This window comes from Neoarius graeffei, chromosome 17 (assembly GCF_027579695.1).
Source record: "Neoarius graeffei isolate fNeoGra1 chromosome 17, fNeoGra1.pri, whole genome shotgun sequence".
Lineage (NCBI taxonomy): Eukaryota > Metazoa > Chordata > Actinopteri > Siluriformes > Ariidae > Neoarius > Neoarius graeffei.
In genome coordinates this window covers 31,530,304-31,602,392 of record NC_083585.1, presented here as the reverse complement: position 1 = coordinate 31,602,392, position 72,089 = coordinate 31,530,304, and the positions used below count along the sequence as shown (strand labels likewise).

The 72,089-nt window shown below is 42.6% G+C and overlaps 2 protein-coding genes across 2 annotated transcripts; one reads left to right on the top strand and one right to left on the bottom strand.

Annotated features, from left to right (window-relative positions):
* The first annotated feature begins 36,704 nt into the window (after nucleotides 1-36,704).
* Nucleotides 36,705-46,567, top strand: slc47a4 (solute carrier family 47 member 4). Its single transcript, XM_060943491.1, is given in 17 exon segments — nucleotides 36,705-36,881; nucleotides 37,367-37,468; nucleotides 37,599-37,667; nucleotides 37,998-38,146; nucleotides 38,929-38,971; nucleotides 39,075-39,119; nucleotides 39,220-39,317; nucleotides 39,428-39,525; nucleotides 39,683-39,796; nucleotides 39,872-39,939; nucleotides 43,241-43,349; nucleotides 43,472-43,547; nucleotides 43,689-43,758; nucleotides 45,555-45,687; nucleotides 45,799-45,893; nucleotides 45,992-46,099; nucleotides 46,199-46,567. Coding segments are annotated over 17 exon segments (1,923 nt in total).
* A 427-nt stretch (nucleotides 46,568-46,994) lies between these two features.
* On the bottom strand, nucleotides 46,995-71,834 carry slc47a3 (solute carrier family 47 member 3). The gene is made up of 17 exons (XM_060944005.1): nucleotides 71,719-71,834; nucleotides 71,417-71,518; nucleotides 71,271-71,339; nucleotides 63,482-63,630; nucleotides 63,359-63,401; nucleotides 63,181-63,225; nucleotides 63,019-63,116; nucleotides 62,779-62,876; nucleotides 56,412-56,525; nucleotides 56,129-56,196; nucleotides 55,910-56,018; nucleotides 49,315-49,390; nucleotides 48,636-48,705; nucleotides 47,733-47,865; nucleotides 47,557-47,651; nucleotides 47,421-47,463; nucleotides 46,995-47,313 (listed from the first exon to the last, which is right to left on the bottom strand). Exons 1-17 carry the CDS (start codon nucleotides 71,821-71,823, stop codon nucleotides 47,108-47,110), a joined length of 1,623 nt encoding a protein of 540 aa, XP_060799988.1. The 5' UTR covers nucleotides 71,824-71,834; the 3' UTR covers nucleotides 46,995-47,107.
* Between the last annotated feature and the right edge of the window lie 255 nt (nucleotides 71,835-72,089).

Genomic DNA, 72,089 nt, shown 5'->3' with positions numbered 1-72,089 from the left:
GTGAATGTGTCAGTGTTCTGTCGATTGACGCGACAGTGTGACTGGCCACCAAAGACCTTCAGAACCAGGCCAGCTGCAGAAAACTAAGAACCCCTACATTGCACCCTACCTATTACTCAAGAAAATCAGTGAAATCACCTACTGTCTAGAGTTACCCCATTACAGTCACCTCTCACCCTCTTTCCACGTCTCTTGTTTAAAACCTGTCGCTCCAAGACCACTTGCATCCTGTACTTCAGCCAGCACTCCCCCAGAGTCCCTTGAGATGAGGGTCAACCAACATACATGGTTCATGACCTCCTAGACTCAGGCAAGAGAAATAGGGGCCTCAAGTACCTTGTGGACTGGAAGGGCTATGGTCCAATAGAGCAATGTTGGGTTGCTGCCAAGGATATACTTGACACCATGCTCACCAGGGAGTTCTATGCCACACATCCCGACAAACCTGTCCCCTGTCCCAGAGGCTGCCCTCGCACTCATTCAGCTCCTGGAAGGAGCTCATTGGGGGGGCTCTGTTACATCCACTGCCCATTCTCCATCACCTGCATGTTCATTTACTGCACAACATACCTTGCTCCCACTATGCTTCACACTACTTCCCGTCACCCAAGTTCTAATTATGGACACCTGCTCTCAATCAATGCCACAATGTTTGCCTTTTCGGACTTTTATTAAAACACCATTCGTCTGCACTAGCATCCTCTCACTCCGCGACTGGTGTTTGTGACAGCCTGTTTTTTTGGTCAGCTTTAGTCAGCCTCAATCTGATCAATTGGGCTAATGTTCAGCTATATAATAAGAACCATTTTTAGAACCTAAATATATCTTTATAAATAAATAGGATATGAATTATACTGTGTATGCTCATCCATATACATCTGCTCTCAGTTGCTCCAGCACATGGAATGAGATGAATGATAAGTACTATAAGGATCAGAATACTCCCTCTGTCTCTGCCAACAAAACATAGCATCTTACATAAGCATGTTACATAACCACAGTTCTGAACTGCAGGTTTGACCCAGCAGGTTCATGGGGATTAGTTTCCCACTGACTGCTCATACTGGGAAAGTCTTTCTCTGCCCTGACCACTAGACTATTAATTATTGAAATTACCTTTTAAAAAAGGTACATCTACACTGAAGTAAAGATAATGTAAATGTGTTAATTTGCACTCACTTACAGTTCCAGTCAAAAGTTTGGACACACCTACTCAATCATAGGTTTTTCTGTATTTTGGCTATTTTCTCCATTGTATAACTATACTGAAGACATCAAAACTATGAAATAACATCTGGAACATATATGGAATTATGTGGTAAACAGAAAAGTGCTAAGATTCTTTGAAGTAGTCTCCATTTACCTTTATGACATCTATGCACACTACTGGCGTTATCTTAACCAGCTTCATGAGGTAGTCACCTGGAATGCTTTACAGTTAATAGGTGTGCCTTGTCAAAAGTCAATTAGTGGAATTTCTTGCCTTCTAAATGCATTTGAAACTATCAAACAATAAATAGTAAATAATACAAATACAGTAAACAGCCCTATACGACAACTGTAGTAATCCATATTATGTCAAGAACCACTCAGCTAAGTAAAGAGAAATGACAGTCTATCATTGACATGAAGTGTCTTTATTAATAAAAATAAAGAAAACCCATTGAATTTGAATTAGAAGGTGTGGCCAAACTTTTGCTTGGTACTAATATTGGTGCTATATATTGGCTATTTTTTATGAATAAGAGCTAAAATAGTTACTCGTGCAGATAGTTTATGAACATCCTTAAATGCTGACATTCTAAATTGCCATAGATTTATCTATGAATCAGTGTATGGCTTGAGTGAACATGTAAACATCAACAGACTTTAAGGGTTGTAGAAATTGTAATCAACACTCAACTCGGCAGTTTCAGGTTATGGCTTTGAATTTGGTTCAAAGGCTTTTCTCTTGTGTAACCCATGTCATTATAAGAGTTATGTCTTTGAACCTATATGTCAATATTTAACTTAGTGTAATACAGTGCTTTGCAAAAGTATTCATCCCCCTTGGTGTTTGTCCTGTTTTGTCGCATTACAAGCTGGAATTAAAATGGATTTTGGGAGGGTTAGCACCATTTGATTTACACAACATGCCTACCACTTTAAAGGTGCACATTGGTTTTTTTTTATTGTGACACAAACAATAAGATGAAAAAACAGAAATCTGGAGTGTGCATAGGTATTCACCCCCTTTCATATGAAACCCCTAAATAAGAGCTGGTCCAACCAATTCACTTCATAAGTCACATAATTAGTTGATTAAGATCCACCTGTGTTAGGACTAGGACTGTTTTGGCCTCTAGAGGCCGCTGTTTTCCATCTTGTCATGTTTGTTTTGGCCTCTAGAGGCCGCCACTGTGTTTTTTGTGTTGTGTTGATTGCCTGTTTGTCTTCATTATCGTCACCTGTGTTCAATTTATTTTGTGTATAAATACCCCTCTGTTTGTTCCCTTGTCCGAGTCTTTTTCCTTTGCTATGCTGTTAGTGCTAGTTCCCTCTGTCCCATGTACCTTGCCTGCGTCTTTGTATTCTTGGTTTTTTGCTTCTTTCTTTGGGACTTTGTGGATTTTGTTTTGACCTTTTTATCTTCTGAGCGTTTGAGTTTTTGCCTCTTCTTTTCTTATTTGGATTTTGGACTTTGAACTTTGGGATATTTTATTTTTGTTCATCTTCTGAGCTTTGGATTATTCTTTTTGTTTTTTCCCTTGGATTGTACATATTGTAAATAAACTGTTTTTGATACTCTACTTTTGCCTCACGCCTCTGCACTTGAGTCATCCCCCTCGTGGCCTAGTGGGGGTTTGCTGGATTATCACACCAGCGACCCGGCTTCGAATCCCAGCAAAACCCTAACAGAAAGACTCCGTCATGACCGACTCAACAGAGGCTGCTTCAACTGTCTACCCGGCCAACCTTCAGGGAATTATGGCAGCTTCGACACGCTTCGAAGCGACCATGGACGCTCATGGACGAACGCTCACAAGTCAGCGTGAGGCCCTTGCTCGCCACGAGGTACTGCTTCAGCAAATTGGGAAAACCCTGGCATAGCTGACACCTCTGCCTGCATCTCCTCATCCTGATCCAGCTCCTGTTCCTGCTCCAGTGCCCCCCGCCACACTGTCTCCTTCACCTCGCGAACCCAGCCTTCCTGCACCACAGAGGTATGACGGCAAGCACGGTGAGTGCCGGGAGTTCCTTACCCAGTGCCAACTCACCTTTGAGCTCCAGCCTACCACCTACACTACAGATCGCCACAAGATCGCCTTTGTGATAACCTTGTTAGCTGGTAAGGCACGAGCTTGGGCAACAGCTATCTGGCAGAGACGGGGACCCGAGTGCTCTGATTTTGAACTGTTTACTGAAGAGATGCTTCGGGTCTTCGACCAGGCGGACATCAGTACCGACGCAGACAGAAAGCTCATGTCTATCCGGCAAGAAGGAAGCCTCACAGACTATGCCATATCGTTCCGGACGCTCGCAGCAGTCAGCGGATGGAATGAGGCTGCCCTGGTTTCAGCCTTTCAGCATGGTTTGTCTGACCCCATCAAAGACGGCCTGGCCTCAATTGGATGCCCAAGTGACCTCGAAACTCTGATCTCACATGCTATTCGTCTGGACAACAGGATTAGAGAACGCCGCCAAGTCCTGAGTCTCCCCGGCCTCACTGCCTCTACATGGAGCCCGTCTACCTCCTCCAGTGACTGTCCAGAGCCCATGCAAGTTGGCCGTACTCGTCTCTCCATAGCCGAGAGGGAGCGCAGAAGGAGGGACAAGTGCTGCATCTACTGTGGCAAGCCTGGTCACTTCCGAGCATCATGTCCCGAGCTCTTGGGAAAAGGACCGCCCTGTCCAGCTGAGGGAGGGTTGTGACGGGGCCTACCCTCTCTCCCGGACTCCCTGGCCAAGGATTCTACATCCCGGTCTTGGAATCTACATCCCGGTCTCCATCTCCTGGGGTGAGTCCGTCCACTCTTGTCAAGCCTTGTTAGACTCAGGGGCGGCTGGAAACTTTATGGATATCCACTTCGCCCAAAGCATCAATGTCCCGACTGCACCTCTTGAAGTCCCACTGTCTGTGTCTGCCCTGGATGGCCAAGCCTTAGGTGACGGAAGAGTCACCCAAGTAACTTCTCCAGTCTTCCTCCAGTCTCAAGGTCACAAGGAAGAAATATCCCTGCACCTGATTCCTTCACCAGAGTTCCCAGTTATTCTAGGTCTTCCTTGGCTCACCCGCCACAACCCTCGTATAGACTGGGTCACTAGCCAGGTTGTGGAGTGGGGCCCTGCATGCCATGCCTCATGTCTGCTCTCTAGCTCTCCTGTGTCTCCTGCCGAGCCCCCTGATCTCACCGAGCTCTTTCAAGTTCCCACAGAGTACTGGGATTTTAAGGAGGTATTCAGCAAGAGCAGGGCCGCTGTTCTTCCTCCGCACCGGGCCTACGACTGTGCCATCGACTTGCTCCCTGGGACTACCCCTCCTCGTGGCAGACTGTTTTCCCTCTCTCATCCAGAACGCAAGGCCATGGAGGAATACCTCAAAGACGCCCTGGTCTCTGGGTTCATTCGACCCTCCACCTCACCTGCTGGTGCCGGCTTCTTCTTTGTCGACAAAAAGGATGGGGGGCTCCGACCATGTATTGATTACAGGGGCCTGAACAAGATGACTGTGCGCAACCGATATCCCCTTCCGCTGATGTCCACAGCATTCAACCTGCTCCAAGGCGCCACCGTCTTCACCAAGTTGGACCTACGGAAGGCATACCACCTCATCTGTATCCGACAGGGAGATGAGTGGAAGACTGCCTTTAACACCCTGTCTGGGCACTACGAATACCAGGTGATGCCCTTCGGACTCACCAACGCACCAGCTGTTTTTCAGGCCCTAATCAACGACGTCTTGAGGGACATGATTAACCTGTACGTTTTTGTCTACCTCGACGACATCCTTATCTTTTCCAAGACCGTGCAGGAGCACCGCCACCATGTCCGCCAGGTTCTCCGGAGGCTTCTACAGAACAATCTGTTCGCCAAGGCCCAGAAATGCGAATTTCATGTTCCCGAGGTCTCCTTTCTGGGTTTTATTGTACGGACAGGCCAACTCCAAATGGACCCAGCCAAGACCCTGGCCATCCGGGACTGGCCCACTCCCAAGTCCGTCAAAGAGGTTCAGCGGTTCTTAGGATTTGCTAACTTCTACCACAAGTTTATCAGGAACTTTAGTTCTGTAGCAGCACCCATGTCGGACCTCACCAAAGGGACAGGTGGATCTTATGTCTGGTCTCCTCAGGCGGAAAAGGCGTTCAAAGACCTCAAGCACCGCTTCTGCACGGCACCCATTCTGGTCCTCCCGGACACCTCCCAACCATTCATCATGGAGGTGGACGCCTCGGACAGTGGTGTCGGCGCGGTGCTCTCTCAATGTTCGGAAGGAAAGCTGCACCCCTGCGCTTACTTCTCCCACCGCCTGAGTCCTGCAGAGTCCCGGTACGATGGGGGGGATCAAGAACTGCTAGCGGTCAAACTGGCCCTTGAGGAGTGGAGGCACTGGCTGGAGGGAGCACAACATCCATTCCTGGTTTGGACAGACCACAAGAACCTGCAGTACCTCCAGCAAGCCAAGAGACTGAACCCACGACAGGCTAGGTGGGCCCTGTTTTTCAGTCAGTTTGACTTCACCCTCTCATACCGCCCCGGCTCCAAGAACACCAAACCTGACGCACTGCCCAGGCTGTTCTCTGCCACTAACAGGGAGAGTGAAGTCGGGCCTATTATCCCTGTGTCCCGGATTGTGGCCCCTGTCTGCTGGGGTATTGAGGAGGCCATCCGACGAGCCCAATGCCAGGACCCCAGTCCTGGGACGGGGCCACCGGGCCTCTTGTACATCCCACATCAAGCCCGGGCCAAGGTTCTCCAGTGGGGTCACTCGTCCCCTCTCACCGCCCACCCGGGAGCTCGGAGGACCCTGGACTTCCTGAAAAGACGCTTCTGGTGGCCTAACATGGAGAAGGAAGTAAGGTCATTTGTCCTGTCCTGTGAGGTCTGCACCAGAACCAAGAACCCGCGACAGTGTCCCCAGGATCTCCTGCATCCTCTGACCATTCCCCGGCGTCCCTGGTCCCATGTGGCAGTCGACTTCATCACGGGTCTCCCTGAGTCACAACGTAACACTGTCATATTGGTCATAGTTGACAGATTCTCCAAGGCCTGCCGCTTTTTACCACTGTGCAAGCTCCCTTCTGCTCTTGAAACTGCTAAACTATTATTCACTCATGTCTTCCGAGTCTTTGGTCTCCCGCAGGACATCATCTCAGACCGAGGGCCCCAGTTCTCCTCCCGAGTGTGGCACGGGTTCTGCAAGGTCATCGGAGCCACTGCCAGCCTCTCTTCTGGGTTTCACCCACAGTCCAATGGCCAGACGGAGAGGCTCAACCAGGACCTGGAAACCACCCTGCAAGGCCTGGCTATGGATAACCCGACATCGTGGAGCACCTGGCTGCCATGGGCAGAGTACACCCACAACACCCTGCAGTCATCAGCCACCAAGCTTTCGCCATTCCAGTGCCAATTCGGGTTCCAGCCACCTCTGTTCCCGGACCAGGAGGAGGACGCGGGGGTGCCCTCGGTCAACCAATATGTGAGACGGTGTCGCAAGACCTGGAGCAAGGTCAGGAAGACCCTCATCCAGTCCTCCAGAACCAACCAGACTCAGGCCAACCGCCATAGAAGACCTGCCCACGCCTTCCGCCCTAGGCAGCAGGTTTGGCTGTCCACTAAGGACCTTCTGCTGCGGGTGGAGAACCGCAAGCTTGCTCCTCGCTACATTGGCCCCTTCAAGGTGTTGCGCAGGGTGAACCCTGTCGCCTACCGGCTCCAGTTGCCCCGGACTCTGAGGATCAACCCCACATTCCATGTTTCCCTGTTGCGGCCCGTACTGATGTCCACGTATGCCCCTGCCCCTAGGAACCCCCTCCCCCCCGCATCTTCCAGGGTCAGACTGTGTTCACCGTGCATCGCCTGCTTGACTCCCGCTGGGTCCGCGGCGGGCTTCAATATCTAGTTGATTGGGAGGGCTATGGCCCTGAGGAACGCTGTTGGGTCCCTGCCCGGGACATTCTAGATAAAGGACTATGCCGGGACTTCCATTCGGCCCATCCGGCTCACCCTGGGAACGTCAGGAGACGCTCCTGGGGGGGGGGGGGGGGGTTTCCTGTTAGGACTGGGACTGTTTTGGCCTCTAGAGGCCACTGTTTTCCATCTTGTCATGTTTGTTTTGGCCTCTAGAGGCCGCCACTGTGTTTTTTGTGTTGTGTTGATTGCCTGTTTGTCTTCATTATCGTCACCTGTGTTCAATTTATTTTGTGTATAAATATCCCTCTGTTTGTTCCCTTGTCACGGAGTCTTTTTCCTTTGCTATGCTGTTAGTGCTAGTTCCCTCTGTCCCATGTACCTTGCCTGTGTCTTTGTATTCTTGGTTTTTTGCTTCTTTCTTTGGGACTTTGTGGATTTTGTTTTGACCTTTTTATCTTCTGAGCGTTTGAGTTTTTGCCTCTTCTTTTCTTATTTGGATTTTGGACTTTGAACCTTGGGATATTTTATTTTTGTTCATCTTCTGAGCTTTGGATTATTCTTTTTGTTTTTTCCCTTGGATTGTACATATTGTAAATAAACTGTTTTTGATACTCTACTTTTGCCTCACGCCTCTGCACTTGAGTCATCCCCCTGGTGGCCTAGTGGGGGTTTGCTGGATTATCACACCAGCGACCCGGGTTTGAATCCCAGCAAAACCCTAACAACCTGTGTGCAATCAAAGTGTCACATGATCTGTCACATGATGTCTGTATAAATCAACCTGTTCTGGAAGGACCCTGACTCTGCAACACTACTAAGCAAGCAACATGAGAACCAAGGAGCACTCCAAACAGGTCAAAGACAAAATTGTGGAGAAGTATAGATCAGGATTGGGTTAAAAAATATCCCAGGGAGCACCATTAAATCCATTATAGCAAAATGGAAAGAACATAGCACCACTACAAACCTGACAAGAGAAGGCCGCCCACCAAAACTCACAGACCGGACAAGGAGGGCATTAATCAGAGATGCAACAAAGACACCAAAGATAACACTGAAGGAGCTGCAAAGATCCACAGCGGAGATGGGAGTATCTGTCCATAGGACCACTAAGCTGTACATTCCACAGAGCGGGGCTTTATGGAAGAATGGCAAGAAAAAAGCCATTGCTGAAAAAAAAATGTTTGGAGTTTGCCCAACAGCATGTGGCAGACTCCCCAAACACATGGAAGATTCTCTGGTCAAATGAGACAAAAATTGAACTTTTTGGCCATCATAGGAAATGCTGTGTGTGGCACAAACCCAACACCCTGAGAATACCATCCCTACAATGAAGCATGGTGGTGGCAGCATCATGCTGTGGGGATGTTTTTCATCTGCAGGGACAGGAAAGCCGGTCAGGACTGAAGGAAAGATGGATGGCACTAAATGCAGGGCAATTCTGGAGGAAAACCTGTTTGAGTCAGCTAGAGGTTTCAGACTGGGATGAAAGTTCACGATCCAGCAGGACAATGACCTTAAACATACTGCTAAAGTGACACTGGAGTGGTTTAAAGGGAAACATTGAAATGTCTTGGAATGGCCTACTCAAAGCCCAGACCTCAATCAAATTGAGAATCTGTGACATAACTTGAAGATTGCTGTACACCAACGCAACCCATCTAACCTGAAGGAGTTGGAGCAGTTTTGCCTTGAGGAATGGGCAAAAATCCCAGTGGCTAGATGTGCTAAGCTAATAGAGACATACTCCAAGAGACTTGCAGCTGTAATTGTAGCAAAAGGTGGCTCTACAGAGTATTGACTTTGAGGGGGCTGAATACCTATGCACACTCCAGATTTCTGTTTTTTCATCTCAATTATTGTTTGTGTCACAATAAAAAAAAAACAATGTGCACCTTTAAAGTGGTAGGCATGTTGTGTAAATGAAATGGTGCTAACCCCCCAAAAAATCAATTTTAATTCCAGCTTGTAATATGACAAAACAGGACAAATACTAAGGGGGATGAATAATTTTGCAAGGCACTGTTACTTTATGGCTTTGGCAAAGTAATAGACAATACATTTACCCATTTCTTGCAAACTGTAAATACACTATATGCCCAAAAGTATATGGATACCTGACCATTGCACACATATGTGGGCCTTCCACAAACTGTTGCCACCAAGTTTTATCACACAATTGTATAGAATGTCTTTGTATGCTGTAGCATTAAAAATTTCCTTCACTAGAACTAAGAGCTTGAGCTCAAACATGTCCCAGCATGGCAATGCCCCTGCAGACAAAGCAAGCTCCATGAATAGATAGTTTGCCAAGGTTGGAGTGGAAGAACTTGAGTGGCCTACATGGAGTTTTGACCCCACTGAATCTTGATGAGCATGGTCTCTTCCAGGATGACAGCATCTCCATCCACAGGGTATATGGGCTTACTAAATGATTAGATGAGTATGAAAATTATGTAAATCATTGATATGCTATGGTCTTCACCATCACCAGATATCAACTCAATTGAACATCTATGAGACATTTTGGAGCAACTTGTTTGACAGCATTCTCCATCACCATAATCAAAACAATAGATGTATCTTTTGAAGAAATGGTGTTCATCAATCCATTACAGTTCCAGAGACAGTAGGATCTATGCCAAGGTGCACTGAAGTTGTTCCTTTCATTTGCCACCTATGTATGACAAAACAAGTGAAACATATCCAGCTAGAATACAAAAATGACTACTTAATATTTCATGTTTCCAGTGGGTAACAGTTCAGTACAGTAGCAATTCTGGCATGATGGAGAATAGTATTCTTGGTATACTATTATACCAAGCATTATATATATATATATATATATATATATATATATATATATATATATATATAAGTTATTTATTGGCATGTTACTGCAATTTTGGCAGTATTCTGATCTTGGTTTTCAAAATTCAGTTTCAGTAAATCACCATTATTTAGGTTTTATTATCTAGGAACTCCATCCATCCATTATCTGTAGCCACTTATCCTGTTCTACAGGGTCGCAGGCAAGCTGGAGCCTATCCCAGCCGACTATGGGCGAGAGGCAGGGTACACCCTGGACAAGTCGCCAGGTCATCGCGGGGCCTATTTAGGAACGCTTCCTAAAAAAAAAAAAAAACTACAAATCTCACCTTGTAAATAGCTACAGTGGTGCTTGAAAGTTTGTGAACCGTTTTGAATTTTCTATATTTCTGCATAAATATTCAAGATTCAAAGACTTTTTGGTCAATTCACTATATATCCAGGACTTATAGGAGAATCGAAATGCTGTTTCTCTCTCACTTTACTTGTAAAAACAGATTTAAAAAATTATATTAAGAAAAATATATATAAATATTTATAAAATATAGATAATATTGTTAAAAATGCACTCTAAAATCAATGTACAAAACAGCAGGAGTGCAAATACAGTACAATATCTGTAATGGAGAAGGTGCTTAGAAGAGTAGTTTATGAGGTGTATATGAACAATAGTGCAAATGAGCAATAGCAGCAGATACAACAATGATTGTGGTGTGATGTGCAAATGGATGAGATAGAGTTTCTTGTGTGAATTAATGTGTTACAGACCAGGGGTAGGGGGTAGGTAGTGGACAGAATTCAGCATCCTGACAGCCTGGTGGATGAAGCTATTCACTAGTCTTGTGGAGCAGGCCCGGAGGCTCCAGTACCTTTTCCCTGAGGGCAGGAGGCTGAAGAGAGTGAAGGGTGGGAGGGGTCACCAGCGATGCTGATGGCTCTGCAGGGGAGATGGGAGTGATGGATGTTCGTAAGGGAGGGCTGAGGGGTACCAATGATCTTGCTGGCCGTGTTCACTATGCGTTGCAGAGTCTTCCAGCAGGAGGCATTGTAGCCTCTGTACCATGCAGTGATGCAGCCAGTGAGGACACTCAATGGTGCCCCTGTAGAAAGAGCACATGATGAGGGGTGGGACTTATGTACGCCTCAGTTTGCGGAGGAAGTAGAGGTGAGTTTGAGTCTTCTTGGCCAGCGATGCAGTGTTGTTGGACCAAGAGAGGTCCTCAGCAATGTGCACCCCTAGGAATTTGGTGCTGCTCACCCTCTCCACTGCAGCACCATTGATGGTCAGAGGGCGATGCTATGAGTGACCTCTTCTGAAGTCAACCAATCTCTTTGGTCTTCCCCACCTTCAGGAAGAGATTGTTGTCTTTACTCCACTGGACCAGTTGGCTTGCCTCATTCCTGTAGTTGGCTTCATCGTTGTTAGTGATGAGGCCCACTACAGTCGTGTCATCCACAAACTTGATGTGGTTGGTGCTGTAGAATGGTACACAGTCATGGGTCAGCAGGGTGAAGAGCAGCGGACTGAGCACACACCCTTGTGGGGCCCCTGTGCTCAGCATGATGGTCCTGGAGGTGTTACTGCTGATCCGAACATTCTGTGGCCTCCCTGTAAGAAAGTCCAGCACCCAGTTACAAAGAGAGGTGTTGAATCCCAGATGTCCGAGTTTTTGTATTAGCTGCTGGGGAATGATTGTGTTGAATGCTGAACTGTAATCCAAGAACAGCATTCACACATAGGTGTTCTTGGAGTCCAGGTGAGAGAGGGCTGGGTGTAGAGCAGCAGAGATAGCGTCCTCTATGGACCTGTTTGACCTATATGCAAACTGGAATGGATCATGAGAGGGAGGGAGGATGGACTTGATGTTCTGCATGACCAGTCGCTCAAAGCACTTCATGATGATGGAAGTCAGTGCTACAGGCCGATAGTCATTATAGCTGGATGGGAGGGGCTTCTTTGGCACTGGTATTATGGTTGTAGCTTTGAAACATGTGGGGACAACAGCTTGGTTCAGGATGATGTTAAAGATGTCAGCGAGGACATCCTTGAGCTCTATGGCACAGTCCTTCAAAACACGACCGGGTATGTTGTCTGGTCCAGCTGCCTTACGTGGGTTGATCCAGGAGGGTCTTCTCCACGCTGGCTGGAGCCAGACATACAGCCTGCTTATCCGGGGGAGGAGTGGTCTTCTGTGCTGGTGTGTTGTTTTGTGTTTCAAAGCGTCCAAAGAAGTCATTTAGGTAGTTTAGCAATGTGATGCCACTCTCACAGGTCCGTGGGGGGGTTTGTAGTTTGTGAGGGTTTGAATGCCACGCCAGAGAGACTGTGCATCTCTGGTGTTGCTGAAGTGTCCAGATATTTTCTTGCTGTACTGACGTTTGACCTAAAACAATCAGATTTTCACACAAGTCCTAAAAGTAGATAAAGAGAACTCAGTTAAACAAATGAGACAAAAATATTATACATGGTAATTTATTTATTGAGGAAAATGATCCAATATTACATATCTGTGAGTGGCAAAAGTATGTGAACATTTGCTCTCAGTATCTGGTGTGACCCGCTCATGCAGCAATTACTGAAACTAAACGTTTCTGGTAACTGTTGATCAGTCCTGCACGCCAGCTTGGAGGAATTTTAGCCCATTCCTCCGTACAGAACAGCTTCAACTCTGGGATGTTGGTGGGTTTCCTCACATGAACTGCTCGCTTCAGGTCCTTCCACAACAATTCGATTGGATTAAGGTCAGGACTTTGACTTGGCCATTCCAAAATGTTAATTTTATTCTTCTTTAACCATTCTTTGGAAGAACAACATGTGCTTAGGGTCGTTGTCTTGCTGTATGACCCACCTTCTCTTGAGATTCAGTTCGTGGACAGATGTCCTGACATTTTCCTTTAGAATTCGCTGGTATAATTCAGAATTCATTGTTCCATCAATGTTGGCAAGCTGTCCTGGCCCAGATGCAGCAAAACAGGCCCAAGCCATGACACTACTACCACCATGTTTCACAGATGGGATAAGGTTCTTATGCTGGAATGCAGTGTTTTCCTTTCTCCAAACATAACGCTTCTCATTTAAACCAAAAAGTTCTATGTTGGTCTTATCTGTCCACAAAACAGTTTTCCAATAGCCTTCTGGCTTGTCCACATGATCTTTAGCAAACTGCAGACGAGCAGCAATGTTTTTTTTTGGAGAGCAGTGGCTTTCTCCTTGTAACCCTGCCATGCACACCATTGTTGTTCAGTATTCTCCTGATGGTGGACTCATGAACATTAACCAATTTGAGAGAGGCCTTCAGTTGCTTAGAAGTTACCCTGGGGTCCTTTGTGACCTCGCCAACTATTACACGCCTTGCTCTTGGAGTGATCTTTGTTGGTCCACCACTCCTGGGGAGGGTAACAATGGTCTTGAAATTCCTCCATTTGTACACAATCTGTCTGACTGTGGATTGGTGGAGTCCAAACTCTTTAGAGATGGTTTTGCAATCTTTTCCAGCCTGATGAGCATCAACAATGCTTTTTCTGAGGTCCTCAGAAATCTCTTTTGTTCATGCCATGATACACTTCCACAAACATGTGTTATGAAGATCAGACTTTGATAGATCCCTGTTCTTTAAATAAAACAGGATGCCTATTCACACCTGATTGTAATCCCACTGATTGAAAACACCTGACTCTAATTTCACCTTCAAATTAACTGCTAATCCTAGAGTTTCACATACTTTCACATACTTCACATACTCACAGATATGTAATATTGGATCATTTTCCTCAATAAATAACCAAGTATAATATTTTTGTCTCATTTGTTTAACTGGGTTCTCTTTATCTACTTTTAGGACTTGTGTGAAAATCTGATGATGTTTTAGGTCATATTTATGCAGAAATATAGAAAATTCTAAAGGGTTTACAAACTTTCAAGCACCACTGTAAGAGTGGAAACATTGGTTCATGTCTTCTGTCATATATTTCTCGTCACATCTGTTACAGTTTATGGTATTGTAAACCACTGTGTATTACTTATAGGTATTCAATTTTATTCAGGAGAAAGTATGCATTCTTTCTATTTTAAAGGGCTCTAAAATCCCAGAAAATTCCTTTCAGATCCTCAGTCGAGGTTACACAGATCTAATTGGTAAATGGTTAGGAATGCTGAAATGATACTTTGTCATAGTGACCTATGACTGCACAGCTGTGGCATAAAGACCGTCTCCGGCAGGGAGTGTGGATTTGGTGAAGGAAAAAAAACAGTGGTTTTTTTTGTTGTTTGTTTGGTTTTTTGTTTTTTAATTGAGTCCAGTTCAAAACTGTTCTATAGAAACCTCTATCATACCATCTGCAGAACTGGTGCAAAATCAACTTAGTATGATCCTAGTAGTATTTCCTTCTCTCTGAATGGTTTCATATTACATAGAGAAAGATGTTTTAAATCTTTTGATATGACAGTTTATTTATGCAGCTTCAGATGTAATTTTCTCACAAGACAGATACAGTGGGGCAAAAAAGTATTTAGTCAGCCACCAATTGTGCAAGTTCTCCCACTTAAAAAGATGAGAGAGGCCTGTAATTTTCATCATAGGTACACTTCAACTATGAGAGACAGAATGGGGGGAAAGAATCCAGGAAATCACATTGTAGGATTTTTAATGAATTAATTGGTAAATTCCTCTGTAAAATAAGTATTTGGCCACCTACAAACAAGCAAGATTTCTGGCTCTCACAGACCTGTAACTTCTTCTTTAAGAGGTTCCTCCGTCCTCCACTCGTTACCTGTATTAATGGCACCTGTTTGAACTCATTATCAGTATAAAAGACACCTGTCCACAACCTCAAACAGTCACACTCCAAACTCCACTATGGCCAAGACCAAAGAGCTGTCAAAGGACACCAACAACAAAATTGTAGACCTGCACCAGGCTGGAAAGACTGAATCTGCAATAGGTAAGCAGCTTGGTGTGAAGAAATCAACTGTGGGAGCAATTATTAGAAAATGGAAGACATACAAGACCACTGATAATCTCCCTCAATCTGGGGCTCCACGCAAGATCTCACCCCGTGGGGTCAAAATGATCACAAGAACGGTGAGCAAAAATCCCAGAACCACACGGGGGGACCTAGTGAATGACCTGCAGAGAGCTGGGACCAAAGTAACAAAGGCTACCATCAGTAACACACTACGCCGCCAGGGACTCAAATCCTGCAGTGCCAGACGTGTCCCCCTGCTTAAGCCAGTACATGTCCAGGCCAGTCTGAAGTTTGCTTGAGAGCATTTGGATGATCCAGAAGAGGATTGGGAGAATGTCATATGGTCAGATGAAACCAAAATAGAACTTTTTGGTAAAAACTCAACTTGTGTTTGGAGGAGAAAGAATGCTGAGTTGCATCCAAAGAACACCATACCTACTGTGAAGCATGGGGGTGGAAACATCATGCTTTGGGGCCATTTTTCTGCAAAGGGACCAGGACGACTGATCCGTGTAAAGGAAAGACTGAATGGGGCCATGTATCGTGAGATTTTGAGTGAAAACCTCCTTCCATCAGCAAGGGCATTGAAGATGAAACATGGCTGGGTCTTTCAGCATGACAATGATCCCAAACACACCGCCCGGGCAACGAAGGAGTGGCTTCGTAAGAAGCATTTCAAGGTCCTTGAGTGGCCTAGCCAGTCACCAGATCTCAACCCCATGGAAAATCTTTGGGGGAAGTTGAAAGTCCGTGTTGCCCAGTGACAGCCCTGAAACATCACTGCTCTAGAGGAGATCTGCATGGAGGAATGGGCCAAAATACCAGCAACAGTGTGTGAAAACCTTGTGAAGACTTGCAGAAAATGCTTGACCTCTGCCATTGCCAACAAAGGGTATATAACAAAGTATTGAGATGAACTTTTGTTATTGACCAAATACTTATTTTCCACCATAATTTGCAAATAAATTCTTTAAAAATCAGACAGACAATGTGATTTTCTGGATTTTTTCTCATTTTGTCTCTCATGGTTGAGGTATACCTATGATTAAAATTACAGGCCTCTCATCTTTTTAAGTGGGAGAACTTGCACAATTGGTGACTGACTAAATACTTTTTTGCCCTACTGTATTAGGCATAATTACTCTTGATACTATTTTTACAGAAAATTATTACCTAATCTTTCAGCCACCTCATGCTCAGTGCATCCACTTTTATTTTTCTGTTTTCTTATCCCATATTATCTGTTAGGTTTCTTCACCTCTTGCCCTCAGCCTCCAGAGAGCAATTACCCCATCTTGAGATCAGTCCCCCCATGTCACCCAGACATCTGGGGGTGAGTCACGAAAAAAAGACAGGAACCCCATAAGTTCGCAATCTTTTATTCACAAGTCCCCAATGAGACGAGAGAATACAGGGGATTTTATATGTGTGTTATCTGTGTGGATGAAGTGACATCACTGTTTGATATCTCTGTGTGTGTGTGTGTGTGTGTGTGTGTGTGTGTGTGTGTGTGTGTGTGTGTGTGTGTGTATATGCAGCTGTGGGTGGGTGTGAAACCTTGGATCAATCATGTCAATGTTCTGTATACATTTCATATCAGCAGATGTTCTAAAAGATATCAACATTTATGCACAACCTTAGGTCAGAGATAGCACAGGGCAATATGTTCTGATAAAGATATCAGTATTACCTTTCGAATAATTGTTGTCCTATTATAAATAGGATATTTTGAATAATTGTTCCGTCTCTACAGTCTCTGTCTCTTTTCTCAGCCAACATTGAGATAAGGGCTCCTACACTGACCTAGTTATAGATATCAAAAATATAAACAAACAACCCATGCAAGAACAGCAGACAAGGACAGCCACAGATATCTGCAATGGGCAGCAAAAATCATTATTTTTGGCACTTTCTCACACAATAATAAATTTAATATAATTAATCTCTTTATTTTACTAGGTAAATTCCATATACATAAAGTCAAAATGTCCAAGACAACCAATTCTCATTCCCATTATTTTTAATTGAATTAAAAATGTATTTTGAGTCTCTGTCACATATCGAATCCAACAAGGAGTGCTTTATTCAAATTACATTCAGTGAAATTGTTTATTTCAATTTGCCCTGTTTTCTCATCTCATTATCTCTAGCCGCTTTATCCTTCTACAGGGTCGCAGGCAAGCTGGAGCCTATCCCAGCTGACTACGGGCGAAAGGCGGGGTACACCCTGAACAAGTCGCCAGGTCATCACAGGATTTGCCCTGTTTTATATCTCCTTTTCTTTTTTAAACTTATTCATCCTGTTTATGTTAAACAGTACCTCTCTCTCTGGATTGAGGTCATCCTACAGTCTCTTCTCGAGCAAGGCGTGGTGAGACAGTGTAACAGCTCGTACAATACACCTGTCAATCCAGTACCTAAATCTGATGGTACCTGGCGTTTTACGCAGGATTTATGTAAGATTAATGCCTCTGTAATGTCACAGGTTCCTGCTCATCATTGCTGTTTTTCCGTTATTGATCTCTATATTAATCAATATAGATTAATATATTAATCTATTAATATTGTTCTGCCTTTTTCACGCACAGGGGGAGATAGTATTCTTGGACACGTTTTTGCCTCAAGGTTTCATTGACTCTCCTGCTGTTTTTTCAGCCATAATTCATAACACACTCTGTGACCTCTCCCTCCCTCAGGGCTCTGTGGTCCTGCAGTATGCAGACGATCTTCTGGTATCTGCTGAGTCACCAGAAATCTGCCAAGACGCTTCCTTACGCCTGCTCCAACATCTGGTGCACAAGGGCTTTAAGGTTTCCAGGACCAAGTTGCAATTTTGCATGGATACTGTTAGGTATCTGGGTTTTGAACTTTCACAAGGTTGTCGTAAGCTGTCATCTGATTGGGTGCGGGTGATTCTAGACACAAAACACCCTGCAACTAAACATGCACTGATGTCTTTTCTGGGTCTTATCAATTACTGCAGACAATGGATCCCTGACTGCTCTTTATATGACAAGATTCTCCGTTCTGCAATCTCTCATCACAATCCACTGCAACATCCTTTGACCTGGACTGACGCTATGATGGATGCTTATCACTCCCTCAAAAGTGTCCTTTGTTCCGCCCCTGGGTTTACCTGATTACTCCAAGCCCTTCCACCTCTATGCCTGTGAACACCAAGGCACAGCTGTTGGCCCGGGAGCATGGGGGGGGGAATGCGTCCTTGTGCGGGGTTTTTATCTAGAACATTAGACACTGTTGCTCACCTGCGTGTCTAAGGGCTGTCTCCGCATGTGCTTTGATGGTTTTAGACGCGGAAAAATTGGTTTTGTCTCACTCACTGATCTTGCACTCGTCACATCAAGTTAAACAGGTGTTGCAAAATTTACAGACCCAACATATGACTGCTCTGTTCTACTAACAATCTCGAAATTCGTGTCACATCCTCTTTCGATACTGTAGGTCACGCTCTCGCACACCTCCTTAATTCTCAGGATGACACTTGGGATTACATTGATATTGTCTGTCTAAAAATCGTACATACTACTAGTATCAGGTCTGATCTCTCTTCCAGCCCTCTAGGGATGGGGGAAGTACTCTTTGTTGATGGTTCTTGTTCTAAACCCTCAGACGGTGTATAATATTTATAATACCTCTGTGGTTACTCTGTGTGTTCACTGCCTGATATTGTGCATGAGGCATATTCTCTTCCTTTCTCATTTGATTTTTGTCATCTTGATTGTGGACAAATTCTCTAAATGGGTAGAAGCTTTTCCCTGTTCTCGAGAGAACACGAAGGTAGTTACTCGTATTCTGGCAAAAGAAATACTTAGTTATAATAATAATAATAATAATAAATTTTATTTATAAGCGCCTTTCAAGGTACCCAAGGACACTGAACAGTAAAAAAAAAAATAAAAGCAGAACGATAAAACAATAAAATAATAAGAAATCAATAATAATTGTTATAGTTATATAATTATAGAGCAAGATGGTGGCAGGTAGCCAGGGTCGGTGCGTTTGTAGTTGGACAGGTGCTAAGAATGCACCACGAAAGCTGCCTTGTCAGCCTCCTAATAACTCAACAGAGGTACAAAAACTCAAACGTAACCAGCGAATAATTTTCAGTTTTTGTGTAGGTTTGTGCATAGCTGTACTCGTGTGCGCTACCAAACATCGAGTTACCACCGGTAACGGCACCTCACTCTGCTCTCCTGCGAATGGTAGTCAACATCTACTATACTCAACTTTTCTGAAAAATGTCAGTGCCAGGGTTCCCACCATCAAATGGGACACCGGCCCAAACCGGACTTTTATCAGAAATGTGTATTTTGTGGTGACACTGCTTCTGGCTGGCGATGTGGAGTTAAACCCGGGCCCTTTACCTTTTTCTGGTAACACTGGACTATCGGATGGCGGGAGTGGAATACCTGAGGTGAATTATCCGGCGGGTGGGGGTCTGGGACATGGCTCGTTACAGCAACCAGACCAAAACACTCAAGCGCTAGCAACCAGGATGCTAGCTGGGGCCTCCTATGCAGCGGAGATCAGGCGACCTCAGTTGGTAACCAGATGACGGCTAACCAACAGCGACCCGGAGCTAAACCCGGGCCCATTACCACCAGCTGAAAACCCGGGACTATCGGATGGCATTGGAGGTATGCCTGTGGGGATCTCTCAGACCGACGGGTCACTGGGTCTCGGCTCAGTACAATAACTTGGCCAAAACATTCAAGCGCTGGCAGCTAGGATGCTAGAAGAAGTGGATTCCCTTGCAGTGGAGAGGAGGCAAACCAGCAGCGACCTGGGGCCACGGAGTGGAGGCGAGGTGGTGCAATTAGTCCTACTGGTGGAGAGATTTCCACAACCAGTGAACATCAAAGCAGGAACGGCGCGGGTTGGCACCGGGATGCCAGCTGTCTCACAGGCGAGGGGGAGTAAGCGGCAGCCTCGGACTGGACACCTGAGGCATTCACGGTCGGTGAATGACAACAACCAAGCTCCAGTACTCGGAGGATCTATGCGCTCCCCTGTAAGTCATCAAGCCCAACATTTCTCCGCATATCAGCAAATGGATTATCGTGTCAGCGAATTCCAAGCAGAGTGCACTGTGACTCCAGATCAAGCACATCCTATCAGGTCAGAACGTTTATATGATAATGGCATTACACCTAGAGTTTCACTTAAGATCATTTTTAAAAAACAGAAATCTATAAAGCTATATCATACTCTCAATCATGCCAAGATTATTTGGGACCCAAAATGTAAGCCCAAGGGACTACTCGGTGGTCACATAAACATCCGAAGCATTATACCAAAAAGTGATCAAGTTCAGCATTTGTTAAGTGACTCAAACTTGGATTTTTTTTATTTATCTCTGAAACGTGGCTACACAGCAACTCTCCAATGGCTGGCTTAAATATACCAGGATACAACATTTTCAGACTGGACAGGACTGTGGGAAGGGGTGGAGGGGTAATGTTTTATGTGAAGGAACACCTCAAATGCAATCAGTTAAAATGGGTTTTTGTAAACAACCTGGAATGTATTGGCTTGAAAATAATCCTCTCTCCAGAAATGTCTGTTGTATTGGTAGGAATCTACAGGCCACCATCATCCTGCAATGGTTTTTATGATGAACTAAAGGACATACTGAAAGAATGCAATTCAAAAACTGAAACTATTTTACTTGAGGATTTTAATATAAACTGGTTTGACAAAGCGAAACGAAGGCCTCTGAAAACTCTTGCAGCAAAGTTTGACTTGTCTCAGTTAATAATATGTCCTACTAGAATAACTAACAACACAAACATGTAGATCTGGTTTTTAGTAATAAATGTGATAGGATTCAGAAAACATACAGTCTGCTTACAGGCTTGTCAGACCACAACCTGATTGTTTTCAAGGAAACTGTCTAAAAACAGACTGTTACGCCCACCCACTCAAATGAATGGACATGTAAGGATACCCAAGAGTGAGACTGAAAACCTAAAACAAGCCTTAAATCAAATAAACTGGTGTGACCACACTGTAAAATATAATAAGTTGACTTTACTTAAAAAAAATATGCAAAGTCGTTGCCTCAAAAAAAGTCATTTATGTTGATTTAGATAAATTAGATTGGGTTAACTTATTTTTTGTGAGTTTGCAGTACTCAAATTAACTTAGATTAGTTTGATTACATTAACTTATTTATTTTGAGTTTGCAGTACTCACATAAACTTATATTAATTTGATTACATTAACTTATTTATTGTGAGTTTGCAGTACTCATCTTATATAATTTTGATTACATTAACTTATTTATTTTAAGTTTACAGTACTCAAATCAATGGAATTCATGAATATTAAGTTAAATTTATGAAAAAAGATATCTGAAAGCCATTGATTTGAGTACTGTAAACTTAAAATAAATAAGTTAATGTAATCAAAATTATATAAGATGAGTACTGCAAACTCACAATAAAATATAGCTGCAAGCAGCAATGCGGGGCCAAGCAGTGTGACCCAGCCTAAGTTGCCATGGCAACAGAAAGAACTGACCAGGCAGACGGTCATAGGCACGCACAGGAAGTGTTTACAAGCAGAAATGTACCTCCAACCAGATGGTTAGAGGCATGCTCGGCTTCACCGTCAAATTCGATTGACTGTGATGGCTGAAATTACTTCAAGTGTACTAGGTGTGTGTGTGTGTGTGTGTGTGTGTGTGTGCTAAAAGACTGCTGAGATATGAGCTCAATTATATATGAGCCAAAACACATTTTGGAAAGTTATAGCGCCCCCTAATGGCCAAAGTGCACCAAATGTGGTATGGGCACTTATGGAGGGGTGGGGCATAATCCCACCAAGTTTGGTTAAGAAAGATCAAAGGGCTGCCGAGATATGAGCACACGTCCTGTTTCGCGTCTGCACATCCAAGTTTGATTGGCAGCCACGGCCAAACGCTTATGAAATTCGAAAAACCGGGTAAGTTTCTTGTGCAGCTTAGTGCAACGTTGCCATCTACCAAGTTTGGAAGGAATTGGTCAAAAATTGAGGGAGGAGAAGCATTTTAATTGATTTTCACATAATTCAAAATGGCGGAAAATATACAAGGCAGAATATGACGGCATAGGATGCGTTGGATTCGTTTTGACCCAAGGATTCCAGCGATACACAGAGTTTGACGATCAGACATACGGTTCAAAAGTAACAAGCAGAAATGTACATGCAACTTTGGCCTGTTGTTGGCGCTAGAGAGTTTGAGGTGGTGAGTTGAAATTTGCTGACAAGAACCTTGAGCCAGCCTAGAATCAGTGTGCCAAATTTGAAAACCTGTCGTCAGACGGTTCTATGGGTTTCCATAGAATTTCATTGATTTTAACAAAATTCAAAATGGCGGAAAATCCTCAAGGCAGAATATGACGTCATAGGGTGCGGTAGATTCGTCTTGACCCAAGGATTCCATAGGCAGTGGAATTTTGTTTCTAGCCAAAACGCATCATGAGATATGAGCCAAAAGACATTTTTCCTAGTTATAGCGCCCCCTAGCAGCCAATTTGTTCCAAATTCTTTGGGGTCCTTCATGGAGGGGTGGGGCATAAACCCACCAAGTTTCGTTAAGATACGCCAAAGGCCGGCCGAAATATGAGCACACTTCCTGTTTGGCGTCTGCGCCTCCAATTTTGATTGGCTGCCACGGCCAAACGCTTATGAAATTCTAAAAACCGGGTAAGTTTCTTGTGGAGCTTAGTCCAAAGTTGCCATCTACCAAGTTTGGGAGAAATTGGTCCAAAATTGAGGGAGGAGAAGCATTTTAATTGATTTTCACAAAATTCAAAATGGCGGGAAAACTATATGGGCGGAAAATGACGTCATGGGGTGCTTTGGATTCGTCTTGACCCAAGGATTCCAGGGATACCAAGTTTTTGAAAATCGGACCAACGGTTCAAAAGTTACAAGCAGAAATGTACCTGCAACTTTGACCTGCTGGTGGCGCTAGAGGGTTGGGGGTGGGGACCTAAAAATTGTTGTGGGGAATGCTGAGACTGTCTAGAATGTGTGTGCCAAATTTGAGCATTTTCCTATGTGTGGTTCTATGGGCTGCCATTGACATCCCATAGGAGAAGAAAGTTGAATAATAATAATAATAATAATAATAAGAAAAACCGACAAACTCATTAGGGGCCTTCGCCAGCTTCGCTGCTTGGCCCCTAATAAGTTAATGTAATCAAATTAATATAAGTTTATGTGAGTACTGCAAACTCAAAATAAATAAGTTAATGTAATCAAACTAATCTAAGTTAATTTGAGTACTGCAAACTCACAAAAAATAAGTTAACCCAATCTAATTTATGGCGGCACGGTGGTGTAGTGGTTAGCGCTGTCGCCTCACAGCAAGAAGGTCCTGGGTTCGAGCCCCGGGGCCGGCGAGGGCCTTTCTGTGTGGAGTTTGCATGTTCTCCCCGTGTCCGCGTGGGTTTCCTCCGGGTGCTCCGGTTTCCCCCACAGTCCAAAGACATGCAGGTTAGGTTAACTGGTGACTCTAAATTGACCGTAGGTGTGAATGTGAGTGTGAATGGTTGTCTGTGTCTATGTGTCAGCCCTGTGATGACCTGGCGACTTGTCCAGGGTGTACCCCGCCTTTCGCCCGTAGTCAGCTGGGATAGGCTCCAGCTTGCCTGCGACCCTGTAGAAGGATAAAGCGGCTACAGATAATGAGATGAGATGAACTATTATCCAGCAGGTATTTCCAGACTGTTGGAAAAGTGCAGTAATTACTCCAATCCTCAAATCTGGTGATCCAATAATAACTAGTAATTATAGATCAATTAGTATACTCCCCTCTATATCTAAAATAACTGAGAAACTGGTGGCAGAACAACTCATTCAGCACCTAAATAATAGTCTTATGCTTAACAGCTTGCAGTTTGGGTTTAGAAAACATCACTCAACTGAGACAGCTGTCTGCTTCTTTCTGGAAAATGTTAAATATAAACTTGATGCAGGTGGTGGTGTTGGGGCTGTTTTCCTCGATTTTAGAAAAGCCTTTGATACAGTCAACCATCAGATACTGTTACAAAAGCTCACTCATTTTAACTTTTCTAGTGACTCACTGAAATGGATGGAGTCATACCTAACATCAAGGACACAGTGTGTTAGAGTACAACACACAACATCAACAACATGTTCAAACCATCTTGGAGTACCACAAGGGTCCATACTAGGCCCACTATTGTTTAGCCTGTATATTAATGACCTATCAAGTTGCTGTCCTGCATCAGTAACCTGCCAGTTATATGTAGATGACGCAGTGTTGTATGTCCATGCAAAAGACAAAATTGTAGCAGCACAACAGTTAACATCAGTCATGAACAATGTGTGTACATGGTTGCAAAACTCACACCTTCATCTTAATGTGTCAAAGACTGTCTGTATGTACTTCTCAAAAAGAGTTAGCACTGACCTTGATCCCAGCGTCATGGTGCATGGTGAGAAACTGGACGTTGTTCAAGAATTTAAGTACCTTGGAGTAATAATTGACTCACAACTTGGTTTTAGGCAACATGTGAAGAAAACTATTGCCAAAATAAAATTTAATTTATCTAATTTTAGGTATATTAGGAACAATTTAACAATTGAGTCAGCTAAATTGTATTTTAATGCAATGATTATGTCACATATGTCTTACTGTTTAACCAGTTGGGCATCAGCTAATGTCACAACTTTAAAAGCCATTACAACATTATACAAACAAGCACTGAAAATTTTAGACAGAAAACCCAAAACATACCATCACTGGCTACGTTTACACTAGACCGTATCTGTCTCGTTTTCTTCGCGGATGCACTGTCCGTTTACATTAAACCGCCTGGAAATGCCTGGAAACGGGAATCCGCCAGCGTCCACGTATTCAATCCAGATCGTGTCTGATCCGGTGCTGTGTAAACATTCAAAATACGCGGATACGCTGTGCTGAGCTCTAGCTGGCGTCTCATTGGACAACGTCACTGTGACATCCACCTTCCTGATTCGCTGGCGTTGGTCATGTGACGCGACTGCTGAAAAACGGCGCGGACTTCCGCCTTGTATCACCTTTCATTAAAGAGTACAAAAGTATGAAAATACTGCAAATACTTATGCAAATACTGCCCATTGTGTAGTTATGATTGTCTTTAGGCTTGCCATCCTTCCACTTGCAAGTAGTAAGTGATATGCGCTGGGATCACACACACAGCGGCTCAGTCCCGAATTGTGGCTTGTGCACTTCACTCGCGCGCTGTGTGAGCTGCGCAGGGCCGGAGTGCGCACCCTCCAGAGGGCACTCGCTGTTCAGGGCGGAGTGATTTGGAGCGCAGGATGCCTGCGGAGCCGAGCGTATCCGCGTATTGGCGTTGCTATGTGCACGGCTAACGGTTTTAGTGTAAACGCGAATCGTTTTAAGAACATTAATCTGATGATCCGCTGATTTGACGTAATGTAAACGTAGCCACTGTCATATATTGAAAAAACACAAACTATTGGACTGGAATAACTGTTAAATACAATGACGCTGTTTTAATTTACACAATCCTTCATGGTTTGGCCCCTCCTCCCCTACAGGCATTTATTACGAAAAGCACAAACAGGGCAACCAGAGCCAGTTCCAGGGGTGATTGCTCTGTTCCACTTAGGAAGAGCGCTTTTAGTCAGGCTGTATTCTCACACAGAGCTTCTCACACCTGGAACACCATTCCTAGCACAATTAGAGAACTACAAACGTTCAACTCATTTAGTAAACAGGTAAAATTATGGCTATTGGATAATCAACACTGTCAACATAACTCTGCATAGTCTGTATTTGCATTTGTTTTTTTTTCTTTTTGTTTGTTTTTAACTAATTTTACATTATTTACTTAATCAATGTGTGCAATATTTATTTATTTATTTTAACAATCTGTGCAATACTTGTTTTTATTTTCTTAGGGACCATCAACCTGTCTAGGGACAAAAGATGGAAATTAGCCTTTTGGCTACAATCTTGTATATTTTGCATTTTTTTTTAAGTGTTATTAATATATGCTGTCCCTTTGTTAAATAAATAAACTTTCAAACTTTCAAACTATAGTTATGGGGTTTCAGATGCCATAGACTCAGACAAAGGTACCCCTTTTACCTCAAAAGTCACACAAAACCTCTGTAAGTATCTCTCACTAAACTGGCGTTTTCACATTCCGTACCACCCTCAATCCTCTGGTATCGTAGAACGTACTAATCGAACATTGAAAGACAAATTAACTAAGGCCATGCAGGCCACAGGTTCGAAAAATTGGGTAGACTTATTGCCAGCCACTCTGGCTGAAATTCGTATGACACTAAGAAATTATTTTTGGAAGACCTTTCCCTCTCCCCTGGAGGAAGGGAACTCCGGCTCCGGGTACCTCTGATTTGAAAACACACATGGATGAGTATTCTGCAGCCCTTATAGATAAGTTGCATAAAATTTGTACCAAGGTCAATAGTACAATATTATCTCCACCAGCAGCACCCACACACCCCTTTCACGTGGGAGACAAGGTGCTGGTGTGACTTTTTAAATGATTTGGACAATTGGGAGAACCTATATATAGTGGGCCTGCAGACATAGTCGCCATTACTTTTACTGCTGTTTTAACTGACCTTTTTCCACAGTGGATCCATGCCACACGATTGAAGAAGGCTCCATAACAAAGCTGTATTACAATGACAAGTTTGCTACTAACATTTTCTCTGTGTCCCTATCCAGTCTCTGTTCTGTCTCTCTATCTCTGAGCTCTACACAGATTTGACGTGACCTGTGTGTAGCCCTGGCCGACTGAGAATCCTCAGGTTACTCCCTGCAAGACGTTGTGAACAAAGAGGGGATCTCGCGCCCTGTCTGGGACCAATCACTTTCACTACAACCATGAAGTCCTCATCACGAGTTTTGTGACCACTCTACTGCTGCTCGGAGCAGGGTTACCCGCTCGAGCTGGACCTCGAGACAACATCTTTTGGCAATTCGCTAACTGGACTGCACGAGCGCACACGAATGAAAGTTATGTCTGTCATCTGATGCCGTTTTCTACTATTATTACACGTCTCTATGCTCTGAAGCTCTGTATTCTTACAGGACTCTGTTCTCACTATAGGTCGATATGCCCTATAATTTCATTTTCCCTCACTGTTTTAGAACAAATTACTCTGAAGGAAGTAATTTGGGACAAATTAAGAGGTTTCGAGTTTCTCTAAGCTCCGGTGAGGTGGGACGAGGGCTGATAGGGCATGCCCGCCCTCTGAGCACCAATACACGTCAAGAAGAGCAAGGATTAACTCAAGCATACATCTAATCCTAATTCTCGATGTAATCACATGTATGATCAGAATACCGGGGTGTGATCCTAGTATCAAAGAGGGAATTGTAAGGTTTTATTTATTTGTAAGGATAAATAATTGTAAGAATTTATTCTTAATCATTGTAAAAGATTTACAGTTTTGTTTAAAATGACCAAGAAGGCATTCTTCTGTCTCTGGCATTCAAGAAGTGACCTTCTGTCTAAGCTAGACACATTGCTCGAGACGTAATATTGATATCTTTATCAGAACATATTGGTGAAAAAAAGCCCAAAAAAATATCTTTTAAAAAAAAAGAACATATTGCCCTGTGCTATCTCTGACCTAAGGTTGTGCGTAAATGTTGATATCTTTTAGAACATCTACTGATATGAAATGTATACAGAACATTATGACATGATTGATCCAAGGTTTCACACCCACACACACCCACAGCTACATATCCACACACACACACACACACACACACACACACACACACACACACACACACACACACACACACATATCAAACAGTGATGTCACTTCATCCACACAGATAACACACATAAAATCCCCTGTATTCTCTCGTCTCATTGGGGACTTGTGAATAAAAGATTGCAAACTTATGGGGTTCCTGTCTTTTTTTCACGACTCACCCCCAGACGTCTGGGTGACATGGGGGGGACTGATCTCGAGATGGGGTAATCGCTCTCTGGAGGCTGAGGACAAGAGGTGAAGAAACCCAACATTATCTCACATCCTTAATATTTGCTTATATTTTTCATAATATTACATATTACAATTAAAAAAAAAGTCACAAAATGTTCTCATCTCATTATCTCTAGCCACTTTATCCTGTTCTACAGGGTCGCAGGCAAGCTGGAGCCTATCCCAGCTGACTATGGGCGAAAGGCAGGGTACAACCTGGACAAGTCGCCAGGTCATCACAGGGCTGACACATAGACAACAGTGACGTGTGGTCAGGGGCGGCAGGTGAGGCAGGGCCTCACCGGTCATCATCCAGCCATCATGAGATGTAATGAATGTAAATAATGATAACAATAAAGATTTGTCCAATCATCTGTGCTATATATGCCATTTCTGTATGATTCAAATAATTTCAATCATTTTTGCGATCAAAATCGCCGCATTTGCCCATTTCCTATTCAATTGCAGCGAATATGCAGCGACGTGAGGCAGCACCAAGCCGTGCCTCACGTCAGATTGCGCAATCCCTTGTTAACTGGGTTGAGCGCGTGCCTTTTGCTTACTCTGTGTATGCTACCAACGTAATGCTGTATTAAAATGTTTTTATACATTGTAGACATGTGTATAATATGTCCTCACTTTCCTTATAATATGTAATGTTTTCTACGTATGTGTATCACTTTAGTGTTAACAATTTGACATAAAGCCGCACTGAAAAGACATGAGGTGAGGCAGGCAGTAGCTCTGCCGCAGCGCAGAGGGTGTACGTGAGCTATTCTTGTTTGGTGGTTGCTTCTTCTCTACGTCGTCACGTAAAGTTTAATTTGGACTGTTGTTGGCTTGTTCCGATTGACTGCAACAAATTAATGGAGGATGTAATAGCTCAACTGAAAGGTTTCTCAAAGTTGGACTTTCAAGGAAAACGGGACGTGATAAAGAATGGACGGCCGACGCCGGAGCTAAAGGAATTACTTCAAAGGACTGGGCAGAAGATAACCTGATCGTTTCAAAGTGAGTGGTACAACCGAAAAGATTGGCTGTGCTACAAGAAACCCCCTTTTCTGTTATCCCTGTCTCTTGTTCTCAACCAGTGACAATGTCTGGACTAACATGGGATTTTGTGACTTAAAAAACCTACCAAGAAGCCTCCTGAAACATGAATGCTCAGCTACTCACATTCAAAGCCATAATTGCTTTAAAAACTTTTGGGACTTCTCAAATAGATGTAGCTTTGAATGAACAGCACCAGCTAAACATTAGCATGCACAACGCTAAGGTGAAGGAAAACCGAGAGATCTTAAAATCTCATTCATGCAACCTGCTTCTTAGCCAAACAGTAAAGGTAAGACCAGTGTTCGAATCCTGTGTGTGTGTGTGAGAGAGAGAGAGAGAGCATCCGCCTTGATGCTGTGCCTTGCGATGGATGTATGTGGCACTGGCCGTGGTGCTGTGTGGCCTGTTCTGTCTGTAGCACCGTGGTTCGTGTGTTTATTCTGTGTATGGTACCCGCTGTGTGGTCCGCCGTGGTGTTTTTTGGAGGTAGGCTACTGAACCGCCATTTATTTTTCATTCTTCCTTGGCCAAATATGTACCTTCAAATGTACCTTATGTAAAGAATGCTGCTATGAGATATGAAACTAATCGGTATTTGGCAAATATTTTGGTGCATATTTGAAAATCTGATTTTGAAAAAGTCAGTGCCTCACTAGCCACAAACCTCACCGCACATCACTGATAGACAACCATTCACACTCACACCTACGGTCAATTTAGAGTCACCAGTTAACCTAACCTGCATGTCTCTGGACTGTGGGGGAAACCGGAGCACCCGGAGGAAACCCACGTGGACACGGGGAGAACATGCAAACTCCGCACAGAAAGGCCCTCGCCGGCCACAGGGCTCGAACCCGGACCTTCTTGCTGTGAGGCGACAGCGCTAACCACTACACCTCCGTGCCACACTCATAAAATGTTACTGCTGCTAAATGGAAGATTACTGTTTCTGAAAGTAAAAGGCAGAATCACGGTCTGTGTCCAAACACTTCTAACAGAAATAAACCTAAATAAACCAAATAAATTCAAAATGGTTTCTTACACACTCCTATACTCTGGTTGCAACTGATGGCACAAAGTTAGTGGTGGATGGGCCTATTTGTGGATAAACCAGAGGTTACAATTCCTGAAAATCCCAATGTGCAACATCCTCCAGGGTCCGTGTATCATCCGATCATTCAAGTATTCCATTCAATCTGGAAAACGAAAAACAAAAAAACCACTCAATATTTCGTTTTCCTGTTTTTCTGTATGACCAAAAAATGAGGGATTGGTGTTTGTTTTCCTTTTTCCAACTCAAAACTGAACAAATAATAAACAGGGAAACCAAAACAAAATAATAACTCTAATTTACGATTATTGATTTTCTCTTTCCCCACGCTACATTAGCCTTCCCATGATCCTCAGCGACAGTCCATCATCTCTGCGTCTATGAAACAGAAAAATTGCATGTGCATGTATATATCAAGTAATTTATTCATACAGCCTATTCATTTAATATATTAAGCTGTTAATGTTAAGCTGATGATCTCTTAATTATTATTATCTCAATATAATAGTAATCTGTACTTGAGTTGAGGGGGGATGGGGGGGATGCCATCCCCCCTGGAATAAAAAATGGTCAAAATCATCCCCCCTCCCTTCCCTTGAGCAATTTTATCAATAAATGTGGACATTACTTCTATTTAACATTGGAATTAGAAATGCCATTCCACGTAGCTTTGCTGAAACTGAGCATACAATAAGCTACCGCGAGAAAGGGCACGCGCAAGCGAAGCGTTTGAGGAGGTGACATTCAGTTGGGGTTCCGTTATTTTTGATTTCATTCGGCGTCAGTGACAGCAGCGGACTGCAGCATCATGGCCAAGCGGAGTGGACAGCAAGACCTAAGCAAGTTCGGATTTAAGATCGCAAGAAAAAAACATTTCAGGAGGTAAGTCAAGAGTTACGAATATCAGTCACACTTTCTGTGAGCCCACTATCACGCTGTAAAGTTACCGATATGTGGGCGGCGGATAACACAGCTATCATAATGAATGTTAGATTAGAGTCTAGCCAGCTATCGATAGCTTACTCAGGTTCATGTTAGCTTTGATTTCTTGTATAAGGCCATTAATTTAATCAGCCTGGACGTTCGTTTGTTATTCTTCAGGCAACAAAAAGTGTTATTCAAGACAGGAAGGCTAAAATTAACGACACTAGCAGTTTTGAAGGCTTCATTGCCTCATTAGAGAGCCGGTCACAACATGTAAGGCAGAGCAGGATTGGTGTAGGACTCGACAAACTGTCTGCTAAAATGCAGCTTTCTTTTTCTTCATCATAGGCTCTTCTTCTGTCTCCTCAATGGGCCTTTTCCCCTTTCCAAAGAAACTTTCCAAAGATGCCTGCTTTTAACTCATTTTGCTAGCTTGTATCCAGTATGTATCAAAGTGCTGCTATGTATCGAAGCAAAGTATCAAAGTATCCAAGGCAGCTCCTTGGTAACCGTCAACGTTAAGGTGTCACGTGACCTAGATAACGGCGGGAATCAACGTTACAGAAAGAATCCGGTCATTTTTCAAAGCTCAAATCCTCGTTCAGATAATAAATAAATCAGAAATAACATTATAATTGTATTTAATTAAATTATTATCCACTGCTCTTTATTCCAGATGACAGTCAGCAGCAACTGCAACACAGTGCGACAGGAGCTGGAGGACCCGGAGTGAAGAGCTGAAGATTTACAATTTACTGTTGCTTGTTTTAGCTTATTGGTTCCCTACCTACCTCTGTATTTAATTCAATGTTCCCAATGTTCAGCTTTGAATAAAAATTATATTGACTTGATATGAAAAGATTCAGTTGTTCATTTACATTGCCTGCTGAGGTTTTAATAAATTATTTACCAAACGATTTAAAAGGAGCCTACCATGACTATGAAGTTGCACTTCAAATTGCACTAGTCATGGTAGGCTCCTTTTAAATCGTTTGGTAAATAATAATTTAATTAAATACAATTATAATGTTATTTCTGATTTATTTATTATCTGAACGAGGATTTGAGCTTTGAAAAATGACCGGATTCTTTCTGTAACGTTGATTCCCGCCGTTATCTAGGTCACGTGACACCTTAACGTTGACGGTTACCAAGGAGCTGCCTTGGATACTTTGATACTTTGCTTCGATACATAGCAGCACTTTGATATATACTGGATACAAGCTAGCAAAATGAGTTAAAAGCAGGCATCTTTGGAAAGTTTCTTTGGAAAGGGGAAAAGGCCCATTGAGGAGACAGAAGAAGAGCCTATGACGAAGAAAAAGAAAGCTGCATTTTAGCAGACAGTTTGTCGAGTCCTACACCAATCCTGCTCTGCCTTACATGTTGTGACCGGCTCTCTAATGAGGCAATGAAGCCTTCAAAACTGCTAGTGTCGTTAATTTTAGCCTTCCTGTCTTGAATAACACTTTTTGTTGCCTGAAGAATAACAAACGAACGTCCAGGCTGATTAAATTAATGGCCTTATACAAGAAATCAAAGCTAACATGAACCTGAGTAAGCTATCGATAGCTGGCTAGACTCCAAACTAACATTCATTATGATAGCTGTGTTGTTATCCGCCGCCCACAAATTAGGCTCCATATCGGGAACTTTACATCATGATGGTGGGCTCACAGAAAGTGTGACTGATATTCGTAACTCTTGACTTACCTCCTGAAATGTTTTTTTCTTGCGATCTTAAATCCGAACTTGCTTAGGTCTTGCTGTCCACTCCGCTTGGCCATGATGCTGCAATCCGCTGCTGTCACTGACGCCGAATGAAATCAAAAATAACGGAACCCCAACTGAATGTCACCTCCTCAAACGCTTCGCTTGCGCGTGCCCTCTCTCGCAGTAGCTTATTGTATGCTCAGTTTCAGCAAAGCTACGTGGAATGGCATTTCTAATTCCAATGTTAAATAGAAGTAATGTCCACATTTATTGATAAAATTGCTCAAGGGAAGGGAGGGGGGATGCCCATTTTAAAGGGGGGATGATTTTGACCATTTTTTATTCCAGGGGGGATGGCACCCCCCTCAACTCGAGTACAGATTACTATTATATTGAGATAATAATAATTAAGAGATCATCAGCTTAACATTAACAGCTTAATATATTAAATGAATAGGCTGTATGAATAAATTACTTGATGTATACATACATGCACATGCAATTTTTCTGTTTCATAGACGCAGAGATGATGGACTGTCGCTGAGGATCATGGGAAGGCTAATGTAGCGTGGGGAATAGAGAAAATCAATAATCGTAAATTAGAGTTATTATTTCGTTTTGGTTTCCCTGTTTATTATTTGTTCTGTTTTGAGTTGGAAAAAGGGCGGCACGGTGGTGTAGTGGTCAGCGCTGTCGCCTCACAGCAAGAAGGTCCTGGGTTTGAGCCCCGGGGCCGGCAAGGGCCTTTCTGTGTGGAGTTTGCATGTTCTCCCCGTGTCTGTGTGGGTTTCCTCCAGGTGCTCCGGTTTCCCCCACAGTCCAAAGACATGCAGGTTAGGTTAACTGGTGACTCTAAATTGACCGTAGATGTGAATGGTTGTCTGTGTCTATGTGTCAGCCCTGTGATGACCTGGCGACTTGTCCAGGGTGTACCCCGCCTTTCACCCGTAGTCAGCTGGGATAGGCTCCAGCTTGCCTGCGACCCTGTAGAAGGATAAAGCGGCTAGAGATAATGAGATGAGATGAGGTCAAGTTGTAAAACAATTGACAGTAGAACTCTTGGTAATGTTTAATAGTGAAAGTAAGAGCATTTACACACACACACACACACACACACACACACACACACACAATGCAACAACAACTAACAGGATTGGGACAAAACAGCTGTGTAGCCATAAGAAAATATTACTAATCAGAAGAAAAGGCTTCAATTTGCTAAGGAGCATAAAGATTGGACTCTGGAGCAATGGACAAAGGTCATGTGGTTTGATAAGTCCCTATTCCAGAGCAATGGGTGCATCAGGGTAAGAAGGGAAGCACATGAAGCGATGCAGCCATCATGTATAGTGGCCACTGTACAGTACAAACCTGTGGAGGCAGTGTTATGATCTGGGGTTGCTTTAATTGGTCAGGTCGGGGCTCAGCAACATTATATGGCAATAAAATAAAGTCAGTTGACTATATTATGTAGCAGTAAAATAAAGTCAGCTGATTGACCAGGTAATCCCATCAATACATGTGTACCCCGCCTTTCGCCCGTAGTCAGCTGGGATAGGCTCCAGCTTGCCTGCGACCCTGTAGAACAGGATAAAGCGGCTAGAGATAATGAGATGAGATGAGTTGGAAAAAGGAAAACAAACACCAATCCCTCATTTTTTGGTCATACAGAAAAACAGGAAAATGAAATATTGAGTGGTTTTTTTGTTTTTCGTTTTCCAGATTGAATGGAATACTTGAATGATCAGATGATACACGGACCCTCCAGCCGCATACAATCCATTCCGGTTTCCATGCCATGACTGTGCATTTCACACCAGTACGCAGGGCATGGAGCATTCAGTTCTGTGCTTTCTTCCACTGATTTAGCAAACATAATATTCTCATATCTGTACTGTTTGCGAGATACTTATGAAAATGCATTGTCACTTTATATGATCATATAAATAAAGGCTGGTATGTGTCAGGTATGCAGGTGATGGATGGCTGTAAAAAGCTGAAAGATTTTATTCAGGCAAACTGGCAGACAAATCCAAATCATGAGACAGAAAATGGAATAAAAAAAACAGGCAATGACATGCAAGGCACAAACAGGATGTCAAAGGCAATATTAAAAGGCCAAGTCCAAAATACAAAAAGTCAAACTAGAATCAGCAGAGTGATAATAGAAGGCTTGGTAAAGTTAGACACAATGAACTGTGAGTACTGAAATCCTTAAATACTGTGGCTGTGTGACTAAAGTGATTAGACTGTGAGCCATGAGGTGCAGGATGGTTGTTGCCATATTTGAAGGGCACTGTGAATTCTGGGAAGTGGAGTCTTGAGTGCAAGCAGGCGCAGACGTGACAGAACCCCCAAATTATTGATGCCAAATTATACATATGTAATAGATGTCAGGGTGCAGGCACTTATGGATGTAGGCACAGGGGAGAGCAGGAAAAGCAAACTGTAGACTAAGCCAAATCAGAAGACGAGAATCGTGGTCAGAGAAATGGGCCAGGGTCGATCAATCAGCAAACAGGATGCTGAATGAGAAGACGAGGTCAGAGAAAGTGAGAATCAGGTCGAGAATACAAGTGGTCAGGCAGAATGTAAACAGCTTGGTACACCAGGAGAGAAAACACTGAACAATACTTCGCATCTAGTGTGCGTGAGAGGGGGGTTTAAATAGTGGAGCTGATTGACGAGGAAACGAAAGACAGGTGTAATTAATAGACAGGGGGCGCTGTGAATCGTGGGAAGTGTAGTTTGGAGTGTCAGTGTTTGTAGGCTGTTTCGAGCTTGCACTCTCAACGCTGTTAATGACAATAGATTGAACATTGCATTAGTTTAAAGCTGTGATCTGAATATTTCTAAATTTTTTGTAGTGTGTTTATTAATTCATACAGACATTTGTATATTTGTTATGTTCATCACTTAACCCTTTGGTGACTGACCCCTTGAAAATGGTTCCTCCAGGAACCATGATGTTTCAGTTGTCAAGACAACGGAAAAGCTAAAATACAAATACAAGAGCATTTTGTTTTGTGCACAAGAGCATTGTGATGTATCTTTCTGTTTTTGTATTTTAGTTTTTCTGTTGTCTTGACAACTGAAACGTCATCGTTCCTGGAGGAACCATTTTCAAGGGGTCAGTCACCAAAGGGTTAAAGAAAATTAATATTCATGGATATGATTTTAATTTGGAAATCTCCCTATAACCTCACATCAGCTGTTTGTATCACCATCATGGGTTTCATCTCTGCTCTCTTTGTTTCCCGAGCTCATGCATCATTTCCTGAGTTTCTTCCTTTTCTTTGAGGTTCATTAATGGTCTGGATAACCAAGTTCACTCATTGAAAAGTGGACATTAAATGTTTGACTTAGTAATACTACATGTTGCATTGTGGTAGTACTTTCCTTTCTGAAAAGCTGCCTTTGTCCAATTTTTGGATGATACGTATGCTGCAAGGAAAAGTGTTCATGCTGTGAGTACACTCCTAAAACATTTCATACCGATAAATATTGAAACATGTTTTGTATTTTTTTCTTTTGCATTTATAAAATGAATATTTAACAAAATTTCTTTAACATGTGGTGTGAACTGTGGTGGTTGTAAAATTCCAACACAATGACAAAATTATTATTATTATTATTATTATTATTATTATTATTATTATTATTATTATTATTATTATTATCCAAGACAAATGTAGTCATATGCTTTATTTCTAAGACAAAGGAAGGACCAAGGATCATTGGAGCTAATTTAACAATATTATATGCTATAGCAATTCATAATTGGGTATCATTGAAGTAAAATACATTTTAAAAGCATTTTAAAAAGAGTTTCTTTGGCAAAGCACATATCAATTGTACTCAAAATGCAAGTGAAATTCTAGCCACTACTACAAGCATGCATGATTGAATAAATTAAAAAAAAAAATCAAAGCTTGTCATTCTCTGCATCTCACTTAATCAGTGAGCTTTTAAGGGTTGTGAAATCTTGTCCTAGAAGTCACAGGAATGCACAGCTGCAGCTGAGACACAGTTGCCTTTGATGAGTTTGGGTTTAGTGAGGACATCTGAGTAGATCATGGATGGTTCTAACACCAGAGCTGAAGCTCCTTCGATGGAGCCCAGTGCCAAGCTCTTCTGCTGTCGTTGTGTGAGGCGTTGCCTCCCTCTGGCTTACCGAGAGGAGCTCTACCACTTCCTGAGGATGAGTGGGCCCCTGGTGAGTGATTTCTATTTCATGTTCTTACATATGCAAGAGAAAGTGTTATCATTCTTGCATGAAATTGTTCTCGTATTTATGCACAACATAGAATGTTTGGAGAAAAATAAGATGTACAATGATATTTTGGTACCAACAATTATTCCTGACCTTTTATTTGGTACATTATTTTACATTTTACTGTGGTTTATCTAAATACAAAGAATCTATCTTTATTATACATTCAGATTCAGAAACTCTTGTACTATTCTATCTTGTAATATTAACATAACTGTAAACATAGGTAGTGCTATATAATTCTGATTTTGGAAGTGACCATAGCACAGTATAGTATAAATAAGTCATATAGGGAAAAAAAAAGATCAAGTGAATACTGTGTTATTATTATACATTGTTAACTTTTCTTTCAAACTCTGTACAGTTGTTTGATGCTCTCTCAGCTCTGTTTAGTCTTTCATCTCTGCTGGTTGTATTTGTTTCCCCAGCTTGTGTGCCGGTTCTTGAGTTTCCTTCTTTTCTTTGTGGCCACAATGTTTTATGGCCGTTTGGGGAACACTGTACTAGCAGGCTATGGCATGGCTTCAGCTGTGAGTTGCCCACTGTATCCCACTTTGAGTCAATACATTTGCACACTTTGGCAAAATTCATTATTAAAATACTTTTCCTTTCTCTTATGCACATTCATGATAAGTTAAAATCCATTTACTGTGTTTTCAGACAATAAATATAACTTCTGCAGCAACTGGATTAGGGCTAACTTTGGCCTGTGATACACTGGTTTCACAGGTAGGTAAATAAAATTGGATCTTTCATGATATAAATACACACACACACGCACTCTCTCTCTCTCTCTCTCTCTCTCTCTCTACTACTACTACTACTAAATTCTACTACTTTAGAATGCACTACCATGGAGAAATTGAATGGATTTTAACCTACTTCATTATGCAAGAAATCTAGTTGAGTACTGATTAGATCCATGATAGCAGTAAAGTCTGGACTCATTCAATGGCAGCCATACAAAGTACAGCAGCCAAAAAGGCAATGAAACTCTTCCCAATTATTTTTCTTCTCATCAGTAATTAAACATCTGTTTCTACATGCTCTTGTACACAGACATTTGGCAGTAAGAACCTGCTACGTGTCGGAGTAATCCTGCAAAGGGGCATTTTGATATTGCTGCTCTTCTGTCTTCCCTGCTGGGCTTTGCTTATTAACACTCAGTCCCTTCTGCTGCTGGTGGGACAAGACCCTGACGTAGCCAGGTCAGGCATAATTTATATTTGGTTATAACAGGTTCAAATGAAATATTTTATACACTTTATAGGAGAAGCTCAACTTTTTTATTATGATGTGTGTATATATTGTATACAGTGCTCAGCATAAATGAGTATACCCCCTTTGAAAAGTAACATTTTAAACAATATCTCAATGAACACAAACAATTTCCAAAATGTTGAAAAGACAAAGTTTAATATAACATTTGTTTAACTTATAACGGGAAAAAGTAAGCTTAATAATATAACGTAGATTACACATTTTTCAGTTTTACTCAAATTAGGGTGGTGCAAAAATGAGTACACCCCACAACAAAAACTACTACATCTAGTACTTTGTATGGCCTCCATGATTTTTAATGATAGCACCAAGTCTTCTAGGCATGGAATGAACAAGTTGGCGACATTTTGCAACATCAATCTTTTTCCATTCTTCAACAATGACCTCTTTTAGTGACTGGATGCTAATTTAAGTAAAACTGAAAAATGTGTAATCTAAGTTATATTATTAACCTTACTTTTTCCCATTATAAGTTAAACAGATGTTATATTAAATTTTGTCTTTTCAACATTTTGGAAATTGTTTGTGTTCATTGAGATATTGTTTAAAATGTTACTTTTCAAAGGGGTTGTACTCATTTACGCTGAGCACTGTACATACATATACTGTATACAGTATGTTTTGTCAAGCATTATTATCACAGTGACTGCTGAGCCATTAACAATTGTTCCTTAATGTAATCAGTAATGACTTCACTGGTGTTTTTTAGGGTAGCCCAGATTTATGTTGTGGCATGCCTTCCTGCTATTCCAGTAAGGCCAAATTTAATTGATGTATTTTCATTATGTAAACATTGTAAAACACATACATGTGTAGGTTGAACCTCATGTTGGCTTTTATATTTCATGTTGACAGGCTATGTTTCTGCAGCAGCTGCAAGTGTCTTACCTCCAAAACCAGGTTTGTTGAATGGAGTGAATTGCTCTGTAAACAGTCAAAATGCAGAGGATCTAAAAGTATCTGTCTCATATATGTAGTAATGCCTTGAATATATCTCCAGGGTGTGATTATACCTCAAATCTATGCATCTGTGGTGACCAATGTTGTGAATGTGCTTATTCATTACATTTTGCTATTTTGGTGGGATCTTGGAGTACAGTAAGTATTCATTCATTCATTCATTATTCATTATTCAGTCAGTCAGTCCACTCCTGAAAAGGCTATGGGTTTTCAAATTTTATGTGTGTATTTTTGTCACTGTATTTCAGTGGATCTGCAGCAGCCAATTGCTTTGCTCAGATTTTTTCCTGTTTCAGTTTGTTTGCTTACATTCGCTTAAAGAAACTCCATGTGAAGACGTGGGGAGGTGAGCATGTTCCTCTGCATATTACAATTTATTTCACCAATTAATACTGAGGTTAATGTGCACCTGAGCTCATTCCTATATCTGTGTTCTGCTACATGGTACTGAAACTCTACAGTGCCATTAGGCAGCTGATTATTTTTTCTGCTGTTAAATTCAGGCTGGTCCTCAGAGTCATTGCAGGAGTGGGGCACTTACATGAAGTTGGCTATTCCTAGTACACTAATGTTATGCTTTGAATGGTGGATCTATGAAATTGGAGGATTCTTAGCAGGTAATCTCTCTGAACAACTTTTAGTAATTGGAGTGTTACTTTCGAAGCATAACTTATTTTCCAGTTTTCTCATAGGAATGCTGGGAGAAATTGACTTGGCTGCTCAACACGTGGTTATAATGGTGGCTTATATAAACTACATGGTAACATAATCTCTCTGTATGCATTCACCATTATGTTGTTTACTATGTAACCCTAGAGTTCATTGAAAATAATACAAAGACAACATATCAAATGTTGAAATTGGGAAATCTTTATATATATATATATATATATATATATATATATATATATATATACATACAGTGGTGCTTGAAAGTTTGTGAACCCTTTAGAATTTTCTATATTTCTACATAAATATGACCTAAAACATCATCAGATTTTCACACAAGTCCTAAAAGTAGATAAAGAGAACCTGGTTAAACAAATGAGACAAAAATATTACACTTGGTCATTTATTTATTGAGGAAAATGATCCAATATTACATATATGTGAGTGGCAAAAGTATGTGAACATTTGCTTTCAGTATCTGGTGTGACCCCCTTGTGCAGCAATAACTGCAACTAAATGTTTCCAGTAACTGTTGATCAGTCCTGCACACTGGCTTGGAGGAATTTTAGCCCATTCCTCTGTAGAGAACAGCTTCAACTCTGGGATGTTGGTGGGTTTCCTCACATGAACTGCTCGCTTCAGGTCCTCCCACAACATTTCGATTGGATTAAGGTCAGGACTTTGACTTGGCCATTCCAAAACATTAACTTTATTCTTCTTTAACCATTCTTTGGTAGAACAACTTGTGTGCTTAGGGTCGTTGTCTTGCTGCATGACCCACCTTCTCTTGAGATTCAGTTCATGGACAGATGTCCTGACATTTTCCTTTAGAATTCACTGGTATAATTCAGAATTCATTGTTCCATCAATGATGGCAAGCCGTCCTGGCCCAGATGCAGCAAAACAGGCCCAAACCATGATACTACCACCACCATGTTTCACAGATGGGATAAGGTTCTTATGCTGGAATGCAGTGTTTTCCTTTCTCCAAACATAACACTTCTCATTTAAACCAAAAGGTTCTATTTTGGTCTCCTTTGTCCACAAAACATTTTCCCAATAGCCTTCTGGCTTGTCCATGTGATCTTTAGCAAACTGCAGACAAGCAGCAATGTTCTTTATGGAGAGCAGTGGCTTCCTCCTTGCAACCCTGCCATGCACACTATTGTTGTTCTGTGTTCTCCTGATGGTGGACTCATGAACATTAACATTGGCTAATGTGAGAGAGGCCTTCAGTTGCTTAGAAGTTACCCTGGGGTCCTTTGTGACCTCACTGACTATTACATGCCTTGCTCTTGGAGTGATCTTTGTTGGTCAACCACTCCTGGGGAGGGTAACAATGGTCTTGAATTTCCTCCATTTGTACACAGTCTGTCTGACTGTGGATTGGTGGAGTCCAAACTCTTTAGAGATGGTTTTGTAACCTTTTCCAGCCTGATGAGCATCAACAACACTTTTTCTGAGGTCCTCAGAACTCTCTTTTGTTCATGCTATGATACATTTCCACAAACATACGTTGTGGAGATCAGACTTCGATAGATCCCTGTTCTTTAAATAAAACAGGGTGCCCACTCACACCTGATTGTCATCCCATTGATTAAAAACACCTGACTCTAATTTCACCTTCAAATTAACTGCTAATCCTAGAGGTTCACATACTTTTGCCACTCACAGATATGTAATATTGGATCATTTTCCTCAATAAATAAATGGCCAAGTATAATATTTTCATCTCATTTATTTAACTGGGTTCTCTTTATCTACTTTTAGGACTTGTGTGAACATCTGATGATGTTTTAGGTCATATTTATGCAGAAATATAGAAAATTCTAAAGGGTTCACAAACTTTCAAGCACCACTGTATATATATGCTCAGTTTGAATTTAGTGCCAGCAACATGTTTCAAAAAAGTTGGGACAGAGGCAACAAAAGGCTGGAAAAGTTGTATAATGTTTGAAAAAAATCAACAACCCAAATTTGGTTAATTGGCAACAGGTCAGTAATGTGGTTGGGTATAAAAAGAGCATCCCAGAGAGGCAGAGTCTCTCAGAAGTAAAGATGGGGAGGGGTTCACCACTCTGCGAAAGACTGCGTGGGCAAACAGTGCAACAATTTAAGAATAACATTCTTCAACATAAAATTGCAAAAAAATAAAAAATACAAAATTGGGGGATGACATCATCTATGGTACATAATATCATTAAAAGTTTCAGAGACTCCAGAGTAATCTCTGTGTGCAAGGGGCAAGGCCGAAAAAACCAACATTGGATGCCCGTGAAGCAATAGTGCATAAAAAACAGACACAATTCTGTAGTGGAATTCACTTCATGGGCTCAGGAACACTTCTGAAAACCATCATCTGTGAAAACAGTTCATTACTGCATCCACAAATACAAGCTAAAGCAATTTCTAAGCAATATCCAGAAACATCAGCACTTTCTCTGGGCCTGAGCTCATTTATGATGGACTGAGGCAAAGTCAAAAATTGTCCTGTGGTCTGCCAAATTAAAATTTTAAATGATTTTTTGGAAATCATACATGCCGTCTCCTCCGGCTTAAAGGGGAGAGGTACCATCCGGCTTGTTATCAGCGTACAATTCAAAAGCCAGCATCTGTGATGGGATGAGGATGCATTAGTGCACAATGCATGGGTAAATTGTACATCTAGGAAGGCATCATTAATGCTGAATGATATATACACGTTTCAGAGCAATATGCTGCCATCCAGACAAAAAATCTTTTTCAGGGAAGGCCTTCCTACTTTCAGCAAGACAATGCCAAACCACTTTCTGCACATATTAAAACTGCATGGCTCCATAGTAAAAGGGCCTGCCTGCAGTCCAGACCTGTCTCCCATTTAAAATATTTGGCGCATTATGACACGCAACTCTAAATTGATCGTAGGTGTGAATGTGAGTGTGAATGGTTGTCTGTGTCTGTGTCAGCCCTGTGATGACCTGGTGACTTGTCCAGGGTGTACCCCGCCTTTCACCCGTAGTCAGCTGGGATAGGCTCCAGCTTGCCTGCGACCCTGTAGAAGGATAAAGCGGCTAGAGATAATGAGATGAGATTATGACACGCAAAATACAACAAAGGAGACCCCGAACTGTGGTAAACATGCCCCTGTCCCAACTTTTTTGAAATGTGTTGCTGACATCAAATTTAAAATGAGCAGTTTTCAAAAAACAATACAATTTCTCACTTTCAACATTTGATATACTGTCTTTGTACTATTTTCAATGAAATATAGGGTTTCTATGATTTGCCCATCTTCACATTCTGTTTTTATTCACAGTTTACACAACATCCCAACTTTTTTGGAATTGGGGTTGTATACTTACAGCATGCATGTTTTGTGCACATATCGTGTGTGTAATATATTGCACATGTAGATCCCAGCTGGTTTTCAAGGTGCAGCTTGTGTGCGTGTGGGTAATGCACTAGGAGCTGGAGATACAGCTGGAGCTATCCTCACTAGCAAAGTTTCTTTCATCTGTGCAGGTAACAACACAATACATTACTTATTTCATATGCACAGCCATATATCAGCAGTACTCATAATCTCTGTTTTAAATAATTTTACCTTGACCAAATCCAATTCATTGATTTGACTCCATTTTTAGCTGTACTGGGAGTCATTCAGTGTGCGGTACTTGGTGCCACAAAAAACGTCATTGGATTTTTGTTCACCTCAGATGAGTAAGCAGTCATGACCTGATTATCATCATTTGAACATTTTAATATTTGAGTTGGTTATATTTTTTGTGAATATGAATCAAAGGATGAAATTTATTCATAAAACATAGAAATTGCCTTTTGACTCTTGGCCTTCACTTTTAGGACCATAGCAGAGTTAGTTTCTGAACTTATGAGCATCTACAGCCCTCTCCAATTCTTTACTGGACTGTTGGTGAGATTTTGTAATTCTACTTTACGATATTATACACTATACTACAGGGTGTCCCAAAAGTCCCCATACATTTCTTGGATTGATCTCCATGGCCCCATGGAGAGGCTTCTGAGATCCCGATCTCAGCCCACTTGATTGTTACCTGTGGGGGCACATGAAGATAAAGAAACCTTTATTTGTCACATGCACACTTCAAGCACATCTCTCACCTCTGCATTTAACCCATCTGAAGCAGTGACCACACACACACACCCAGAGCAGTGGGCAGCCATACTACAGCGCCCGGGGAGCAGTCAGGGGTCAGGTACCTTGCTCAAGGGCAATTCAGCCCAAGGCCACCCCACGTTAACCTAACTGCATGTCTTTGGACTGTGGGGGAAACCGAAGCACCTGGAGGAAACATGGGGAGAACATGCAAACTCCACACAGAAAGGCTTCTTGCTGGCCGCTGGGTTCGAACCCGGAACCTTCTTGCTGTGAGGCGACCGTGCTAACCACTACACCACCATGCCGCCCCATGGTGTACTGGGAAAAGTTACAGCACAAAGATTATTTCAAGGAACACATTTGCAATTACATGCATAATACCAGATGTGTTATGAGTTCATCAAGAGTGAGACGACTCACTTTGTGTTTACAAAGAAATGGCAATCATGTAGAGGATATTTTGTAAATAAATTTACATTTTGCTCAAAAGTGTTAATTTCCCCTGTGCATGGAGACTTTTTGGACACCCTGTATAATCCTGTATTACATATTATACTATACCAGGGGTTCTCAAAGGTTTAGTAGCCAGGGACCATTTGAACTGTAAAGAAATTCCACAGGCCCCTTCAGTACATTATTTCATGAACTTTATTTCAAAGTGTACGATAATATTTTGTATATACTACCTCCACAGATGTTTCTATTCCTGAACTTTACACCAACAGAACACAGGTCTATGTTGATATTATTTATAGGCTACCTTATTTGAGTTACTGAGAGCCCACAACAACTTGTGATTTACCACTGTAGTTTACAGGAAAAAAAAAATCCTTCGTGGACCCCTGGGCATCCCCAGACCCAACTTTGAGATCCACTGTATTGTACTCTACTAAGCTCTACTAATAATATACACTGATCAGCCATGACATTATGACCACTGACAGGCGAAGTGAATAACACTGATTCTCATTACAATGGCACCTGTCAAGGGGTGGGATATATTAGGTAGCAAGAGAACAGTTAGTTCTTGAAGTTGATGTGTTGGAAGCAGGAAAAATGGGCAAGCGTAAAGATCTGAGTGACTTTGACAAGGGCCAAATTGTGATGGCGAGATGGCTGGGTCTGAGCATCTCCAAAATGGCACATCTTGTTGGGTGTTCCCAGTATTCAGTGGTTAGTACCAAAAGTGGTCCAAGGAAAGACAGCCAGTGAACCAGTGACAGGATCATGGGTGTCAAAGGCTTATTGATTCATATGGGTCATGAAGGCTAGCCCATATGGTTCAATTCCACAGAAGAGCTACTGTAGCACAAACTGGTGATAAAGTTAATGCTAGCTAAAACAGAAAGGTGTCAGGTGTATTATACTAATACTGATACTATGCTATACTATATCAATACTAAACTATACTATACAAGCTTCATCCCTTCTCTTGACTCATTACAGTGTAAATAATAGATAATGCTAGCTGTATCTTTGCTTGTTTAAACAATTCGGACATTTTGGCAGAGCATGATGACATTTCTGTGTCTGTATTAGCCATGGTTGTGTGTTTAATGAAGGTGAGATTATGACCGTTATTTCCTCAGTGTGTTGGCATGGGCATAGTCCTGGGCACCGGGCAGCAGAAGATTGCAGCCATCGCTAATCTAATTGGATATTACTGTATTGGACTTCCACTAAGCATCGCTCTGACCTTCCCAGCAAAGTTGCAAGTTGCTGGTTTGTGCTTTTCAAAACAATTGCATACGAATAATCCTAGAATGACCAGCATAGTTCTGCATTTGTAGCCAAAAATATTATAGAAAGCTAATATGTTTTCTTTGTTAAAAGGATTTTGGTGGGGCCTTTTTACTGCTGTCTTCTTGCTATCAATCTTTTACATTGCCATCATCTTCAAATTAAACTGGAAGAAGATAACAAAAGAGGTATGTTCTGTTAAGTGTTTATCTCACATGAACTTGTATTTATGGTCCTAATGAGACAGATTTCATTATTTAATGCTAAGCACCTATACTTCTTTAAGGCTATTGAGCGTGCTGGAATAAGGAAGCGCAGAAGCATAACATGCCCTGATTTTAGATCCAGCCGCCGGCTCTCCGATAGCTTTTTTCTTGCACTCAGTAGTGTAGAGGTGAGTCTCTTTTTCCTGTAATGCAAGCTTTTTTTTTTTTAAAGCATTTCTGGTTAAATATTTCCAAGCACAACAAATAATATGTTAAATATAAATCAGATTCAGAATGGTTATACAACTGTGAACTCTCAAGACGTGGATGAGGAAGGGAGCACTTCAGTGGCTCTGGAGAGATTGAGAGAGACTCAGGAAGGAGGAACGAGAAAAGAAAATCAACTCTCAATCTCACAGAAGAGATTGAGTGAGACTCAGGAAGGAGGAATGAGCCAACAAAATCAACTCTCCACCTCTCAGCTCATCATCAGGAGAGGACTGACTGCTATGATTGCTGTCTTTATCCTCAGTGTAGGGGTGACTGTCCATTTCATCCTGCCTCTGCCTGAGGTGGTTGCCGTCACCAATAACACTTTGGAGTTAGAAAATTCCACTTTATCTTCTCCCATCACTACACAAATATTTTCTTTTTGAGACTGGTAGACACTTGCTGGATAACAGTCCAAGTGTTTTCATTTGGTATTGAGCTTATACTGTATTACAATTATAGTGTATTGACCTTAATGTCATTTAAACTATCAGAATAAGGAATGGTATATAGGCACTTTGCTGCTGAAATGTGAGAATGTTGTCAATCTACATGAGGTAAAAATATAGTGAAATTGTAAATAATACAGCAAGTTTAGTTGTCTCTTTATCTAAAGAAAACAACACACAAAAATATTGTTAGGTTGAGAGCTAGGCTCAATAATATTTGGTTTAATTATACATTTACAATATATAAATAATGGAATAAACTGCATAGACAAGAAATTAATATTGTTACTCAAAAATAACTTTAATATGCATTTCTGTAACTCCTGAAACACATAAAAAAAGATTGTAAACCTTGTGTATGTAGCATTATACCTTCATATAGCCTTTGCCTGAAATTTATGACAGAATGAATGTCCATATGAAATTCCCTATGCTTAACAACTCCCTAACATGGCTTTATACCAACTGAGCACATTTCTACCTCTTCACAATTACACTTAAAGCAATCCCTGCAGCCAGAATAATGAACATAACCAGCAGAGTCAGGCCTCTTCGGAACACCAAGACCCCTAAAGGTAGTGCGTTCCTCGCTGTAGAGTTGGGCAGATTCTCCGCCAGCGTCTCAGTGTCAGTGTGAAGGCCTAAGACATTCATCTCTACATTCTCAGCCTGCTGCAGTGCATCTGCCAATAAAAAGATTCTGTTAATGTGATACAGCTTTGCCCATTTCTTATTAGAGTTCATTTAGGTTTACTAAACAATCCGTATCAAATATTAGAAAGATTTTTACCATTATTTGTGGAGTACATCTGAATTCCAGCTCTGATCTGTGCCTGTGGTCAGGGCAAAGTGTTAATATGACTGATGTAGTAGAGGTACAATCATAGATGCAAGTAAAATGATTTATTTTTGCCTTGAGCTCTCACCTCCTCTGCAGCTTTCACCCAGTTTACCTTTATTAAGAAAACTATGAAGAAAACTGACTGCAGGAACACACAAGTTAAAAGGCCAGTCCAAAAGCCTATATAAGACAAGAGAAGGATGAGTAAGTGTGAAGAACTTGTACAAGAAAAGAGAGCAGGAGATAAAATTATTTTCTCACCAAATATGCCCAATTTAGCTGCAAACATCAGAGACACACCAATAGTAACGCCTATGCCATAATATCCGACCAGGCTCCCAGCTGCCCCAATCACCTGCTTTCCTAGGCCTCTGATAATACTCCCAGCAGCTGCCTGATTTGTTAAGACAGAATTTTAACACTGTATAGGTTTGACTAATTTGACTATGCAAAATGTTTAAATATACATAAATAACCGTTCTATGTTATGCCCAGGTCAGACGGTAGGCTGCAATTAGTTTTCAACTACTTGTGTCTACCTGCAGTAACAAAATCACAGGCTGATCTTGCGTCGATGCACAACGACGCAGATAATGGCAGAGTGTTGCAGAGGGTCTTTAGTAGAGGCAGGTTGATGCAAGTGGGTCACGATCTGTTCACATTTCAGCTGCAATTTGCTTCCAATCGGTGCAAATAGCAGGCTGACGCATGTAGAGGCAGGCGGTTGTGCAATGCTTGGGCAACCAATCGCAGGTTGAAGCAGGTAGGCTAATGCAGGGAAAGACAAGCCTTTAGAGATGGCTGCGATGCATCGTAGGTAGACACAGACTGCACCTGCAAATAGTTTACAGCAACCTGCGAGCAGTCTTATGGCCTTGTATTTTTTAAAGGTTTTCTGTGGCACTGCGTCTAGCTGCGTCTGTGTCTAGCTGCATCTGCGTCTAGCTGCATCTGCTTCCGACTGGTTGATTCAGCTTGAAAACTCTGCGTCTTGCAATATGTCCGACCACAATAAAGGATATGACGCAAAACGCCTACATCCACCTGCAATCAGTCACCACCCAACCGATCGCAGGCCGCAGCATGCATCTTTCTGCCATCTGACCTGGGCACTACGTGTACTCTGGAGGTTAAATGGAATTTAAACTTTATTTCATTACTCACTGCTGTTGCATCAAGAAGACTGAAAGGGGCATACAGCACCATTATTCTACTGACTCTCTCTCTAACCTGTCTGAGAAAAGAGAAATATTTTGTTCACTTATTTCTCACTCTGTTATCACAACCACATAATCACCAATATGTCATATTGTCATTGAGTTTTCAATATGTCACTGATCATTTGAGAAGATGTAAGAAATGTCATCTTTGCTACTGCCAATGATAACTGCCAAGCACACTGAGACACAGACTGTTTCAAAAGCACAGTATAACAAAGAGTATGTCAATGAACACTGGGATTGATACAAGTGTGCTAGACATACAAAGATCGAGCAAGGTTACAGCCTTACGAAATCTGCTATGCATTTTCACATGCCACAATATTGAAATTTTGTCTGACTACTTGTTATACCCATTAATGTGATTAATGGTTTAATTCTTTCCTGTTATTGGTCAAGGTTCAGGAGGAGTTGTGTCATAGCAGTAAAACTCTATAGCTAACAGTAAAAGTAAATGAGAGCACAATTTTGAGATCACATATGAATGAATAGTAAATAGCTCATTGATGTTTTGAGATCTATAAAAAATACCTCAAATAAAAATCAATTAAAATGATATTAATGAAAACCATTTAATGTACAGTGCTTATTAAATTAATACTGCTTAAGTGTAGTGCACTCACTGATCATTTGAGAAGATGTAAGAAATGTCATCTTTGCTACTGCCAATGATAACTGCCAAGCACACTGAGACACAGACTGTTTCAAAAGCACAGAATAATTAACAAAGAGTATGTCAATGAACACTGGGATTGATACAAGTGTGCCAGACATACAAAGATCGAGCAAGGTTACAGCCTTACGAAATCTGCTATGCATTTTCACATGCCACAATATTGAAATTTTGTCTGACTACTTGTTATACACATTAATGTGATTAATGGTTTAATTCTTTCCTGTTATTTTTATCGTACTATAATATAAACATGGGTGTGTTTTCAGATATTGATGAATCTTAGTCAATGACAAACAACTGATGGACATTCGAGTTTGTTTTGCGAGTGTATCCCAAATACCTAGAGTAAAAGCAATTTAATGAATAAGTTATAAGTCCTTCTTTGTTGACTTCACTTCAGCCCTGGTGAAAAGGAACAAGTTAGCAAATGGTCAATTCACTATCCAGAAGTAAATTCTATAGATAGATAAGCAACTTAACAGTATAAACAGATACCCATAGACAGTGTTTACAAATGGTGGATGGACAACAACAGCATAATCAAATGATTTACAACAGATATTATTTTTGCTTGGAAGAGAGAGAGGACAGGATATATTATTTTCTAAATAGCAGGTCGTGATGAGGAAAAAAAGGGGGAATGACATTGCACAGTGACTATGTGTGTCGGTCTCACAGCTAAACGAGGAGTAATTAAAAAAAAAAGCACCGCAGTCTTGACGCTAATAGAAAACGAGGTGTTTCAACAACAAGAGGGGATCTATGATGAAGATTAATATATTTAATATTAAAGCAATTCTTACAAAACAAGTTGCTCTTAGAAGCACAACATGAAAGGCCTTCACTATTGGTGCCAGCTACACTATATTGTATGCCGAAACGTATGTAGATACCTGAGCATAACACATATGTAGGCTCAAACATGTTCCAGCATGACAAAACCCCTGGGCACAAAGCAACATCCATTGAGACATGGTTTACCAAAATTAGAGTGGAAGAACTCAGGTGGCCTGTACAGAGCCATGACCTCAATCCCACTGAAAACTTTTGGGATGAACTGGAATGCTGACTGCACCCCAGGCCTCCTCACCCACAATCAGTGCCTGACCTTACTAAAGTTGCTAAATGGGGGGAAAATAAAAAAAAACACTATACACATTCTTTTCACTAGGTTATTAATAATAAATTATTATTATTATTATGATTGAAGCCATGACCTAATGGTTAGAGAAGCAGCTTTGGAACCAAAAGGTCTTTGGTTTGATTCCCTGGACCAGCAGGAATGGCTGAAGTGCCTTTGAGCAAGGCACCTAACCTCAGGCTGTTCTGGGTATGTTGTATGTCACGCTGGATAACAGCATCTACTAAATGCCTATAATGTAATGTAATTACTGTTAATCACAGTTTGAAGAAATTAAGTACTTTTTACTGATGAAGGGTTTTAGGAATTATTCCTTAAGTAAAGACCATTCTTAAAAAACATTTTTTGATTAATTAATTGATTGATTGATTGATTGATTGATTGATTGATTGATTCTGAACAGTAAAGAAGAAAGATTAAAAAAATTAAAAATGCAATAATCAAAACATTGTCATAAACAAACAGAATAGCGTAGCCACAAGGCAGTAACATAATAATGTTCGGAAAGGATTAGGAAGAAGTAACTTATCAAACCCTCTATACCACCGCTAATCAAACGGCACTTTCCGCCATAATAAACTATATATACAAAAGAAAACAAAAGCAACAAACAAAAAAGAAAACATACCAACATACCAAGACATACCAACATGGTATAATATCGACCAAATCAAATCATATATACAGCTACTTATGTTATACATATATACACACATACAATACATATACAGTACATACATATACACATACAGTGGGGCAAAAAAGTATTTAGTCAGTCACCAATTGTGTAAGTTCTCCTACTTAAAAAGATGAGAGAGGCCTGTAATTTTCATCATAGGTACACTTCAACTATGAGAGACAGAATGGGGGGAAAGAATCCAGGAAATCACATTGTAGGATTTTTAATGAATTAATTGGTAAATTCCTCGGTAAAATAAGTATTTGGTCACCTACAAACAAGCAAGATTTCTGGCTCTCACAGACCTGTAACAACTTCTTTAAGAGGCTCCTCTGTCCTCTACTCGTTACCTGTATTAATGGCACCTGTTTGAACTCGTTATCAGTATAAAAGACACCTGTCCACAACCTCAAACAGTCACACTCCAAACTCCACTATGGCCAAGACCAAAGAGCTGTCAAAGGACACCAGAAACAAAATTGTAGACCTGCACCAAGCTGGGAAGACTGAATCTGCAATAGGTAAGCAGCTTGGTGTGAAGAAATCAACTGTGGGAGAATTATTAGAAAATGGAAGACATACAAGACCACTGATAATCTCCCTCGATCTGGGGCTCATGCAAGATCTCACCCCGTGGGGTCAAAATGATCACAAGAACGGTGAGCAAAAATCCCAGAACCACACGGGGGGACCTAGTGAATGACCTGCAGAGAGCTGGGAGCAAAGTAACAAAGGCTACCATCAGTAACACACTACGCCACCAGGGACTCAAATCCTGCAGTGCCAGACGTGTCCCCCTGCTTAGGCCAGTACATGTCCAGGCCCGTCTGAAGTTTGCTTGAGAGCATTTGGATGATCCAGAAGAGGATTGGGAAAATGTCATATGGTCAGATGAAACCAAAATAGAACTTTTTGGTAAAAACTCAACTTGTCATGTTTGGAGGAGAAAGAATGCTGAGTTGCATCCAAAGAACACCATACCTACTGTGAAGCATGGGGGTGGAAACATCATGCTTTGGGGCTGTTTTTCTGCAAAGGGACCAGGACGACTGATCCATGTAAAGGAAAGAATGAATGGGGCCATGTATCGTGAGATTTTGAGTGAAAACCTCCTTCCATCAGCAAGAGCATTGAAGATGAAACGTGGCTGGATCTTTCAGCATGACAATGATCCCAAACACACCGCCCGGGCAACAAAGGAGTGGCTTCATAAGAAGCATTTCAAGGTCCTGGAGTGGCCTAGCCAGTCTCCAGATCTCAACCCCATAGAAAATCTTTGGAGGAAGTTGAAAGTCCGTGTTGCCCAGCGACAGCCCCAAAACATCACTGCTCTAGAGGAGACCTGCAGGGAGGAATGGGCCAAAATACCAGCAACAGTGTGTGAAAACCTTGTGAAGACTTGCAGAAAATGCTTGACCTCTGTCATTGCCAACAAAGGGTATATAACAAAGTATTGAGATGAATTTTTGTTATTGACCACATACTTATTTTCCACCATAATTTGCAAATAAATTCTTTAAAAACCAGACAACGTGATTTTCAGGATTTTTTTTCTCATTTTGTCTCTCATAGTTGAGGTATACCTATGATGAAAATTACAGGCCTCTCTCATCTTTTTAAGTGGGAGAACTTGCACAATTGGTGACTGACTAAATACTTTTTTGCCCCACTGTACCTATAACTATACACATATCCATACATACACAGACACCCATAATATAATTATGCATATTATGCATGTATATAATTATGCATATGCATATACATACACACACACACACATATATATATATATATATATATATATATATATATATATATATATATATATATATACACACACACACTACTTATTATATATCTCATCTCATCTCATCTCATTACCTCTAGCCGCTTTATCCTTCTACAGGGTCGCAGGCAAGCTGGAGCCTATCCCAGCTGACTACGGGCGAAAGGCGGGGTACACCCTGGACAAGTCGCCAGGTCATCACAGGGCTGACAACTTATTTTTTATATATGTGTATGTATGTATGTACCCATACACACATGTATACACTTATATTATCAATAGCATGTTATTGTAATTCCTCCTCCCTATACCTCATAAAGATCTGTTCCTTATACCTTTTTTGAACTGGTTTATAGTTGTACATTTCATGAGCTCCACATTCAAACTGTTCCATAGCTTTACTCCACAAATAGAGATACTGAACATTTTTAACGTTGTCCTAGCACTGCGAATTTTAAATTTCAATTTCCCCCTAAAATGACAGCCCCCCTCTCTATCTGAGAACATTGTTTGGATATTCCTTGGTACTTTATAATTCCTTACTTTGTACATTATTAAGTCAGTTTTATATTCTATAATAACCCTGAATTTTAAACATTTTGAATTTAAGAATAGTTAATTAGTATGATCTCAGTAACCAGCATTATGAATTATTCTTATAGCTCTTTTTTGAAGTATAGCTATTGCATGAAGTGAACTTTTATACATATTTCCCCACACCACTTAGCAGTAATTTCAGTACGGTAAAACCAGGGAACAGTAAAGAATGTGGAGTGAATTATAGTCCAGGAATTATAGTCCAGGATTGTTAACATTAAGTTAATGTACTTACCATTACTTATGAAGGCTTTCTGGGCAACTAACCCCTTTACAAATTTATTAAATCCTATCTATATTATCTACAATACCTTTTAGTGAGACAGAGAGTCTAAGTAATAACTCCACCTAATCTAACTGTGACATACACTGCCTAGCGCCCCCCCCCCCCAAAAAAAAAAAAAAAAACAACAACAAAAATTAAATAAATAAATAAATAAATAACCCTTGCACACACTAATTTTTTGCTGGGCTTGATTTAGCTTTGATTATGGCATGTATTCGCTGTGGCATTGTTTTAACAACCTTATGCAACACCACACCATTTATTTCCATCTAGAGTTGCATTAATTTTTCACCGAGATCTTGTATAGATGGCAGGAGAGTGGAAATACTTTGTCACATCTCCTGCAACACATCCTAAAGATTTTTAATGGGGACAAAGGTCAGGATTTATGCCCGTGCTATCAGGGTAGAAAAAATCCATTGATGGGATTACCTGGTCAATCAGCTGACTTTATTTTACTGCTACATAATATAGTCAACTGACTTTATTTTATTGCCATATAATGTTGCTGAGCCCGGACCTGACCAATTAAAGCAACCCCAGATCATAACACTGCCTCCACAGGTTTGTACTGTACAGTGGCCACTATACATGATGGCTGCATCGCTTCATGTGCTTCCCTTCTTACCCTGATGCACCCATTGCTCTGGAATAGGGACTTATCAAACCACATGACCTTTGTCCATTGCTCCAGAGTCCAATCTTTATGCTCCTTAGCAAATTGAAGCCTTTTCTTCTGATTAGTAATATTTTCTTATGGCTACACAGCTGTTTTGTCCCAATCCTGTTAGTTGTTGTTGCATTGTGTGTGTGTGTGTGTGTGTGTGTGTGTGTGTGTGTGTGTGTGTGTGTGTGTGTGTGTAAATGCTCTTACTTTCACTATTAAACATTACCAAGAGTTCTACTGTCAATTGTTTTACAACTTGACCTCATCTCATCTCATCTCATCTCATTATCTCTAGCCGCTTTATCCTTCTACAGGGTCGCAGGCAAGCTGGAGCCTATCCCAGCTGACTACGGGCGAAAGGCGGGGTACACCCTGGACAAGTCGCCAGGTCATCACAGGGACAACTTGACCTCAAGTGTTTAAATGATCTCTGATCAAGGTCTGATCAGTCAAGATTTTTTTTGCGACCACATTTTTTCCAGGAAGTTGATGAGTCACCACTATTCTTCCAAGTTTTAATAATGCATTGAACAGTTGATAACCCAATTCCAGTAATTTCAGCAATCTCCTTAGTTTTTTTTCTTTGTTTAATGCAGGCCAATAATCTGACCCTTCTGAAACACCGTAACATCTTTTCCACGATCACGGAGCATGTCTTCCGACATGTTTGTTTATGAAATTAGAAGCTACTCACTGCATCAGTTAGCGTTAAAAGAATTGCTGGCAGCTGAAACGTATTAATCACTGCAGTAATTATCCAATTAAAGGATCTTAATTATTTGCTTATTTAAATCCAAATGCCGATTTTTTCTTTTCTTTTTTTTGTACAGGCAGTGTCTTACACATAGACACAAGTAGTCACTGGCTGAGATTAATAATTTAAATATTACAGTGCAGAAAATTCATGGCCAAGCAAAATACAACACTGACACTCCATTTTGGTGGCATCCTTACCTTACAGGATTGGTTTGGTAATTAAGGCATGTGGGGAAGAATTTACATGAGATTCTATTTTTGTTCAAGGAGTTGGGTCTTCACCGACTGAAGTACTGACAGATTTTGTGGGTATCTATTGTGGTGTTTGACCTGCTGTTCTAAATAATTCCCTAAGTTTTGTCTGAGTTCTGGTAATTTCAATGGGCAGTCAAAATAAAACCAGTCACCCGTACATTTGGCCTTGTGTACTCGACAAGTTGTCATCCTGGAATGTAGGGGTGTCAGTGTCAAGAATGTGGCCAACAACTAATAATATGATTTTAATAATCCAGATGTGCAATCAATTAACGTTATACAAGATGGTGCTGCTATTGTTGGATGTGACAAATGTTTGTCCCGGGAGCTTATAATAAACTCTGACAGTCCTGCTGTTGCACCCAGAAATACCTGCGCAGGCTATTGAGATCTTGGCAGACAGCTTGGCCTGTTCAGGGCTTCCAGCCCCCAGAGCATTTCCCACTCTCACACCGCCTGCCACACTGAAGCCTAGAGAAAACTGGCAACAGTATAGACAGTGATCAGTATGACAGCGATCAACAACATTATTTCGATTTAATATATTAATAACAGAGGAATACTTCATCAGTACATCACTGAAAAATTTACCATCAATGCAAGATTTGCCAGTTCAAAAGTAACTGACTGGGATGCCAGCTCAGTTTCATTTATCAGCCCTGCCATGTAAGAGATAAGTAGCAAAATATTATCATCATCACCATTATCAACACTACAGGATGCATTTTATATTTAAATGTTAAACATAAATGTCCCTGGCACATTTACAAGGTTAAATATATAACGTATAATATAATAATAATAATATATAACATATGTGTATAATGGCACATTATAATTTATTTCAAAACACTTGCTTTTGCATATATTTTACCTGCTAAAAATGCACCCAGCTCAAAAACCCACCACTCTGCACTCAGCATTAAAATTCCCGGAATGCCCAGCCACATAAAATCACCCCAGTCCTGTAGACAATCCATGGACAAGCCTGCACAGTGAAGAGACATGGGATTTATACATCATTAGCTTATGAGTTACCATGGTGAACCCATCTGTAAATAAGGTCATGTCTGTGTTTACATGTAGTTGGACTTACACATATACCTTAACAACAAAAGACTACCCGAGTTGAGGTTTGTGAGAACACCTCTTTTGACAATTTAGAGGATTTTATAAAAGTAAATATATAACATTTATTCTTGCGTGTCACACTCATGCGCACTGGCTGACTCTTGCATGCGCCACTAATGACTCACACCGGCACTGGATGAAGGTGCAATCAGCATGCCTATATAAGGACTCTGAATGCACTCTCAGTTTATGAAGTATTGAGCTGCTTAGACACATTACTGAGCCGTGCGTTGTTTTGATTTCCTGGTTTCTGAATTACTGTTTCCTAGTCTTTTGAGTCTGCCTTTATCTGTGACTATGATACTCTGTTTGTGCCTCGCTCGATCTATTGCCTGTTTTGCTGTTTTTGATTTATGCCTGCTGATTTGGACTGTTTGCCTGATTGCACTTTTCTTAAGAAATATCTTTTGCACATACATTCGTCTCCACCACCCATCCCTGCAGGGACGGATCCAAAACGCTGCACGTGCATCAGTCAGACATATGTGCTCCACTTGGCATCGGTCACGGGGCGTTTGTTTACTTTACCGTTAGCCAGCTACATGGGCTATAGTCACGCTCAACCAACAGAATAATGGTTCAGGATCCAACCACCTGTGGTAAGCGGTGATGCTTATCTGACCTAATTACCTGTATTCTCACAATGCTTTGTATAGTGTGACCTGAGACAAAGAATCTAGGTCAATCCAAAAGTTTTGGTTAAAGTGATGCTCTTTGAAATAAACGTGTTTAACAATTTCAGATTGCTTGAAGTTTTGCACATACGCATTGGCTTCATGTGTATGCCTGTGTGCCGATTGGTAAAGATGGACTGACTTAAATATTTCATGGAGTTATTACAATTTATGTTGAATTTATGTGTACATATGTTCCTGGTGGATACTGTAAAATAATGAAGTAGTTGTGCCTAGTCTTTTGTAGATTTTCTTATTTCTGTGGTGAAAACACTCATGTTAGTCACCAGCTCTAGTCCAGTTTGTCAGTAGGGTTTTTTTTTTAATTGTTTAATATTTTTTCTAACAGAAAATTTTACAATTCATATGAACTTGTCATTAAATGTGCTTTATGTGTGCAATACAAAAACACTGCTCAAACACTATGATATTAATTAATAAAGTATTGTCGTACATGGTGTGTTGACTTGATAATGTATATTAGCATATCTTAAAAATCCATAGCGATCTGGTAAAATTAGTGAAAATATTTCTGCAACTGTACATCTGTCAGATTCTTGAGCTGGATCCATCACTGCATCCCTGATATTGCATATATCTGTCATCCTTTCTTGACTGAAGATGTGTAACAATAGTAAATAATTTTTATATATTAAACTTTACAACTATCCTGAATCTCAGTGTTTGTAAAACTGTAAATTCATATACAGAAGTGTGCAAAAGTATTGGGCACATGTAAAGTATCCGTAACAGCACTGAAAACCTGAGTTTGGACCAGCCTCCAAACATGGCCACTCCCCATGATACACAGCGCCCCCGTCACCAGAGTTCTAACTACATCACCTGTCTCCAATGATCCCACAATCACCTTCCTTACATAAGCTCAGCAGTCATAAACTCACCTTGCTAAGTATCATTCTGTGTCCCGTACCTGACTATACCGAGCTGTTTGGTTTCCTGACTGACTTCTTGATAAAGACCACTATTTTTGTTAGTTTTTGACTTTGTTTCCTTGTCTCTACTACACTACCCTGTTTACTGATCGATTGACCTCCGCCTGTTTCCTGACTATGATTTCTGCCTCACAATTTGGCTACAGCTGCAGTTTGCGCCACATCTGCTCTCCCCTGCACCTGCACCCGTAAGTGCCTGTGTTCTGACAGGATACTTCATCATGGATGCAGCGGAGGAGGCTAAGCAGACTGCAATCCATGCACAGGGGCGACTGTTAGGAGAACACCAGCAGATGATAAGCGATCTCAACACCAGGATGACACAACTCACTGATGTGGTGTCGCAGGCCATCCTCACATGCCCCTCCTCTCCTCCCGGCGTGTCCCGAAGTATTCCTCTGCTGGAAAACTTTTCTGGGGAAGCGTCCCGTTGTAAAGGATTTCTTCTTCAGGTGTTCCTTGTATTTTTCCTCTCTCCCAGGAACAACGGACGAGCACAAGATCTCCCAGTTTATCAGTCTGCTCACCGGTAAAGCTCTCCAGTGGGCAAGCGCGGTGTGGAAGCATGGGGGCGAATACACCACGTCATATGACCAATTTCTGGAGCTTTTCACGAGAGTGTTCGGTCATGAAGGGAATCAAAGTCGGAGAAAGCTTGTTAACTATCCGTCAAGGAGAAAGGAGTGTATCGGAGTATGTATGGACTTCCGCGCCTTAGCCACCAGCAGCGGCTGGAACGAGACAGCCCTAAAAGCCACCTTTTCCCAAGGTTTGCATCCAGAGGTACTCAGTGAACTGGCATGCCATGACGAACATCTTCCTCTTGACTTTCTTATCGATCTGGCCATTTAGATGATCTCGTCTGCAAACGGCCCTCACTCCAACTATCTCCTGCTCTCTCTCCTAACACTAACTCTGTGACCCTGATGAAAGTCTCCCACACCCGACTTCAACAAACTGAAAGAGAGAGAAGGCAGTGAGAGGGCCTCTGCTTTTACTGTGAAGTAGCAGGCCATCTGATCTCCCAGTGTCCTACTCGGCCCCCACAAGACCACCAGCCAAGCAGGATTGCCAGCTCAACAAACCCGGTGAGTTCTGACACATCTTGTAACTCAGAGTCATTCCAAGTTCTAGTATTATTAAAGCTACCAGACTTGACCCATGTGCTCTCTGCTTTCATAGACTCAGGGGTGGAGGGAAACTTCATAAACAACATGACTGTTCAAAAGTACCATCTGACCACTCATGCACTTTTGAGACCCATCAAGCTCAAAGCCATTGACAGGGGACCCATAGGAGAGGGATTGGTCTCAATGCGCACAACACCCCTTGAGATTCATGTAGGAGCAATTCACACAGAACACATATCTCTTCTCATCACTCTAACCTCACATCATGACCTAATATTTGGTTACCCATGACTCCAGCTTCATGATCCTTTAATTTCCTGGCAACAATGTGATATTCTACAGTGGTCTCCTTCCTGACTTCAGAACTGAAACTTCTCCAACTCTCTCTCATCTAACATCTGTGGAGAACCCTCAGCTGGACTCCCTCGACAATGTCCCAGCTTGTTAGCTCGACCTCAAGGACGTAATCAGCAAAGGGAGGGCCTGTGGTCTGCCTTCTCACTGTCCTTATGACTTGCACTATTGACCTCCTCCCAAGTATTACTCCTCCTCAAAATTGCATCGACCCTTTGGCCCTGACTGAACAGGCAGCTATGGAAGAGTACGCACAAGAAGCCCTGCAGCAGGGGTATATCAGACATTCTACATCTTCAGCCTCAGCATGGTTCTTCTTCGTCGAGAAGAAAGGAGGAGGTCCCCGGCCATGCATAGACTATCGGGGCCTGAACCAGATCACAGTAAAGTACCCATATCCACTCCCACTGGTGCCTTCAGCCTTAGAACAACTCAGATCTGCTAAAGTATTCTCCAAACTTGACCTGCACAGTGCTTACAACCTGGTCAGGATTCATGAGGGTGACGAGTGGAAAACCGCCTTTAGCACTACCATGGGCCACTTCAAATACCTTGTCCTGCCTTATGGCCTTTCTTGTGTTCCCAGTGTCTTCCAGTGCCTCATCAATGATGTGCTCAGGGACATGCTGGTGAGGTTTGTTATCGCCTACATTGACAACCTCCTGATTTACTCCCCAGATGAGAACACCCACCATGAGCACGTCAGGTCAGTGCTTTCTCATCTGCTCCAGAACCACCTGTGTTAAAGCAGAGAAGTGTGAGTTTCATGTCCACAAGGTCTCGTTCCTGGGCTACACCATTGGTTCAGAGGGGGTGAGCATGGACCAAGCCAAGGCCACCGCCGTGACATCATGGCCCACTCCTACGTCAAACTCATCACCTGGGTAAACTCCTCTCCTGCCACTGGACACCCCAGCAGCCATCACACCTACCAGCTACTCCAAAGCAAGTATTGGTGGGAAAACATGATTTCAGACATTAATCATTACGTTTCCTCATGCTCCATCTGTGTCCAAGCCAAGGTTCCCAGAGCTCCTCCTGTTGGCAAACTATGTCCTCTCCTGGTACCCCAGCGGCCCTGGTCACACATCGCCCTTGATTTAATTACTGACCTACCCCAGTCACAAGGCAACACCGTCATCCTGGTCATCACTGATAGGTTCTCAAAGAAACTCAGACTCATCCCACTTCCAGGTCTACCCACTGCACTTGAAACCGCTGAACTGCTATTCATTCACATCTTCCATTTTTATGGTATCCCCAAAGACATAGTCAGTGACCGAGGCCCCCAATCCATCTCTAGGTTATGGTCACGATTCATGGACAAGCTGTGAGTATTTGTTAGTCTCATCTCTGGATATCACCCACAGTCCAACGGCCAAGCAGAACGAGCTAACCAAGAAGTGGGCTGTTTCCTCCGTAAATACTGTATGAGAAACCAGAAGGATCGGGCACAATTCCTCCCATGGGCCGAGTACAACAAAACTCTCTTAAACATTCAGCCACTCAACTAACCCAGTTCCAGTGCATACTCAGATACCAACCTCCATTTTTTCCATGGGACGACATCCCTACGCAAATTCCAGCCATAGACTTCTGGTTCCAGAAGAGCCAACAGATATGGGAGGAGGTACAAACTCACCTCACGAAGTATTGTTCTGTGTCCCGTACCTGACTATACCGAGCCATTTGTTTTCCTGACTGACTTCTTGATAAAGACCACTGTTTTCGTTAATTTTCGACCTCGTTTCCTCGTCTCTTCTGCATTGCCCTATTTCCTAATCGATCAACCTCTGCCTGTTTTCTGACTATGATTTCTGCCTCACAATTGGGCTACAGCTGCAGTTTGCACCGCACCTGCTCTCCCCTGCACCTGCATCCATAAATGCCTGCGTCCTGACAAAGAAATGCTGTAGACCAAAATGGTTTAAAAAATAATGAAATTAAATGTTTCAACATTAAAAAAATACTATAAACAGCAGTAAGCCATAATAAATGAAACAAAGACAATATTTGGTGTGAGATGACCCTTTGCTTTTAAAAAAAAATAGTCTCAGGGACAGGTCGTGCAGTTTTATAAGGAAATGAGCTGTAGGTTTTACTTAGCATCTTGCAGAACCAGCCACAGCTCTTCTGGACACTTTGACTGTCACACTTGCTTCTTAATTTTGCAGCAAAACCCAGCAGCCTTCATTATGTTTTCTTTTTTAATCTGAAAAGTGGTCTTTTATCTAATATGCTGCTCAGATACAAACTTTGTTTCCTGGAACATTTAATTTTGTGCTGGAAAACGAACGTTTGGAACTCTATAATGTTTTTATACTGACTTGATAATGTAGAAATCATAAAACAGAAATCTATAACAAAGTTCTCATTCATCTCATTATCTCTAGCCGCTTTATCCTGTTCTACAGGGTCGCGGGCAAGCTGGAGCCTATCCCAGCTGACTACGGGCGAAAGGCGGGGTACACCCTGGACAAGTCGCCAGGTCATCACAGGGCTGACACATAGACACAGACAACCATTCACACTCACACCTACGGTCAATTTAGAGTCACCAGTTAACCTAACCTGCATGTCTTTGGACTGTGGGGGAAACCGGAGCACCCGGAGGAAACCCACGCGGACACGGGGAGAACATGCAAACTCCACACAGAAAGGCCCTCGCCGGCCCTGGGGCTCGAACCCAGGACCTTCTTGCTGTGAGGCGACAGCGCTAACCACTACACCACCATGCCGCCCCTATAACAAAGTTTTTATGAAAAAAAAAAATAGGGTGCCTAAGACTTTTGCACAGTACTGTATATACACACACAGTACTTACCAGAAGAACAACCATGCAAATCTTCACATATGCAATAACATATATAATAACTTGTTTTTATATAAACTAATCATTATTGTGAGAAATTTCAAAATGTTATTTATATCCTAAAAAGGCTATCTTTAAAACCACTTTTGAAAACAGCACTAAACATGGATTTATTACATGAACTCACCATGCCAAGTGTCCTTATGAAGACCTTTATACCGGATGTACACAAACAGCATAATAGCCATGGTATATTGTGCGGTAACATTGGCTGCTGCCGATCCACTACAGATTAAACAGTCACATTTATTGTGCTTTTTCTGTTAAATTATATTTCATCGTTATCTCTTTACACATATTATAGTCAGGCATTTCTATAGTCGAGTAACGTACTATATTTGAATCATCACTTATTTTCTCTACTCACACAACGCCAAGATTCAAAGGAAAAAGGAAAATGTAGTTGAACAAGGCATTGGTCACACTGCCAACAGCTCCAGAGATCACCAATGGCCAGATAATTCCCTAGAAGGAGATGGTTAAGTGAATGTAAATTTTAAAACATACTAACATTTTCTTATTTACTTACCTGATTTTGCAGGTATGCTTCCTCAGTTATGTATGTAAATAATGCCTATAAAGAAAAAAAAGAGTACACGTATATGATTTCTCTTTGTGAACTAGGTTCCGAGTGGAAGTGAATATTAATTTTTTTATATTGAATTTTAGTGATTTAATGCTATAAATCATATATATTATATACTTACTGGAAGAGCAACCATGTAAACTTTCACATATAACTGAGATAGTCTGAAATAGACAAACCCAGACATTTAGCTGAAATAAAAATACAATCAATTATATATAGCATTGAACAATAATAAACCAACCTGGCAACCTCAGGGTTCTGTTTAATAGCAATGAGTAATGACTCTGTGTTGATTAAAACGGCCCAGCAAGGGAAGCAGGCCAACATCAATATGAGAAACGCCCTCTGTGCAATCACCCCAACTTGCTTAAGGTTCCCACTCCCAAAAGTCTGTCAGTATCATATAGCATAAACAGTACAGGTTTATTAATAGAAATCACACATATTTGGGAAAGATGTTAAAAATTAAATACAGCATACATAATGGGTGTTTCTCATTGTCAAGGAAGGATCCTTAACGGCTGTTTTTCAAAGATGTCACATTATTGAATCCCACTGAAGGACTGTTCTGATGAGCAGGAGTCTTTCATTCAAAGAATTTTCAAGGATGCATGTGTGTATCCTCAGCATTTTTTAAAGCAACCACAATCCTATGCACACATACAAGGCTGAACCATTTCAGTAACAGACACCTGACTAACTGGAAGGACCTTTCGGAGGAACCCACCCTAACAAGGAAGCATACAGGACATTGAGAAACACCCAGTATACGCTGTAACTAATGCCTCTGTATTTATAAATGTGCTGATTCTTCTTCAAATCCAACAATAGTTATACCATACATCCCAACTCCAAAAAAGTTGAAACACTATAAAACGTAAATAAAAACAAAATGCAATGATCTGCAAATCCTTTCCAACCTACATTGAATTGAATTCAAAACAAAGACTATGTGGCAGCGGGGGCGTGGTCAAGCGTCGGTCTGCAAATGGAGGGCGGAGTCAGGGAAGGTAAGTGGCAGAATCACTGCACCTGACGGGAATTAACCTGTGTTTGTGTGTCTTCCCCAGTGACCGCGCCCTATAAGAGGAGAGGGAGAGCAGAGGAAGGGAGCTCTCTCCCCAACCAGAATGCTTGTGTGTGTGCGCGTGTGTGACTGGGAGAGTGTAGAGTAAACAGCTGAAAAGCTAAAATTAAAGAGTTGTGTGAACTCAGTTCTGGCCTGCCATGCTTCTGTGCTCCACCCACCTTAAGCCATTGCTACAGTGATGCCGAAACCTGGGACAGAGTACAGAGGAGAACAGCCTCATGGAGTCCTCCCCCTTCCAGGACCTGGTCCAAGCCCTCGCAATGGCCCAACAAAGCCAGCACCAGGCACTGGTCGCCCTCCGGAAGGAGCAGGAACAACAGTTCGAAGCCCTGGTGCTGGCGCAGCAGGAAGATCGCCAGGCGTTCCGGCACCTGCTTGCGTCGGCGGGGTCCACCACCGCCGCCGTGGACCCGCCCCACCTCACCCTAACGAAGATGGGCCCACATGACGACCCCCGAAGACTTCCTTGCTCTTTTTGCGCAGGCAGCAGAGGCATGGGGTTGGCCGGTGGAACAGCGCGCGCCTCCTCCCCCTGCTAACGGGCAAGGCACAGCTGGCTGCGCTACAGCTCCCCGCCGACAGCTGGCTGGTCTACGCCGACCTTCGCAGAGCCATCCTCCAATGTGTGGGGCACACCCCAGAGCAGCAATGGCAGCGCTTCCGTGCGCTGCGCCTGGAGGTGGTCGGTCGGCCGTTCGCGTTTGGCCAGCAACTCCGGGACGCCTGCCAGCGGTGGCTGAGGGCCGACAACCGCAACGCCGAGGGAATCATCGACCTGGTGGCACAGGAACAATTCATCGCCTGACTTCCGGAAGGAACAGTGGAGTGGGTCCAGTGCCATTGCCCGGCGTCGCTGGATCAGGCCATCGAGCTGGCAGAGGACCATATGGCAGCTGTTCCGATGGCAGGACAGCATGTCTCCTCTTCTCCTCTCTCCTCTCTCTCCCCTTCTGTTCCTTGTCCTCGCCCCATTCCCCCACCGCGGAGGCGGGGGCCGGCTCCACCCCAGCCGGCCCGCAGCACCCGCGGTGCCCTACCATTTCCTACTTCCGTGTCTCCCCCCCCCCAGGTGAGTGAGCTCCGGAACACCGGTGCAGAGGGAAAGCCTCGGCCGGTATGCTGGCACTGCGGGGAGCCGGGGCACATTCAGCATCAGTGCTCGGTGATGGAGGTGGGCGCGGTGGTCCGAATCCCTGACGCGCCAGGGACTGCCCTCGATCGGGCCGGAGCATATCACATACCGGTGAGTATCCAAGGGGATACGTATCAGGCTTTGGTGGACTCCGGCTGTAATCAGACCTCAATCCACCAAAGCCTGGTGCAAGACGAGGCATTGGGGAGAGCACAATTGGTGAAGGTGTTGTGTGTGCACGGGGATGTTCACAATTACCCTTTAGTGTCGGTCCGCATTCTATTTCGAGGGGAGAAATTTAGAGTAAAGGCGGCGGTTAATCATTGCCTTACCTACTTGATAAACTTGGGGACTGATTGGCCGGGATTTAGGGAATTAATGGCACATTTAGTGAAGAGTGGGGCCTGCCATAATTTAGTGGGGGGAGGTCCCAGTGTGGCATTGGCGGGAGCAGCTGTCACAGAGCCGTCTACGTCATCACCGTGTCAGAGTGAGGGGCAGCATGCTCCTCCTCCCTCTCTCGGGGATTCCCTCGCGGATTTCCTGTTAGAGCAGTCGTGAAACGAAACTCTGCGGCATGCGTTTGACCAAGTGAGAGTAATCGATGGTCAAATGCTACAGCCAAATGCCACCCCGTCCTTCCCCTATTTCTCCATTATTAAGGATAGGTTATACCGAGTGACGCAGAACACTCAGACTAAGGAACAGATAACACAGCTTTTGATCCCAAAGAGCCGCTGGAAATTTATATTCCAGGCAGCTCACTTTAATCCCATGGCCGGGCACTTGGGGCAGGATAAGACACTAGCCCGAATAATGGCCCGGTTCTATTGGCCAGGGATTCGCGGCGATGTCCGTAGGTGGTGTACGGTGTGCCGCGAATGCCAGTTAGTAAATCCCGCGGCCATTCCAAAAGCGCCTTTGCGCCCTCTGCCATTAATCGAGACCCTGTTCGAAAGAATTGGGATGGATCTCGTCGGGCCATTAGATCAGTCAACACGAGGATATCACTTTATTTTAGTCCTGGTGGACTATGCAACGCGATATCCGGAAGCAGTGCCTCTTCGCAATATCTCAGCACGTAGTATTGCAGAAGCACTCTTCCGTGACATCTCCCAAGTCGGAATCCCCAAGGAGATTCTGACTGATCAAGGCACTACGTTTATGTCACGCACACTGCGCGAACTGTATGGGTTACCGGGAATTAAGCCTATCCGCACCAGCATTTATCACCCACAAACGGACGGCTTAGTCGAACGGTTCAATCGCACCCTCAAGAACATAATCCGGAAATTTGTAAGCGAGGACGCATGCAACTGGGATAAATGGATCGAGCCCCTGTTATTCCCAGTGTGAGAGGTCCCACAAGCCTCCACGGGGTTCTCCCCGTTCGAATTATTATACGGGCATAAGCCGCATGGCATTCTAGATGTGCTGCATGAAAATTGGGAGGAGGGACCTTCAACAAACAAAAATGAAATTCAATACGTTATCGACCTGCATGCCAAACTCCACACACTCACGCACCTAACCCAGGAGAATTTGCAGCAGGCCCAAGAACGTCAAGTCCATCTGTACGAAAGGGGCACGCGCCTTAGGGAATTCACATCGGGAGATAGTGTTGTTGCCCACGTCGAGCTCCAAATTGATCGCCAGGTGGCAAGGACCCTTTGAGGTCACACGGCGAGTCGGGGACGTCAACTATGAGGTGAGGCGAATGGACAGGGGTGGGGCGTTACAGATTTACCACCTCAATCTGTTAAATCTTTGGAACAAGGAGGTCCCCGTGGCATTGGTGTCGGTGGTTCCAGAGAAAGCGGAGCTGGGGCCGGAGATTTAAAAGGCAAAATTGACATCGCCCACCACTCCGGTCCCCTGTGGAGACCACCTCTCCCCGACCCAGCTCACGGAGGTCACCCAGTTGCAGACAGAATATTCTGACGTGTTCTCGCCCCTGCCCAGCCACACCCGCCTCATAGAACACCACATTGAGAAACCCCCGGGGGTAGTAGTGCACAGCCGCCCTTACAGACTACCCGAACACAAGAAAAAGGTGGGTCGGGAAGAACTCAAGGCCATGCTCGAAATGGGCATCATCAAGGAGTCCCACAGTGACTGGAGCAGCCCAGTGGTCTTGGTTCCCAAGGCCGACGGGTCGGTCCGGTTCTGTGTGGACTATAGAAAAGTCAACGCGGTGTCTAAATTTGACGCATACCCAATGCCTCGTATTGATGAGTTGCTCGATCGACTAGGCATGGCTCATTTTTATTCGACACTGGATTTGACAAAGGGATATTGGCAGATCCCCTTGACTCCACTATCCCGAGAGAAAACAGTCTTTTCCACACCGTTTGGCTTACACCAGTTCATCACACTCCCTTTTGGGCTGTTTGGGGCACCCGCTACGTTCCAGCGGCTTATGGATAGGGTCCTCCGCCCCCACGCAGCCGCATACTTCGACGATATCATTATTTATAGTAATGACTGGCCGCGACACCTAGAACACCTAAGGGCCGTCCTTAGGTCGCTGAGGCAAGCCGGTTTTACAGCCAACCCGAAGAAGTGTGCGATTGGGCAGGTGGAAGTACGGTATCTGGGCTTCCACTTGGGCAATGGGCAGGTGCGTCCCCAAAGCAATAAGACAGCAGCAATTGCGGCCTGCCCGAGGCCCAAGACCAAAAAGGGGGTGAGACAGTTCCTGGGGCTGGCTGGCTACTATCGTAGGTTTATACCTAATTATTCAGACGTCACCAGCCTGCTGATTGATCTCACTAAAAAAGGGGCACCAGATCCGGTCCAGTGGACGGAGCAATGCCAGCGGGCTTTCTCTAAGGTAAAGGCTGCACTGTGTGGGGGGCCACTATTACACTCCCCTGACTTTTCTCTCCCCTTTGTTTTGCAGACGGATGCGTCGGACAGAGGGCTGGGGGCTCTTCTGTCCCAGGAGGATTTAGGACCGTCCAGTGCTGTACATCAACCGGAAGCTGTCGGTGCGCAAGGGCAGGTACAGAACAATAGAAAAGGAATGCCTTGCCATCAAGTGGGCGGTACTCACCCTCCGCTACTACCTGCTGTGGTGCCCTTTCACCCTCTGTTCACCACGCGCCCCTGCAGTGGCTCCACCACATGAAGGATGCCAACGCGTGGATCACCCGTTGGTATCTGGCACTCCAGCCGTTTAAGTTGGAGGTGGTCCACAGGCCAGGGGCGCAGATGGTCGTGGTGGATTTCCTCTCCCGTCGGGGGGGGGGGAGTCAGCTGCAGGCCGGACGGCTCCTTGGCCTGAGTCGGGCGGTGGGGGTATGTGGCAGCGGGGGCGTGGTCAAGCGTCGGTCTGTGAATGGAGGGCGGAGTCAGGGAAGGTAAGTGGCAGAATCACTGCACCTGACGGGAATTAACCTGTGTTTGTGTGTCTTCCCCAGTGACCGCGCCCTATAAGAGGAGAGGGAGAGCAGAGGAAGGGAGCTCTCTCCCCAACCAGAATGCTTGTGTGTGTGCGCGTGTGTGACTGGGAGAGTGTAGAGTAAACAGCTGAAAAGCTAAAATAAAAGAGTTGTGTGAACTCAGTTCTGGCCTGCTGTGCTTCTGCGCTCCACCCACCTTAAGCCATTGCTACAGACTATTTAAATGTTCAAACTCAAATTATTGTTTTTTTGTAAATATACACTCGCTCTGAATTTCTGTTTTTATTTACATTTTACACAGCATCCCGACTTTTTTGGAATTGGGGTTGTACAAAAAACCATCTCAGTGCATGTCTCTAAACTGTACAGTAAATCTCTAAAAGGGTTTTAGATTTTTCTGGCTTAGTTCTGCCAGCATATTTTATACTACCAGACTACAAAAAAGTTATTTTGAATATAGTTATTAGTTAAACACTGATGTAAAAGTAAACAAAACTATCTTACAATTTAAGTTTCACCTATTAAAAAGTTGCTATAACCTATAAAACCTATAGTTTCACCTATTAAAAAGTTGCTTATTTTTTAAGACAAACATAACTGTATATTAATGTAATTCTTTTTTACCCACAAAGGTACAGTAACAGTCAAATGTTTGGACACACCTTCTAATTCAATGGTTTTCCCTTTATTTTTATTAATTAAAAGACACTTTTAATTAATTACAGCCCCAATTCCAAAAAATTTGGGACAAAGTGCAAATTGTAAATAAAAACGGAATGCAATGATGTGGAAGTTTCAAAATTCCATATTTTATTCAGAATAGAACATAGATGACATATCAAATGTTTAAACTGAGAAAATGTATCATTTAAAGAGAAAAATTAGGTGATTTTAAATTTCATGACAACAACACATCTCAAAAAAGTTGGGACAAGGCCATGTTTACCACTGTGAGACATCCCCTTTTCTCTTTACAACAGTCTGTAAACGTCTGGGGACTGAGGAGACAAGTTGCTCAAGTTTAGGGATAGGAATGTTAACCCATACTTGTCTAATGTAGGATTCTAGTTGCTCAACTGTCTTTGGTCTTTTTTTGTCGTATCTTCCGTTTTATGATGAGCCAAATGTTTTCTATGGGTGAAAGATCTGGACTGCAGGCTGGCCAGTTCAGTACCCGGACCCTTCTTCTACGCAGCCATGATGCTGTAATTGATGCAGTATGTGGTTTGGCATTGTCATGTTGGAAAATGCAAGGTCTTCCCTGAAAGAGACGTCGTCTGGATGGGAGCATATGTTGCTCTAGAACCTGGATACACCTTTCAGCATTGGTGGTGTCTTTCCAGATGTGTAAGCTGCCCATGCCACATGCACTAATGCAACCCCATACCATCAGAGATGCAGGCTTCTGAACTGAGCACTGATAACAACTTGGGTCGTCCTTCTCCTCTTTAGTCCGAATGACACGGCGTCCCTGATTTCCATAAAGAACTTCACATTTTGATTCATCTGACCACAGAACAGTTTTCCACTTTGCCACAGTCCATTTTAAATGAGCCTTGACCCAGAGAAGACGTCTGCGCTTCTGGATCATGTTTAGATACAGCTTCTTCTTTGAACTATAGAGTTTTAGCTGGCAACGGCGGATGGCGCGGTGAATTGTGTTCACAGATAATGTTCTCTGGAAATATTCCTGAGCCCATTTTGTGATTTCCAATACAGAAGCACTAAGAAGGCACGAAACTGCACTTTTGACGAGGCAGCTGTTAACTGAAAAGTGTTCCAGGTGACTCCCTCATGAAGCTGGTCAAGATAATGCCAATAGTGTACAAAGCATCATCAAGGTAAACGGTGGCGACTTTGAAAAATCAAAAATATGAAACACTTTTTTTTTGTCCATCCATGTTCCATTATGTTATTTCATAGTTTTGATGTTTTCAGGGGTGGCACAGTGGTGTAGTGGTTAGCGCTGTCGCCTCACAGCAAGAAGGTCCGGGTTCGAGCCCCGTGGCCGGCGAGGGCCTTTCTGTGCGGAGTTTGCATGTTCTCCCCGTGTCCACGTGGGTTTCCTCCGGGTGCTCCGGTTTCCCCCACAGTCCAAAGACGTGCAGGTTAGGTTAACTGGTGACTCTAAATTGCCCGTGAGTGTGAATGGTTGTCTGTGTGTCAGCCCTGTGATGACCTGGCGACTTGTCCAGGGTGTACCCCGCCTTTTGCCCGTAGTCAGCTGGGATAGGCTCCAGCTTGCCTGCGACCCTGTAGAACAGGATAAAGCGGCTACAGATGATGAGATGATTAGGGGTGTCCAAACTTTTGACTGTATAGCAGAAGAGAAGGTGATTATTGCTAAGATTACAGTGAAATTATTTTTTTCAGCAGTGGTGTGTGTGTGTGTGTGTGTGTGTACTTGAGATACTAATGTGGCACAGGCTGAGGTCAAACCATAGGCTATGGAGATAGCCGAGACATTGATGATCTGAAAATAAGAGCATATAAAACGTGAATTTCCAAAACATATGAATTTCCAAAACATGTGAATTTCAAAGTGCTTACAGCTGTAGCTAGCGCCACGGCGTCCAGGTATATTGTCCCGAGATGTCCACAATATAAAGCGCTGACAACACCCATCAAGTAGATATTAATCCTGGTTAAAAACTAGTGGGATAAAACAAGCAGAAAGTTAATATAGACCCAAAGTCGGCTGTGTTTTCTAGCATGAAGAACTTAACCACGAATTCAGGGAGCACTTGAACGCAACATAACACTAGGAATGGTCGAGGCTATTCCTGTACTCAGTAGAATATACTGTAATATGCGCTAATTATGAACTTAACAACTTCAAACATACTACTAACCACAGGCAAAGCCATAACTGACAGCTCCTTCACTTCCTTTTTGAACTCGATAGGTATGAAACTGCGGAGACGTCTAAGGAAAGCGTTGTGCAAACGTTCAGCCATCTTCAAAGCTTGTTCATATAATAATTCCGAGGACTGATGGCAATCGAAGATTCTTTTTTGTTTTTAACAGTGACGTGATAAAACATGTGGCTCATACCACTAGATGGCAGGATAGCTGTACATTTTAGGGAAATTTCTCACTTGGAACTAGGGTTGCCACATCTGAGTTGTAAAAAACACATCGGTCGGCGGCCGCGCCTGCGCGCACGTACGAGCGCGGGGGTTGAGGGCTGCGGACACGCACATCTACGATGCCTTATGTGAAT

Excerpts from the sequence above, each read along its gene's own strand:
- slc47a3 (XM_060944005.1), bottom strand. The coding sequence starts at position 71,823 with ATGGCTGAACGTTTGCACAACGCTTTCCTTAGACGTCTCCGCAGTTTC. Across the intron at positions 71,519-71,718 it reads CAGTTATGGCTTTGCCTGTG|TTTTTAACCAGGATTAATAT; the intron begins GTTAGTAGTATG and ends TTATCCCACTAG. Across the intron at positions 62,877-63,018 it reads CCTTTGAATCTTGGCGTTGT|TGGATCGGCAGCAGCCAATG; the intron begins GTGAGTAGAGAA and ends TTTAATCTGTAG.